General features: G+C 46.7%; 1 long non-coding RNA gene across 1 annotated transcript; it reads left to right on the top strand.

Moving 5' to 3' along the window:
* The first annotated feature begins 33,584 nt into the window (after window positions 1-33,584).
* On the top strand, window positions 33,585-60,541 carry LOC308587520. The gene is made up of 3 exons (XR_014008423.1): window positions 33,585-34,730; window positions 35,761-35,849; window positions 60,457-60,541. It is a non-coding gene; the product is annotated as an uncharacterized lncRNA (long non-coding RNA).
* The last annotated feature ends 11,548 nt before the right edge of the window (window positions 60,542-72,089 follow it).

Below are 72,089 nucleotides of genomic sequence, written 5' to 3'. Positions count from 1 at the left end.
GTCCACAACCTCCTAAGGGAGACCGTTCCACTGTTGAACAGCTCTTGCTGTCAGAAAGTTCTTCCTGATGTTGGAATTTCCTTTCTTGTAACTTGAAGCCATTGGTTCAAGTCCAGAGCAGGAGAAAACAAGCTTGTTCACCCTTCCATGTGGCAACCCTTCAGATATTTGAAGATGGCTCTCATATCTCCTCTCAGTTTCCTCTTTTCCAGGCTAAACATGCCCAATTCCTTCAACCGTTCCTCATCAGGCTTGGTTTCCAGACCCTTGATAATCTTGATTGCCCTCCCTTGCACATGTTCCAGCTTGTCATCATTCATCTTCATCATCATAATTAGCAATAGTAGTTTATGAAATGGTTCACATGAGAAACCCAAAAGCAATTTAACAATACGAAAGAGCTTTATGCAGAAGGAGGGCCATTGTGAGGGGGGTACTGTTATACAGGGCCCATGAATAACAGAGGCCCCAAACTCTGAGCTTTCATTCTTTTTCTTTTTTTTAAAAGCAAGTCTCTAGCCCTCCCAGAAAGAAAGTTATGTAGCAAAATGTGGAGGAACCCTACTAAGTGATTTCTGAGAGATTAGACAGCCATTCAGTGTTTTTAGCCAATGAACAAAGTCTGAGTGAATTCTTTGGATAACAGGCAGTAGGAATCCCTGGGTGCAATTTCCCTGCTTCTGTCTTATTTTCTAGTTGTAGGAATCTAGTTGCTGTTTCCCCTTCCCTAGCAACCAGGATGCCTCTTTCCTATGGTGGGTTCTCTGAGATTGCATACACTCTAGAAGTTATTTGAATGGCCTTCTGCATGGGGGAAAAATCCCTCTCTGAAAATAGGAAACCAGCACCGAAGGCAAAGAGGTGGGCTAGGATCTTTATCACTTATGCACTAGTATTCTACTTGCAGGGATATATTTTGGGGGGTGGGGAAGCCTTCCAAAAACGTATTTCCCCACCTGCATCACAAACTGATACAGCCCATTGACTTTTCTTGCATTTCAGAGAGTTGGACTAGGGGGCCCTTGAAATTTCTTCAGTTCTATGATTCTATGACTCTGATACCTCATTCCCATACATGTCTAAAGGTAAAGGGACCCCTGACCATTAGGTCCAGTTGTGGCCGACTCTGGGGTTGTGGCGCTCATCTCGCTTTATTGGCCGAGAGAGCCGGCGTACAGCTTCCGGGTCATGTGGCCAGCAGGACTAAGCCGCTTCTGGCGAACCAGAGCAGCGCACGGAAACACCGTTTACCTTCCCGCCAGAACAGTACCTATTTATCTACTTGCACTTTGATGTGCTTTTGAACTGCTGAGTTGGCAGGAGCAGGGACTGAGCAATGGGAGCTCACCCCGTCGCGGGGATTCGAACCGCTGACCTTCTGATCGGCAAGTCCTAGGCTCTGTGGTTTAACCCACAGCACCACCCGCGTCCCTATACATGTCTAAGTCCCACCTAAAATTTGGAAAAGGGAGGGTTGCTGGTGTAGGAAAAAAACTATCTCCTTTTGTGGAATGTGATTTCTGCATGTGTATCCAGAGGACATTTCAAGAGAGTTTGGGAAACAAAAGAGGGCCCAATTTTTCTAATTTTAATACAGCATTGAACAGTAAACCTGGCACACACACACACACACACACACACACACACACACACACGAGTACCAAACTATTTGTTTAACTTATTTGTTTAAAAATGCATAACCCACACTTTCATAGAAACATAGCAAGGCGGAACACACCAGATCAGTGTGAAAACCACAAATATACCTACAAAAACCTTTGTTTTAAAAGTTTTCGTTTTTTAAAAAATTAGAAACATTGAACTAAAGCTTTTCCAAGAGAATTTTTAAAAATATATATTTTACCTGATACGTTTCTCTCCTCAAAAGACTCAGGAGCTGGGCCAATAGCACAAGTGGCAACACTACACAGAGAGGAGGGAGAAATAGACTTGTCACCCGATTGCTGAATCTGGGCTAGACACGGCCGTTTTGGTGCCTGCAATCAGCGAGAGCAGAAGACGGATTTTGTGCCACGGGGGTGTGTATGTGTGTGTTCATCAAAAAGAACTGTTTTATTTTTTATATATAAAAACAAAACAAAAAAAACCCCAAAACACCAGCCAAAGCAGTTCAGAGAAGAGCACGGCGTCCAAATTGCATGGCAGCCCCAGAAGCAACGGCAAAATCCACCACCGCTGCCACCGTCCTCGGCTGCTTGTTGCGGCTTGCCAATAAGCCAGATGCTGCCGGTTGCTCAGGAAGAGTCTTCCACAGCTTGATGTCCAGGGCCCTGTGAGCTCCTTCCAAAAAGCAGCGGTGCAGCCTGCCGAGATGAAGGGGATGCCAGCACCCCATTACAATGACTCCCTCCTCCTGCTAACATTTCAGATTTGAAAAGGGGGCTTAGAAAGGATCTCCTGAAACTCTCGCCCTCTCTCTCTCTATCTCTCTGTGTGTGTACCGGGCAATCAAATCAATTTCTTCTTTTTTTTTTTGAAAAAACACACAACCTAAAACACACAAAACTGAATGCAAAACTCTCCCCCCCCCTTTGCAACGGATGCACTTATTCCGCAACAGTTTGGCTTTGGAAAAGTGGACAGTGGGCATATTTAATTGCAGGGCAGGATAGCTGTGCCAGTCTGCTGCAGCAAAACCCACGAAAAGTTCTTGCCCATGAGGTTCTGCTCAAAATAGATCCATTGCAATGAATGGGCCAAAGTGGGTCATGCTCTTTAATTCTACTGGCCCCAGTGGCGTAGCGTGGGTTGTCAGCACCTGGGGCAAGGCAAGTAATTTGCGCCCCCTAACCCGTGGATTTGCGCCCCCTAACCCTAACCCCCAGATGTTGCGCCCGGTGCGGCCGGCCCCCCCCCTGCACCCCCCACGCTACGCCACTGCCTGGCCCTGCTCTGAGTTTTGCAGCACCTTAACTATTAATGCATGTATTCTCATAGGTTTTCATCAGCTATAGTGTACGTTTGCAGCTGAGCTGCAAGGATATACTATAGTCAATCCTCAGTTCCCCAATGCCTCTATTTTGGAATGTCTCAGCTCCCAAATGCCCCAAACCTGGAAGTAACTGCTCTAATTTTCAAATGATTCTCAGAAGCCAAACGGCTTCCGAGCCGTGTTTTTAATTCCCCCCCATTGACTTTGCAGCCAGCCCATTGATTCTTGGTTTTCGAACTTTTCGGAAGCCAAACGATCTTCCGGAACGGATTAAGTTTGAAAACCGAGCTTCCTCTGTACACACATTGGGGGGGGGATTGTGAAGGGAAATGCAGAAAGTACAGAGATATTGCTAGTTATGTTATGTCACAGGCCACCCGAATCTCCAAGTAGTGAGCAATTCCAGAGGTTACTCAGGGATTCCAGAGGTTACTCAGAGGTTACTCAGAGGTTACTCAGAGGTTACTCAGGTTACTGACAGTAAGAGCTGTTCGACAGTGGAATTTGCTGCCAAGGAGTGTGGTGGAGTCTCCTACTTTGGAGGTCTTTAAGCAGAGGCTTGACAACCATATGTCAGGAGTGCTCTGATGGTGTTTCCTGCTTGGCAGGGGGTTGGACTCGATGGCCCTTGTGGTCTCTTCCAACTCTATGATTCTATGATTCTATGATTCTATGATTCTAGGGTTTGCTTTCCTTGGAATGAAAGTCAGCAGAGACCTTGCTGGACAGGACTATTGGCAAGGCAACTACAGCAACAGCTCTCGCCTCTACAAAAAGGTCTGGGAGAATGTGATGCTGACAACCAAGACCTACCAGGCTTGCGTTTTGAGCATGCTGCTTTATGGAAGTGAGTCGTGGGCAACGTACAACCACCACCAGCGATGTGTCAACATGTGCTGCATCAGGAAGATTTTGGGCATCACACGGCAGGACAGAGCCTCAAACAAAGATGTGCTCTCCCATGTCTACAGTCCCAGCATGTTTTCACTCCTGTCTCAGCGACATCTACGCCGGCTTGGCCATGTTGGCAGAACGGAAGGTGACAGGATCCCCAAGGATGTGATCTATGGGGTTATGTCCTGCTCAACTGGCACCCAAAGTCACAGAAACTAAGTGTAAGGATGATTTGGCAGGAGCGGGTGTTTGGGCATGTGCCACAGAGACAGGAAGACTCGAATGCCCAGCATTTTCCAAGCAAACACCCCAAACAAATGCCCTATGAAAGGAAGTTTGCAATGTTTGGGGCTTTTTAACTTGGAGAAAAGGCAAAGCTTAAAAGGACCCGGGCAGCTTCTTAAGGGGGCTGATTCTGCCTTCTGCAAAGAGAAATGGTTCAAAGTCAACAAACACACTGGGCTGTTAAGAAGATTATGGGTATGTGTACTGCCACCCGCCAACTAGCGGGGCCAGTCCAGGATTTTTTCGAACCAAGATAGATCGATAGATAGAGATTTTGAAATGGACACATCACCATAAATTGGGTGAAAGCACATTTTGCTCTGCCATCTGGATTCAAAATGGCATCAAGCACCCAGACGTTGATGAAGACTGCCACCCCCACCCTGAGAAGCCTTGTGCCAAGTTTGATGGTGATATCTCAGGAGGCACATGACCCTATGAAAAAAACAGACATGCCAAAGTGATGTTCCAGTTTGCCATCTTGATTCAAAATGGTTTATTGTTTCAAAAAATGGACTAAGACTGCCTCCCCCGGCTCAGAAAAACCTTGTGTCAAGTCTGACGACGGCAGTATCTTGAGAGGTGGCCAAATCTATGCCTTTAAAAAAAACCACAGGTGAAGTCACGCCAAAGTCATGTTTTGATCTACCCGACTTGATTCAAAATGGTGTCCACACAGTGATGAAGACTGCCATACACATCGTGTGGACCGAATTTTGTGACGATATCTCAAGAAGAGGATGAACCTATGCCAAAAAACGGGAGAAGTCACATCTAAGTCATGTTTTGGTCCGCCATCTTGAATGAAAATGGGGCCCAGCAGGAAATTGGCAATTTTTACTGCCAGCCACTACCTCAGTTTGATGATGGCACCTTAAGAGGCAGCCAAACCTATAGAGAGCAAACGAACAGACAAACAAACCACTTTCCAGAACATATAGTAATTTTTTTTAAAAAATGTATTAACTAAAGGGCCCGGAGCCACTGTTTCCTGCTCTTACTTGTCCACCCTGAATACAGAAACAGAATTCTGCTGTAAAGGAGTTGGGATGTGTGGGGAGAAAAACAAGGATGGAGTAGATGGGGGAAGGTGGGAAAAGTGTGAGTACATAAAAGAAAAGGAGAGAGAGAGAGAGAGAGAGAGAGAGCGCAAAGCTTTCTTTTTGAACAAAGCCTCGGTAAATTCCATTTAAAAGATCCCACAACATGGTCTAAGAAAGGACAGCACAAGGCAAAATTGCAGCGTGTAATAGATGTTGCTGCAATCGGACAGCTACAAACACACACACACACACACACACACACACACACACACACACACACGGTTCAGCTGCTTTCTGAGTAATCAAGTGTTTCCGCGCTGCCTTGTTTGCAACAAGGAAGAAAATGGAAAGATCCTCCTCTTTCATTAGAGTCTGTGGGTCTGTTATTGTGAAGACCTAATGGGGCCTTTCGAAGCACCAGAATTGGCAACGGCAGGACCAAGGCTGCAGAACCTCCCACACTGTGATCTCTGGGGCGTTCAGCGCAGAAGGACGGAGGCCCAGCCAAGCTCCTCTGCGCATGGAGTACTGCATACCTCACAACATTTCTCTGATGAAAATACGGACGCCCTAGTCCATACTACTACTACTACTACTACTACTACTACTACTAATAATAATAATAATACCCCACCCATCTGACTGGGCAGCTTCCGGCACATATAAAAACATAACAAAACATTAAGCATTACAAAACTTCCCTATCCAGTGCTGGCTGCAGATGTCTTCTAAAGGTTGTATAGTTACTGATCTCCTTGGCTCCGGGGTCGCATAACTTCATACCCTCCAATATTTCTCCGATGAAAATACGGACGTCCTAAGCAAAAGTAGGACATGCTGGGATCAAATCAGAAACTGGGAGGGCTTCTGTAGCTCCGGGACTGTCCCTGGAAAATAGGGACACTTGGGGGGTCTGTAATAATAATAAAACCTAAGGCCAAACCCTGAGACCTGATAACCGTATAGCCAGTCTTCCTTCTTTCCTTCTCCTTCCTTCCTTCCCTCCCTCCTCCCTCCCTCCCTTCCTTCCTTCCCTTGTTTCTTCCCTCCCTCCCTCCTTCCTTCCCTTCTCCCTCCCTCCCTTACTCCTTCCTTCCTTCCCTCCCTCCCTCCCTCCCTTTTTCCTTCCTTCCTTCCTTCCTTCCTTCCTTCCTTCCTTCCTTCCTTCCTCCCTCCCTCCCTCCCTCCCTCCCTCCCTCCCTCCCTCCTTCCTTCCTTCCCTCCCTCCATCCTTCCTTCCTTCCTTCCCTCCTTCCTTCCTTTTTCCTTCCTTCCTTCCTTCCCTCCCTCCCTTCCTTCCTCCCTCCTTTCCTTCCTTCCTTCCTTCCTTCCTTCCTTCCTTCCTTCCTTCCTTCCTTCCTTCCTTCCTTCCCCAGAAGTACAACAGGCGAAAGGGTCTCCAGCCTTTGTCTGATCCCTTTCTGGCTGCCACCTCCGCACCCCTCTATTCCCAAGTTCCTTTTATTTCTTCTGAGTGTATCACGGCTTTGCAATATACACGGAGACTGATGATAAAATCTCATCAAGGCCCGCTAAAAAGATCTCCTTTATCTGTTTCGATTGGCTTGATTACACTGATTAGGGAAACACTGGAGAATTGCATGTGATGGGGATTAAATAATGCAATTAGCTTTAATAATTTCACTAAAAAGTAGAATTACATGGGAACAAAGGGAAGAAACAGGGGGGGGGGGAAGGACTTGCTCTGTGTACAGCCTTTCAGATAAGTCACGATTCCATCCATTCTTCCTTTCTTCTTCTTCTCCCCTTTCCTATTATTCCCCCTACCCTGTGATCCTGGCATTTTAACACCTAGATGACTGCATTAAAAAAGAGGAAATTTCACAGGGTTTTCTAGCTGGGTTAGCTACAGGGTTTTCCCCATTTCACTGAGGCACCATGAGGCAGCAATAGGGGAGTGGTCAGAGACATAAAGTAGGTAAACAGTTCAGTAGAAGAGAGAGTGGGTAAATTAGAATACAGTGGTACCTCGGGTTACAGACGCTTCAGGTTACAGATGCTTCAGGTTACAGACTCCGCTAACCCAGAAATATTACCTTGGGTTAAGAACTTTGCTTCAGGATGAGAACAGAAATCGCTTGGCAGCGGCGCAGCGGTAGGCCCCATTAGCTAAAGTGGTACCTCAGGTTAAGAACAGTTTCAGGTAAAGAACGGACCTCCATAACAAAATAAGTTGTTAACCCGAGGTACCACCGTAATAGAATTGGAGAGTTGGAAGGGACTGGCATATACCCTACAGCATTTCTCTGATGTTTATAGGGATAATGAATAATAATAATAATAATAATAATAATAATAATAATAATAATAATATTTATACCCCGCCCATTTGACAGGACTGCCCCAGCCATTCAGGAAGGCTTCCAATACATATTTTAAAACATAATAAAACATGAAACTTTTTTAAAAAAAACTTCCCTATCCAGGGCTGGCTGCAGATATCTTCTAAAGGTAGTACAGTGGTACCTCGGGTTAAGAACTTAATTTGTTCCAGAGGTCTGTTCTTAACCTGAAACTGTTCTTAACCTGAAGCACCACTTTAGCTAATGGGGCCTCCTGCTGCTGCTGCCGCCGCCCCGCAATTTCTGTTCTCATCCTGAAGCCAAGTTCTTAACCCGAGGTACTATATCTGGGTTAGTGGAGTCTGTAACCTGAAGTGTCTGTAACCTGAAGCGTCTGTAACCCGAGGTACCACTGTATATTTACACATCTTCTTGGCTTCAGGGTCACATAACTCCATACCCTGATGAAAATAGCGATGTCCTAAGGAAAAGCGGGACATTCCAGCATCAAAACCAGGACGGCTTCTGTAAATCTGGGAGTGGAAAATAGGGACAATTGGAGGGTGTGGAACCCAGGCAGTCATCTAGTCCAACAGAAGGCAGGAATTGCAGCTCATCGCAGCTAAGTTACGGTGGCCCATCGCTTTGGATAGAAACTAGCGCGCTGTACAAAGGGTACATTGACATTTGTTGCTCTGTCTACTTTTGCCTCTGGCTCCGCCCACCACGGGCATGTTGCTCAGAAGGAGCTCTGGCCCTGGGTGAACAAGGGTCCCCCTCTCTTCTGCTTTTGAGTTTTGAACACCTGGGCAGGCGTCCCCCGCCCCCGGTGACTTGCGGCCCATGCATCCCAACAAACCGGGCTTACTCCGAAGGGTGTTCCCCACCCCCACCTTTTGCAATGATAGTGGTCCAGTTTCCTGCAAACGTCTTTTGGCCATCATGACCGCAGAACAATAGCTGTGACGGAATCTAAACACCATGTGCCGATATGGCAGGGAAGGACACAGAGCTGTTCAATAAATATTTCTCATCGGAGCCCAAACTGGCATACATTATTCTCCCTATCGGGCATATCTCAAGATCTTGTTTACTGTAGTGAAGTGCTAATTGGGCTGCTTCAAAGCCTTTTAGTTGAATAATCATTATCAGCAAATAGCATTAACTGTTTCATTAAGTACTCTCTGTTTCCTTCCTCCTGGCAGATCCTTTTGGGAAATGGGAGGGGAGGAGGGGAGGGCAACTTACCTGAGCAATCTCAACCTGGGTCTGATCTTTGAGAAGGTAAAGGTAAAGGGACCCCTGACTGTTAGGTCCAGTCGTGGCCAACTCTGGGGTTGCGGCGCTCATCTCGCTTTATTGGCCGAGGGAGCCGGCGTACAGCTTCCGGGTCATGTGGCCAGCATGACTAAGCCGCTTCTGGCGAACCAGAGCAGCGCACGGAAACGCCGTTTACCTTCCCGCCGGAGCGGTACCTATTTATCTACTTGAACTTTAACGTGCTTTCGAACTGCTAGGTTGGCAGGAGCAGGGACTGAGCAACGGGAGCTCACCCTGTTGTGGGGATTCGAACCGCCGACCTTCTGATAGGCAAGTCCTAGGCTCTGTGGTTTAACCCACAGCGCCACCTGCTTCCCTGGGGTCTGATCTTTAGAATCATAGAATTGCAGAGTTGGAAGGGACCCTAAGGATCCATTACTCCAACCCTCTGCAATTCAGGAATCTCAGCTAAAGAATCACTGACAGATTTGGTCGGAATCTCCTTTCTTGAAACTTGAAGCCATGGGTTCGAGTCCTACCCTGAGCAGGAGAAAACAAGCTGGCTCCATCTTCCACGTGATATAGCGAAGCCATGGATCAGCAATCCACCTGTCATAACCTCTGCCATTTGCCCCATAAGTAATTATTATTATTATTATTATTATTATTATTATTATTATTATTATTATTATTATTTATTTATTTATTTATACCCCGCCCATCTGGCGGGGTTTCCCCAGCCACTCTGGGCGGCTCCCAACAGAATATTAAAATACAAAACCTATTAAACATTAAAAGCTTCCCTAAACAAGGCTGCCTTCAGATGTCTTCTAAAAGTCTGGTAGTTGTTTGTCTCTTTGACATCTGGTGGGAGGGCATTCCACAGGGCGGGCACCACCACCGAGAAGGCCCTCTGCCTGGTTCCCTGTAACTTGGCTTCTCACAGTGAGGGAACTGCCAGAAGGCCACTGGAGCTGGACCTCAGTGTCTGGGCAGAATGATGGGGGTGGAGATGCTCCTTCAGGTGGGAGTGCACAAGATCGCCCTGCTGGACCGAGGCAAAGGCCCCTCTAGTCCAGAATCCAGTTCTCACAGATGTCTGTGGGAAGCCTGCAAGTAGGACCCGAGTTCAAGAGTTTCCAGAAGCATTGCTGCTTCCAGCTGTGGAGGCAGAACAAAGCCACTGTGGCTCGCAGCCATTGATATAAGCATAGTTCATGTTGTATGTACAGTGCAGGAATCAATGGGCTTCATAGGTGTGTTTCCAACCTGTAGGACACATTTCATTATAGCTTCGAAAGTCGGCTAGCACATCTGCTACAAATCCAGCTAGACCTGAAACACAGTTTTGCACCTATTTGCAATATTTCAGTATTTGAATTTAATAGGGAATTGTTGGCAAGGAGAGGCGGGAGTCCTCTGACAAAGCTGCTCACCCAGGTTGTGTTCCTTGGCCCGCTGAGATTCACTGATCCTTAAACATAATGCCCATTGTATATACCCATAAGGAAAGAGGGAATCTCTGTTAAATTGGCCAGGCTCCTTTGAATAACACAGTTTCCCCCCTGTCTAACCACAAGGGAATGTCATGATTGGTTCCCGGCCACACACACAGCCCTAACATGTTGTGCACTGTTAGAGTTGCAGTGTTTGGAACAAATCCTCGCAATTTTAGGCTGCAGATGCAGAATTGGTTGCAAGGGAACGTTCCCTTAAAAAAAGAACAGAGGCAAGGACACTGAACTTCTGCTTCACCTTAATATTGGGAGTAGGCAAGAAGAAGAGTTCCCTGAAAGAAAAACCACACAGCTTTCTTGGGTGGGTTTCTAGACTTCATGATCATAAAGGGGATTGAAAATTAATGATATATGTTAGACTCTTGAAGTCTCAAGTCAACTCACCCACGTTGAATTGCCCTCTCTGTGAAAGTTGAAAGCTGTTTTATGCTGGTTCAAGTAAAAAATAGCTATAAAAGGATAATTCCTGGATGCCAGGATTCAAGTTTGGGCAAGCAGTCTTTGGTGAGAAATTTTAAATCACAAAATATGCATGGAAATATAGGTTGTTAGACCTTAAAAATATGCCCCTGTGAGTTCCAAAATAGTCTCTCTTCCTTCAGGAAAGTTAAGAATTGATTTACTTACAAATTCTTCAAAGGCCACATTCATGTGCTTTTCCATGCATCAGTCAGAAAGGTTGCACAGGCAGCAAAACTAAGTTTAGTTCCAAAGTGGCGAAAGCTTCTAAATTATTGGTATAGGAAGCCAGGAAGGGCTGCTGAGAGCCATGTGGTTGAGGTGGAGGAACAAACTCAAATTTATGAATTGAGCGTCTCAGGTAGACTGAGGGAGAACAAAGACTTGATTACCTAGTTCCTCCCAAGATGAAGGGAAGTGGACATAGCTAAGCTTAGCAGGACAGCTTACTCTATGGTATTAACTCCTTCATGCATTATTAGACTTAAGCATGTTGGTTATATGAGACTGGTTACCCACATCCCTCAATGGGATCCCTCTCAGCAAATGCCACCTCTGTCCTGGGGGGCAGTGTTGCCTCCACCATGATGATGCTCCTAAGTGTAGTCATTTACCTGCGCTGCCTCAGGAAGATTTTGCTTATCACATGGTGGAATGTTTTTTTATTTAAAATATAGTGACTATTTCTCTGTCAGCGTCCGTACTTATCAGTCAGGACGTGCAGGTGTTATGCAAATCTGCACCCCCTTTTCTGGTGATTCCCATGTGGCTGCCCCTTTTTGTAATGAACAAGCAAAGAGGACAGAGAACGGCAGTTTATCTCTCTCATAGGGACAGGGAAGAAATTTGATTCAGTGTGCATTGAAAGACAAATTTGCAAAATTTGTGCTTTCTGAACCAATACGCAAACCCCCAGGACACAGTCATTCTGTGAAATTTTCACTTCTACAAATTTTGCTATGCCGTTGTCCGGCCAAACGATGTATCCAAAAATGTATTTACTGGGGTTAAGTGTGCATAAAAATGCATATAATTAGTGAAGATATATGGGGAAACCGCCTTGCAAAAAATAAATAAATGTGTATGTTGGGAGAAAATCACACTAACATTCTGGTGAATTTTCATGAGGATTTTTGTATAATAAATAAATAAATAAATAAATAAATAAGCCACTGATATGGAAATGTAGAGAACTGAACTTAATATTGGAAAAATGAAAAGATACCCAGGTGAAAGTGACAGATTTGCCCCTCCCCCCTCTCTGGTTTTCCATTGGAGAAAGCTCCCCATTTATTTCCCCTTGGACACAAAACTGCTTTCCTTTGAGCATGTCCTCTTAACACTTGAGCGCCAAAGTAGCACAGAAGGCACAAGACAGAAGGCTGTTGGTGGGCGCGATGTTTTATACATGCAAGCAGAAAACTCCTGCCGGAGTCCCATTTCAATGCTGACTATTTCGTTCCGCTTCACGAAATCCCCTTCTGCCGCCTCTGATTCTCCCACATGCGCACAGACCTACTGATCTCCATATATTTGGTCATATTATACAAGCATCAGAACCAGAGCTACAGAGGAGGGAGGCTGTGGTGTGAAAGAGAAAGGGATGCACTCAGCTACATCAACAGCATTTGGAACAGATCAGGAACAGGGATTTGGGAACGCACAGAGCGCTTGCAGATTTCCAGCAGCAAACTGAGAAGCCATTGCAAGAACAATGCGAGTTGTGGGTTTCTTTGTCTTGGATGAAAGGGAATTTCAGAACCTTCTGCAAATACCATGGGGAGTTTAGAACATTCAGGATTGTCTACCCCAGAGTTTCCCCAATATGGGTTTTCAGTGGGGGTTTTTGGACTACAACTCCCATCATCCCTAGCTAGCAGGACCAGTGGTCAGGGATGATGGGAACTGTAGTCCAGAAACAGCTGGAGACCAGAGTTTGGGAAACCTTGGCCTACACTAACTGGCAGTGGTTATCTGAGGTTTCAGATAAGGAGGCATTTCACAATGAAGACATGTTAGGGAACCAGGCAGAGGGCCTTCTCGGTAGTGGCGCCCTCCCTGTGGAATGCCCTCCCATCAGATGTCAAAGTGAACAACAACTACCAGACTTTTAGAAGACATCTGAGGGCAGCCCTGTTTAGGGAAGCTTTTAATGTTTGATGTATTTTAATATTTTTCTGGAAGCCGCCCAGAGTGGCTGGGGAAGCCCAGCCAGGTGGGTGGGGTATAAATAATAAATTATTATTATTATTATTATAGCCCAGCTCTCGCCTCAATGAATGATATGTGAATCTCAATAAACCTTGAGGGAGTGGCGGCTCAGATTCCCCACATCTGTTTCAGACTCGTTTTTCAAGACCACATCTGCTGAACTTAAAGCATCCTTCCCTGACTGGGGCTGATAAGAACTGTAGTCTAAAACATCTGGAAGACAGTTCACATCTAGTGAAGGCTGCCTTAAGGAATGGGAGCGCTCCTACAAAATGTCTGCCCCCCCCTACACTTGTTACATATGTTATCCCTACATACTTACTCAGATACAGTGATTTTTTTAAAAAAAATGTTTAGGGGGTACTCTCATTTTGACTCAGGAAAATCACTATTCCATAGTTCAAATTGGGGAAAATAAATACAGTACATACAACAAAACCGACCAATTGCCGTGTTAGATTCCAACTCCTACTTCACACATTAAACCAGGCACAGGCAAACTCCAGCCCTCCAGATGTTTGGGACTACAATTCCCATCATCCCTGACCACTGGTCCTGTTAGCTAGGGATGATGGGAATTGTAGTCCCAAAAATTTGGAGGGCCGGAGTTTGCCTATGCCTGCTAAACGCTCACTTCCGTCTCAGACTCAGGAAACACCATGGCAGGAAATGAGACCACCATCAGGGGTAGGAATGGAACTGACGATTCACCGCGCTAGAGAAGAAACTAAAAATTTAATTTTTTAAAGTTTCTTCTCCTGTTAGATTCACAAAATGTTTAGGGGTATGAGTACGCCTGCGTCCCCCCAGGAAAAAAGCACTGTTCAAAAATAAATTCCAGCAGGGCGGTGTTGGACCACAGATACCAATACCTTGTGTGATCAGCACACTGTTTACAGAAGTGGGCAATTTACAACCGCCAGGAATGATGTGTCAACACCTTCCACATCAGGAAAAATTTGAGCATCACATAGCACAGGGGTCAGCAAGGCTTACTGGGCATGGGCCGGATCAATCCCACGGAGATCCTCCGTGGGCTGGGCCGGCGCAGAGCAAAGCCGGAAATCGCATCTGTGCATGTCTGCGGCACTGGAAATCACTTCTGCACATGCCCAGACGCCGAAAATCGCGCCTGTGCAGAAACGATTTCCGGTGTCTGGGCATGCGCAGAAGTGATTTCTCTCGGTATGGCCTGTGGAGGACCTTTGTTGTTGTTGTTTAGTCGTTTAGTCGTGTCCGACTCTTCATGACCCCATGGGCCAGAGCATGCCAGGCACTCCTGTCTTCCACTGCCTCATGCAGTTTGGTCAAATTCATGCTGGTAGCTTCGAGAACACTGTCCAACCATCTCGTCCTCTGCCGTCTCCTTCTCCTTGTGCCCTCCATCTTTCCCAACACCAGGGTCTTTTCCAGGGAGTCTTCTCTTCTCATGAGGTGGCCAAAGTACTGGAGCCTCAGCTTCAGGACCTGTCCTTCCAGTGAGCACTCAGGGCTGATTTCCTTCAGAATGGATCGGTTTGATCTTCTTGCAGTCCATAGGACTCTCAAGGTCTGTAAATAGCAACACCCTAGAGGTCCTAGACAGCATCTTAAAAAGCATCTTTAAAAGCAGAACAAGGAACACATGGAGACTTCTAAGGCTTGCTCCTGTCTAGATGAAGTCGTTGCCTGGACTGACTTGCAACTTTCGCTTCATTCCCTATCCCTCTGTGTCAGGTCTGGGACGGGGAGAGGGGCTGCAGGCTGTTAGCAGAGAAGCTGGTGGAGCTGCCAAGTTCGATTCCTGTCTCTGTCCTGTGCTGGGGCACTTGCCTGCTTCTTCCTTTTCATCCTCCTCCAAGCTCGCAGCCTCCAGTACTTCCCAGCTTTCCCACTTCTCTGGGGTTTGGCCAGTTTCCCACCACCAGGTTCCAAATACTCCCCCACTTTGCTTTCCCTGGGGGTCGGGGATCTTGGCAGCTTCCACCACTCCTCCTCATCCTGCCAGCTGCCTGGAGACACCAGGGATCAAACCCGGGACTCTTGGCACACAGGAAATGTGCCCTGCCACTGAGTTACAGCTTGGATAAGGCCCTCAGCCAACCTTCAAGGGGTGCTTGATCAATTTCAGTGGTAGGAGACCTGTGGCCTTCCAGATGTTGCAGGACTCCAGCTCCCATCGTCCCTGATCTTTGGCCACGCAGGTTGGGGCTGAACGGAGCTGGAGAGCAGCAACATCTGGAGAGTCCTGGCCAGTGGCGTAGCGTGGGTTGTCAGCACCCGGGGCAAGGCAAGTAATTTGCGCCCCCTAACCCGTGGATTTGCGCCCCCTAACCCGTGGATTTGCGCCCCCTAACCCGTGGATTTGCGCCCCCTAACCCTAACCCCCAGATGTTGCGCCCGGTGCGGCCGGCTCCCCCTGCACCCCCCACGCTACGCCACTGGTCCTGGCTTCCCCATCTCTGGGGTAATTTCATGCAGGTGGCAAGGAGCGGGGTAACAGGTGGAAAGGGGTTGGCAGAGGGAGGAAAGTAGGTAGTTGCAGCCACTTTGGGGACTGGAAGCCCTGCCCACTTTCAGCTCTTGCAACTGCTCCCCCCCCCCCAGATATGTGACCCATAGCAGCAAAGCAAAAAGGTTGCCCAGTCCCATTGCCAGACCATACATTTACACAATACTATTTTTAGGTACCTGGAAATATTGTGATTTTTAAATGGATAATGTAATTTGTGAGTCTGGGCCCATCACGTCAATAATAATAATAATAATAATAATAATAATAATAATAATAATAATAATAATAATAATAATAATTTATTTGTACCCTGCCCATCTGGCTGGGTTTCCCCAGCCACTCTAGGCAGCTTTCACAAAGACCAGAAATACACCAAGATGTCACACATTAAAAACTTCCCTGAACAGGGCTGCCTTCAGATGTCTTCTAAATGTCAGGTAGTTGTTTTTCTCTTTGACATCTGATGGGAGGGCGTTCCACAGGGTGGGCGCCACCACCGAGAAGGCCCTCTGCCTGGTTCCCTGTAGCTTTGCTGCTTGCAATGAGGGAACCACCAGAAGGCCCTCAGCGCTGGACCTCAGCGTCCGGGCAGAACGGTGGGGGTGGAGACGCTCCTTCAGGTATACTGGGCCGAGGCCGTTTAGGGGTATTATTGGGACAACATGCCAAGGTCACAGTTCATTCCACCATTGAGATTCAAAATGGTGCCAGGTATTGGCTAGGGAAACCCAGCCAGATGGATGGGGTAATAATAATAATAATAATAATAATAATAATAATAATAATAATAATAATAATAATAATTTATTATTTGTACCCCGCCCATCTGGCTGAGTTTCCCCAGCGACTCTGGGCAGCTTCCATAGAAACCAAAAAACACTAAAATATCATACATTAAAAACTTCCCTGAACAGGGCTGCCTTAAGATGTCTTCTGAATGTCAGGTAGTTGTTTATCATTTTGACATCTGATGGGAGGGCGTTCCACAGGGCGGGCGCCACTACCGAAAAGGCCCTCTGCCTGGTTCCCTGTAGCTTTCCTTCTCGCAATGAGGGAACTGCCAGAAGGCCCTCGGCGCTGGACTTCAGTGTCTGGGCAGAACGATGGAGGTGGAGACGCTCCTTCAGGTATACTGGACCGAAGCAGTTTAAGGGCTTTAAAGGTCAACACCAGCACTTTGAATTGTGCTCGGAAACGTCCTGGGAGCCAATGTAGGTCTTTCAAGACCGGTGTTATGTCGTCTCGGCGGCTGCCCCCAGTCACCAGTCTAGCTGCCGCATTCTGGATTAGCTGTAGTTTCCGAGTCACCTTCAAAGGTAGCCCCACGTAGAGTGCATTGCATTCAAAATGGCACCCGGCATCCAAACGGCAACAAAGTCTGCTGCCCACCTCAACTCAGTAACCCTTGTGATGAGTTTGGCGATGATATCTTGATAGTTGGGCAAACCAATGCCAAAGAACATTTCAGCTGCCGTCTTGATTCAAAATGGCGCCTGGTGTCCCCACAGTGGCAAAAAGCACCCTTACGTTGGCGACCCTCTTGCCAAACCTGGCGACGTCATATCGAGAATTGGCAGATGAGAGACAGACAAACTACTTTCCAAAGTATATACTAGATTTAAATGGCATCTCTCCACAAGAATCCTGGGAATTATAATTTACCTCGCACAACAACATTTCCAAGTGTGATGGCCTGGGATTCGGACTTGGAGGCTGAACCTGAGGAATCCCAGCCTTCACAGGAGTCCCCACCTCCAGAACCAGGTGAGCTGGGGCAGGGGCTTGAGCCTGAAGGGTCCTCACCTGTGCTGGGTCCTCAGGTGCAGGCATCAGCTGAGTCTGCTCTGGCTCCTGAGGTGATGGAGGACCCATTGCCTGCAGGTGCTCCACTCTCAGCCCCGTCAGGGGAAGCGGAGGTTGCCTCTGGGTCCGGTAACCCTCCAGCCTCTCCTGAGCTGCAGAGGCTCAGGGCAGAGAGGCGGAGGGAACTAAGTTCCCGCAGGAGGAGTGCTCGCCTCCAGGCCAGGAGAGGCAAGTCACCTGAGGATCGGAGCCACCCTATGCCTCGGGGCAGATAAAAGCTGGCCAGCCCCAGTCCCAAGTTGCAGGAGCAACATTGTTGGTAGCCTGTACCTGCCTGCGCGCTGTCCTGCTCTTCTGCCGGAGCTCCTGACCTCACCTGCCTTGGACCCAGCTTCAGCTTTGACAGACTGCCTCCTTACTGCACCCTTGACCTCGGACCTCACCTCACGGTTACCCTCGGGACCAGCACACCAAGCACCCTTAACAAACTACAGTTTGCAGGATTCTCCTTGCCCCTGTTTTGGTGTGGAGGCGGGGGACATCCTTTAAATGTGCTTTCAGTGTACGGTGTGCAATGCAGCCACGAATGTTCAGCTTACCTAGACATAAAACACGCAGACACAGTTTCCTTTTCTTTTTGGTAAGGAGAACTTACTGGGCTCAGTGTGAAGAGGAATCTGAGATCCCACTGATGCGACGGATAATGATTTATAGCCGGAGAGCCGCACACCTCCAATAAGTGAAATCCGTTCTGTGACAAGGCATGGCTTACATGGTGCACCATGTTGAAGCCGCAGGGCTAGTTGGATTCAGCCCTGAACTGCTCTTTTCCAGTGTGTTTTATTTAAATGAGGATGTCGAAACAAAACCTATTCCACCACCCCCCGCTCTCTCCACCCCCCACCCCTTTGAACTGGGTTGAATGCACATATTATTACGGCTCCCTTCTCTGTTCTCCGTTTCCCCCTTTTAATTTACAAAGGAAATGCACCACCCTGATAGTATAGCACGCACCAAATCAATGAAATATTCTGAGTTTCCTATTCATTAGGCCCCTAAAGCACTATGTGTAAATTCTTTCGCTTTAATTACACACCTCAGGGATGTGCAAGTCAAAAAAGAGAGAGAACAGGGTAGGGGAATCAGTCAGACAAAAAGCCAGATCCCTGCCAAAACAGAAACGGGGAGTTGGGGGGGGGGACACCCATTAAACTGGTAAACATTTATTTTCAGCTGGGAAATTTGCTATTAATTCATATAGTGGCTTTCCCGGCCGAAATAATGAGCCAAGCTGAGCGAACCAAATGTTCACAGGGAATGTGGACTAGCTGTGGGGAGAACAGACTGGGGCTTTGCAGGGCATGTCTGGGTGGGGGCCGTAAAATTATTCTTTGCTTCCCCAAGAATTTTGATGTCAGATATTCCCCAGTTGTACTCCGGAAGAGTCAAACTCTTGCCAAATATTCTCTGCGTTGGGCATTCAAAGACGTTTGTTTCGGGATATCTCTGACGGTCAAATTCAGAGAGTGCCGATATTTTGGGGGCCCATTTGCAAACCACACCGACCACCAAGGGCATCAACCGCAACTCTCCCCTATCAAGCTGTACCTCCCCTCCCCCAAATTGTCCCCAAGCTGCAATTATTCTTTATAAAAAAGGGATAGTTCAACATCCTTTTCTCAGTGGCCAACCAGATATTTGTGAGAAACCCCAAAGTGGAATCTCAGGACAAGAGTTGTGGGAAGAATGTTCAGGGCGCTGCCACTGATTGCGTAAAACAGGCATAGGCAAATTCCAGCCCTCCAGATGTTTGGGACTACAATTCCCATCATCCCTAGCTAACAGGAACAGTGGTCAGGGATGATGGGAACTGTAGTCCCAAACATCTGGAGGGCCAGAGTTTGCCTATGCCTGGCTTAAAACAAAGGACTACAGTGGCATAGCGTGGATTGCCAGAACCCAGGGGGTGGAAGAGGGACAGGAACGGAGTATGCATGTGCATTCAACTGCCTAATGGTGTCCGTGTCACTCAGGAGATTGCAGTCGCAGGGATAAGAAAAGAAGGGCCCTTTGGCCGTCTGGAGAGGTCACTTCCCGGTTCGCGTGGAGAAGCCGTTTTCAACAGAGCCCAGTGATGGAAGCTCACAGCTGCACTGAGGCAGCACCGGGTGTTGGCATTTTGCACCCCTAACAATTTTGCACTGGGGCAACTGCCCCTTGTGCCTCCCCCATGCTACGCCACTGAGGGACTATAATACTCCCAGGAAGTCCAGAAGCAATTGCTCCATGCGATTTGGTATTTGGCGGTGAACTGTCCCCTGACCCTGAACACTCTATGTTATTCCTGTGGTTCAGTCATTGATAGACCTGCCCTTCAAGGACTTCCCCAGCTCATTCTTAAGAGATTTCCATGGCAATAGCCATCACTACATCTTATAGGAGTGAATTCCAGAAGTTAATAACATACCCTTCAACATTTCTCCAATGAAAACAGGGACTTCCTATTCCATAGTAATGATGATAATAATTATATTTTTTCTACCCCACCCATCTGACTGGGTGGCCCCAGCCACTCTGGGTGGCTTCCAACTTATATAAAAACATAATAAAACATTAAACATTAAAAAGCTTCCCTATACAGTGGTACTGGCTCCCGGTGGAGTACAGGGTCAGATTTAAGGTGCTGGATTTGACCTTTAAAGCCCTTCACGGCCTAGGACCCTCGTACCTACGGGACCGCCTCGCCTGGTATGCCCCACGGAGAGCCTCAAGGTCCATAAATAACAACACCCTAGTGGTACCGGGCCCTAAGGAAGTTAGATTAGCTTCAACCAGAGCCAGGGCCTTTTCCACACTGGCTCCAGCCCGGTGGAACGCTCTGCCTCATGAGACCAGGGCCCTGCAGGATCTGATTTCTTTCCGCAGGGCCTGTAAGACAGAGTTGTTCTGCCTGGCCTTTGGATTGGAGCCAATTTGATTCCCTCCCCCCCCCTTTTCTTTTTTCTTTTCCTTTTCCTGCAATGAGGCTCCATTTTAATATTTTAATGTTCCATTATTTTAATGTTGTATTTTATTTTTGTTTTTAAGTTGTAATCACTCATCTTGTTTTTATTATTGCTTGTAAGCCGCCCTGAGCCCGGCCTTGGCTGGGGAGGGCGGGGTATAAATAAAAAATTATTATTATTATTATTATTATTATTATTACTTCTGGTTGCAAAGGGGATCCGTTCGCAACCTGAAAGGAATGCAACCCACGTCTGCGGGTTGCGATTTGCCGCTTCTGCGCATGAGCCTGATGTCATTTTGCGCATCTGCACATGTGCAAGTGGCGAAACCCAGAAGTAACCCTTTCCTGAAAAACCGTATCATGAAGCAAACGTAACAAGAGGTATGATTGCACAGGGCTCCCTTCAGATGTCATTTAAAGGCTGCATAGTTACTTAGACCTTGGCTCAGGGGGTCACATAACTCCATACCCTCCAACATTTCTCCAATGAAAGCAGGGATGTCCTAAGGCAGGCATTGGCAACCTTCGGCCCTCCAGATGTTTTGGACTACAATTCCCATCATCCCTGACCACTGATCCTGTTAGCTAGGGATCATGGGAGTTGTAGGCCAAAACATCTGGAGGGCCGAAGGTTGCCTATGCCTGTCCTAAGGAAAAGAAAAACCTACATTGTCCTGAAAGACCTACATTGGCTCCCAGTATGTTTCCAAGAACAATTCAAAGTGATGGTGCTGACCTTTAAAGCCCTAAACGGCCTTGGTCCAGGATACTTGAAGGAGCGTCTCCACCCCCATTGCTCCAGCTCTGAGGACCTTCTGGTGGTATCCTCACTGCAAGGTTACAGGGAACCAGGCAGAGGGCCTTCTCTGTAGTGGCACCTGCCCTGTGGAACGCCCTCCCATCAGATGTCAAGGAAATAAACAACTATCTGACTTTTAAAAGACATCTGAAAGCAGCCCTGTTTAGGGAAGTTTTTAATGTTTGATGTTTTATTGTGTTTTAATATCCTGTTGGAAGCCGCCCAGAGTGGCTGGGGAGGCCTGGCCAGATGGGCGAGGTATAATTAAAAAATTATTATTACAGTAGTAGTAGTAATATTAGTATTAAAAGTGGGACATTCCAGGGTCAAGTCAGAAACTGGGATGGCTTCTGTAAATCTGGGACTGTCCCTGGAAAATTGGGGCTCTTGGAGGGTCTTTTAATCAGGCATGGCTTGAAACCATTCTTTCAGAGATAGTCTGGAACATTTTGCTGCCTTAGGTTGAAGGAGAAATGCTCACAGCTTTGCCACCTGATATCTCATTGCTGCTCAATCACTACTCGCAAGAACCTAGCAGATCTGCTGGTCAGGCCAGTGGTCCATCTCATTGAGTATCCTGTTTTCACAGTGGGGAACCTGATTCCTGTGAGGAACCCACAAAGATTCAGACACAAGAGCACTCTACCTTCCTGTGGTTTCCAGCAACTGGTATTCAGAAGCATTTCTGCCTCCAACTGAGATTGGACAATGGCTAGAAGCCATTGTTAAACCTTTTAAAACCATCAAAGGTGGTGGCCATCACCACCTCCAGCAGGGGCAAGTTCCATAGTGCTGTGTGAAGGAGCACACTCTGCAATGGTATCTTTGCCGGGGGCACTGTTATACAGTGGTTCCGCTCCTTTCTCCTGGGCTGTGTCCAGAAAGTGGTGGTGGGGGATGAGTGTTCAGACCCCTGGGCTCTCACTTGTGGGGTGCCTCAGGGTTCTGTCCTCTCCCCCATGCTTTTAAACATCTACATGCAGCCGCTGGGAGAGATCATCAGGGGGTTTGGGCTGGGTGTACATCGATATGCAGATGATACCCAGCTCTACCTCTCTTTTAAATCAGAACCAGTGAAGGTGGTGAAGGTCCTGTGTGAGTGCCTGGAGGTGGTTGGAGGATGGATGGCGGCTAACAGATTGAGGTTGAATCCTGACAAGACAGAAGTACTGTTATGGGGGGACAGGAGGTGGACGGGTGTGGGGTACTCCCTGGTCCTGAATGGGGTAACTGTGCCCCTGAAGGACCAGGTGCGCAGCCTGGGAGTCATTTTGGACTCACAGCTGTCCATGGAGGCGCAGGTTAATTCTATGTCCAGGGTGGCTGTCTACCAGCTCCATCTGGTATGCAGGCTGAGACCCACCCTGCCCACAGACTGTCTCACCAGAGTGGTGCATGCTCTAGTTATCTCCTGCTTGGACTACTGCAATGCGCTCTATGTGGGGCTACCTTTGAAGGTGACCCGGAAACTGCAATTAATCCAGAATGTGGCAGCTAGACTTGTGACTGGGAGCGGCCACCGAGACCACATAACACTGGTCCTGAGAGATCTGCATTGGCTCCCAGTACGTTTCTGAGCACAATTCAAAGTGTTGGTGCTGACCTTTAAAGCCCTAAACGGCCTCGGTCCTGTATACCTGAAGGAGCGTCTCCACCCCCATCGTTCTGCCCGGACACTGAGGTCCAGCACTGAGGGCTTTCTGGCAGTTCCCTCATTGCGAGAAGCGAGGTAACAGGGAACCAGACAGAGGGCCTTCTCGGTAGTGGCGCCAGCCCTGTGGAATGCTCTCCCTTCATATGTGAAGGAAATAAGCAGCTATATTCTCTTTAAAAGACATCTGAAGGCAGCCCTGGTTAGGGAAGTTTTTAATATTTAATGCTGTATTGTTTTTAACACTTGATTGGAAGCCGCCCAGAGTGGCTGGGGAAACTCAGCCAGATGGGCGGGGTATAAATAATAAATTATTATTATTATTATTATTATTATTATTATTATTATTATTATTATTATTATTATTATTTGTGGAGATCAGGTGCCAAGCATTGCAGGGCACACCAAATATCTCCTGGAAGCACCTACGGCAGCAAGAAGCTGAGCCAATCACTGAAGCTGTGTAACCTTCAAGGACGAAACTCTTAGGATTTTTATCTATCCAAGCTGCTGCAGCAGCGAGTACTGTGGTAGTATGATTTGTGTATATCATGCGAGTGTCTGAGAAAGCGTGAGAAAGGAAGTCTGTATTATTTCTTCCTGTTAGAAGTTGTTTTCACTTCTGTTAGAAGTGAAAACAACTTCAATTTCCTGTTGGAAGTTGTTTTGTTTGTGTCGTAGTTCTGTGCTGGTGTTCAAAGAGCACAGATGTACTGGTGAAGTCTCTGGATACAGACTGTAAATAAAGTAGTTTTAGAACTACGATTGAGTCTTTCTTCTGCTATGGTAAGTCAGAAGATTAGCATGCTCTTCTGAGGAGAGTAGGGTTGCTTGTCACTGGTCTCTCTGGACTGAGGGAGATGCACAGCCAGAGAGGACCACTGGAGAGACGCTCCGAAGACTTGGGAAGTTGGTAGCGTGTCCAGGGCGTGTTTCCAACAGAAACAAGTAGCCAGGTGAACAAATGTTCAGGTGAATGTCATGAAGTTTTTATTTGGGTTGGAGAAGTCCTCAATTAAGTTTGGTTCTAGCCAGCATCGTAGCACAGTCTTCCTGTATATTAGCCATGGGGATTGTTGGAACTGGTAATTGTGGAGAAAGAGGATGTGTCTTCAGGCTGGTGTGTACAAGTGGGTGAACATGAGCACATGTGGGATGCTTGAGGGAAAGGAGTGTTTGTGGGCGCGGTACCTGTCTGGGTCTTGGATGAGCAGAGGTGGAACCCTGCTTAGTAGAATGTGAAGTTTTGAGTTTCATTTTTATTTTTTCTTATATTGTCTGATTTTCCTGGTGATGTTTTCTGGTGCAGTCCATAAATGCAAGTTTACCAGTATACATTTCAAGTGTACAAAGGCTTGAGGTACATAAATGATAAATAAGTAAACAATGGTATACAAATAAGTAAAGAAGAAGTTCTTCCCGGATCAGGTCCATGCCTCATTTAGTCCTGTTCTCATAGTGCCTGATCACATACTGTACCTATGGGAAATCCACAAGCTTGATTCAAGCACAATTGCATTGTCCCCTCCTGTGGTTGCAAAGATCACCAGTGTTGAAGCAATGATTCTTCAACATCAACTCCGTTGGACTGGTCATGTTGTGCGGATGCCTGATTATCATAGAATCATAGAATAGAATCATAGAATCATAGAGTTGGAAGAGACCACAAGGGCCATCGAGTCCAACCCCCTGCCAAGCAGGAAACACCATCAGAGCACTCCTGACATATGGTTGTCAAGCCTCTGCTTAAAGACCTCCAAAGTAGGAGACTCCACCACACTCCTTGGCAGCAAATTCCACTGTCGAACAGCTCTTACTGTCAGGAAGTTCTTCCTAATGTTTAGGTGGAATCTTCTTTCTTGTAGTTTGGATCCATTGCTCTGTGCCCGCTTCTCTGGAGCAGCAGAAAACAACCTTTCTCCCTCCTCTATGTGACATCCTTTTATATATTTGAACATGGCTATCATATCACCCCTTAATCTTCCAAAGCAACTACTCTTTTCTGAACTTAAAAATGGAAAGCGTAATACTAGAGGTCAACAAAAGGTTTATAGACTGTCTCAAGGCAAATCTAAAAAAATGTAGTATAAACACTGACAACTGGGAAACACTGGCCTGCGAGCGCTCCAATTGGAGAACAGCCTTTATCAAAGATGTCACGGGCTTTGAAGACACTCGAACTCAGAACGCAAGGGAGAAACGTGCTAAGAGGAAGGCACGCTTGGCAAACACTCACTGTGAGCAACTCCTGAACGGAAACCCATGTCCCCACTGTGGAAGGACGTGTGGGTCCAGAATTGGCCTCCACAGTCACTTACGGATTCACTGTTAATACTTTGTTTATGGAAGACAATCTTACTCGGCTACAAGGGATCGCCAAAGAAGAAGAAGAAGGTGGTATTCAAAATCATTGCTGCCTCCAGCTCCAACTGGTTGCAAATGGAAATGTGCTGGATTCAGCAGGAAAGTATAAAATCATTTGTGAAACTCACTGGGAAAAAGCAGATCTGCAGAAACGGAGGCAGGAACGTTTCAGTGAGATCGTAATGGGAGATACAGCGTCTGATTTCCCCCTCAAAGAGAGCAGAGTTCCATATTAAAAAAAATAAAAATGGCTAAACCAGCAGTCATCTGTATCAGTCACGGCAGCTAAAACGCAGTCAATATTAGGAAGCAATAATTGCCATCAGGTCTATTTAATGATCGATGCAGCTGATGATCTATATCACCCCACAAAAACGCTGCAGATTAATCAACGCTTGAAAGGAAGAGTTGTAATAAAATGGCCTGGACACCCAGACCTGGGGCTCCATTGAATGCAACATTCAAAACCATCCATTTTGATCAACTAGGCTGTGGATTGGTTTAGAAATTTTCTGAGTGGGTGGGTGGGACATCCTACAGATGGGTGTGTATGTGTGATGGGATAAAATCCAGTGCTTTTGGAGGGAAAACCAGCATCATTTTGAGATTTCTCTGCATTTTTTCGTCCTCTGGAGCAAGAGGCGTCCTCCCCACCCCACCCCACCCCGCTTCTCTCTCTCTCTCTCTCTCTCTCTCTCTCTCTCTCTCTCTCTCTCTCTCTCTCTCTCTCTTAGTACTGCTGGAGTAGCTGCTCCTTTGAAATCCAAACATTAGCATCCTATCGCTCTTTCCCTAAATAAAATTTAGCAGGCACATCATATTGGTTAGCAATGAATAAATGAATAAGACGGGCGAGAAACCAGCACACCCCCCCTCCTTCTCCTCCCCACACTTCTATATGAAGAAGCAATGCCCTATTAATTTTGACAGACAAGTTGGCACTTAGTTATTTGGAAATTCAACATGGGATAAAGTTATGCAGCCTTGATTTTCCTGACTTTTTTTTTTTTTGGCCAGGGGAAGGAGGGAGGGAAAATGAGGATTTGGCTGGGGGGGGTTTTTTTGGTTGTTGTTTTTTTAAAAAAAAAACCACCCCACCAAGCAAGCGCTTTGTCAGTCAGATTGTTCGGCTCTGTGTGGTGTTCCCAGCCACCCTGCTGTGGTTTTAAGGCTGCCCATCACCGCTCCCCAAAGCCCCTCCCCTGCAATTAGACAAAGTCAACACAGCAACTGTTTTGAGAACAGCTCAGAGTCGCAGAGTCGCAGCTATCAGAGCACCACGGCCCAGGAATTCAGAGAGTCTCTGAATGCAATGGCTATTGCAACTTGGTTGTGTCTGGGCAATTTGTCGCAGGCATCCCTTGCCCATGCACCAAACAAGATACACTGGGTGCATTTTAAATTGCTGCGGGGGGGGGGGAATGGAAGGTGGGGTGAGGAGGAGGAGGCCCCTGGAGGAAGGAGGTGGTGAGGGGTGTGAAACACAGTTGTGTGGTTTTTTTCCCTTTTCTTTTTTTTAAGTCAGCTTGCAGCTAGGAAGCAGTTTCCATGCCTACTACAGCCTGGCCTAAAGAATGTGTTGGTCGCCACGCAGAACTCAATGAAAAAGATGAAGTAGGGAGTTGCAAAGGGGGAGGGGGGCTGGAGAGAGAGGGGGAGAAAGGAGGCAAAGCTTGCTTGGCAGGGATGGTTCGGAATCCGCGACAGAGGCCTTGGTCTGGAAGGGCCTCGCTCCATGCAATTTGCAAACATGCCAAAACTTCAGCGGCATGTGATGGATGCCGGGTGGAATGCAGAGGTCGGATGGGGTCTGCCAGAAACTGGAATAGCCTCAGGAGGACTTTGCGTAGTCAGGAGACTGAAAGGGGGAGAGAGGGGAGGGGTCCTGCCCCCCCCCACTTTCCCTTCTTTGAGGGATAACATATTGGGTGCTATGCCTAACAGAGAATTCATACGCTGCAAACCCCCCAACATTCCTCCGATGAAAATAGGGACGTCCTAAGGAAAAGTGGGATCAAATCGGAATCCGGGACGGCTTCTCTAAATCAGGGACGTCCCTGGAAAATAGGGATGCTTGGAGGGTCTGACGCTGCTGCCACCAGGCTCGAGAATGACACGGGGGCCCTGTGATGCCCTGCCACCAGATCTTCCTTCAGACTGGTTTTCTAGTGGCACTGGAATAAGCAAGCCTCTATACAGGGTATTCTGTAATGCCCTGCAATGCCATATAGCTCAGGCTGTGTTTCCCCCCCTGATGGCCTCTGCACAGGCAAGCATTTTTGCTACGTGGAGGTGGGGGTGGCACGCATGGTTCTCCCCTTCCTCATTTAATCCCCGCAACAACGCTGTGAGGTAGGTTAGGCCTCAAGCGCCTTGGAGGAACAGGCAGGATATAAATGCGGAGAGAATAATTGGGTGCACTCTTCCCACCTTTCATCAAATCTATGCTTCCAGGTGCCATAAGAAAGCTGCAGAGATAGCACAGGATAGTGCGCACCCCGGAAATGATCTCTTTCAGCTTCTGCCTTCTGGAAGAAGGTACAGGGTTATAAAGACTAGGACTAGCCGCCTGAGAAACAGTTTTTATCCAAATGCGATTTTGGTTTTAAACGCAGTGTAAGGTAGTCTCTGCGGGAGTATACTGCATTTAATTATGGGGTATCAGAGTTTTTAGGGGGCTAACCAGGCTGGGATAGCTGGGATAGAAGGCTTGCTGGTTTTTGAATGTCTGGTGTACATTTCTTCAATTTCATTGTTCTGTATGGGACAATGACAATAAAGATTATCGTATCATATCTCATCGTATCGTAATGAATAAACAGGTAACAGTGATGCCCCGACAACATTGTGAGAAAGGTCAGTGGCAGCCGCAGGGGCCCGGAGTTGCTTTTAACAGCAGAGGCTTGTTGTCAGACAACAACTCCCATCAGCCCCCGCCGGCAAAGCTAATGGCCAGGAGGAGGATGGGAACTGTAGTCCCAGCAAGATATGGATGGCATCAGGTTGGGGAAAGGCTTCTAAATATGGCAGCTTATTTACCAAGAGCCTGGCCTGGACCAAGTTGAGCACTTTTAATTAAACCTCTTTGGTTTCGGCAGGAGAGAGATGAAAGCGCAGGCTTCAGTTTTTCCTTGTTGAAATAAATGGCTTGAAGGGGATTACCATTCGGCACGGTCCATTCAGTGTTGACTAGCGGTCAGCTATAGGGTGCTGCGGAGAGACCGTTTGCACACTCCACCCCGTGGAGCAAGGTGACACATTGCACCCCAACAACTAGATCCCTGACAACAGGGATGAGATCACTGAGGGACCATCTAGGGACCTTGGCTGAATGTGGATCCTGGACCCCTTTGTGTCTCATTTAGTCCCCCCTCATCCATGCAATGTTTTCCTCCAATTGCTGCTGTTCCCCAATTTCTCCTCTTTATTCTGGAGGTTTTCTATGCAACCGATATAGCTCTCCTGTTGGGATTTCCAAAGTACAGTGATACCTCAGGTTACGTACGCTTCAGGTTACATACGCTTCAGGTTACAGACTCCACTAACCCAGAAATAGTGCTTCAGGTTAAGAACTTTGCTTCAGGATGAGAACAGAAATCGTGCTGCGGCAGCGCGGCAGCAGCAGGAGGCCCCATTAGCTAAAGTGGTGCTTCAGGTTAAGAACAGTTTCAGGTTAAGAACGGACATCCGGAACGAATTAAGTACTTAGCCTGAGGTACTACTGTTCTAAAATCTGGTTAAATAACATTAGGAATGTGGCTCTCTCCAAACGCCTTACTTACCACAGAAGAGTAATTAAAGGTACTTTAAGGATGGACACTTTGGGTGAGACGTGGGCTTCCGTCCTTTTGCTTTATAAATGATACAGAAGACACTTTTATTCCACCCTCAACGCAAGAATCTCCGTGGAGTGGCTAGTTACAGATAGGTAGCCGTGTTGGTCTGCCATAGTCAAAATAAAAAAATTCCTTCCAGTAGCACCTTAAAGACCAACTAAGTTAGTTCTTGGTATGAGCTTTCGTGTGCATGCACACTTCTTCAGATACACTGAAACAGAAGTTGCCAGATCCTTCTATATAGTGAGAAGGTGGGGAGGGGTATTACTCAGAAGGGTGGTGGGAATGGGAGATTGGCAGATAGCTGAGATGCAGCGGCGTAGCGTGAGTTGTCAGCACCCGGGGCAACGCAAGTAATTTGCGCCCCCTAACCCGGGGCAAGGCAAGTAATTTGCGCCCCCCCAACCCCTAACCTGCGAGTTGCCGCTGGCGCTGCCGCGCAAACAACGCTGCTTGCCCGGAGGAGGATGGAGGCAGAAGCAGCCGCCGCCTGTGGCTGGGCCGAGGGGATGGCGGCGGCGGCAGGGTGCAGAGGCTGCCCGTGCCCGGCCAGGCGTCGGTGGCGGCGTCGGCGCTGCTGCAGCGGCTGCTCCTCCTGCGAGCAGTGAGCGGAGCGCAGCCACAGCGACGGCGGGGGGCGCGCGCGCTAGGGCGCAAGGCTGGCGGTGGCGGCGGGGAGCCCGGCGGAGGAAGGAACTTGTCCCTTCCCTCTGGACTCGCGCCCCCCCAGATGTTGCGCCCGGTGCGGTCGGCACCCCTGGCACCCCCCACGCTACGCCACTGCTGAGATGAGCCTGTTGACGACTCTTAACGACAGCTGTTTTACTACAAAGGAATTTCAGAAATAGACTGGAAAGAGAAGCTGCTGAATTGCAACTCATTACCAAACTTAAAACCATGGAAAGACCTGGTCTGAACAAAGACATTGGATTCTTATCTCATTATACATGACTAAGCCATTTTTCACCTTCTCACCCCTTGCCTTTTCCTGTAAGACCTATTACAGTCGTTAAGAGTCGTCAACAGGCTCATCTCAGCTATCTGCCAATCTCCCATTCCCACCACCCTTCTGAGTAATACCCCTCCCCACCTTCTCACTATATAGAAGGATCTGGCAACTTCTGTTTCAGTGTATCTGAAGAAGTGTGCATGCACACGAAAGCTCATACCAAGAACTAACTTAGTTGGTCTTTAAGGTGCTACTGGAAGGAATTTTTTTATTTTGACTGTGGAGTGGCTAGTTAAATTGCTAATGCACAAATAAACTCAGTGCTGGATTACCAAATAGGCAGAGTAGGTGCTGGGGCCCCACAACAAAATAATATTGCTTTGATCTTGATCCTGTTGGTTGGTAAAAACAAAAATGCATTAGGAGATCATTTGTGAGGGCCCACCTGAGATTTCGACTGCCTAGGGGCCTCCACAGGTTTAATCCGGCACTGATGAAACCACTGGACAAGTTACTGTAATTATACATTGTTCCTGTATTTAAAGGCAAAACAATAAAAAATTATGGGGGGGGGGAGTATAGGGAACTTTCAGATTTAGAGAGGAGAAAATCTGGGAAGGAAATAGTTGGGAGAAGAATGCTGCACAGACGAGCCAGGAGGCCCAGGAAGTTCACAATCTGTGTTAAACTGATGTATGGATGGACCCTTAATATCAGGAACTGAGGGCAAGTGTTGCTCTCACTTCAGTAGCATCACATTGTTGTTGTTTAGTCATTTAGTCGTGTCCGACTCTTTGTGACCCCCTGGACCAGAGCACGCCAGGCACTCCTCTCTTCCACTGCCTCCCACAGTTTGGTCAAACTCATGCTGGTAGCTTCGAGAACACTGTCCAACCATCTCGTCCTCTGTCGTCCCATTCTCCTTGTGCCCTCCATCTTTCCCAACATCAGGGTCTTTTCCAGGGAGTCTTCTCTTCTCATGAGATGGTCAAAGTCTTGGAGCCTCAGCTTCAGGATTTGTCCTTCCAGTGAGCCCTCAGGGCTGATTTCCTTCAGAATGGAGAAGTTTGATCTTCTTGCAGTCCATGGGACTCTCAAGAGTCTCCTCCAGCATCACATGAAAGGTAAAGGGACCCCTGACCAGGTCCAGTCGTGGTTGACTCTGGGGTTGCGGTGCTCATCTCGCTTTATTGGCTGAGGGAGCCGGCGTACAGCTTCCGGGTCATGTGGCCAGCATGACTAAGCCACTTCTGGTGAACCAGAGCAGCGCACGGAAACGCCATTTACCTTCCTGCCAGAGCGGTACCTATTTATCTACTTGCACTTTGACATGCTTTCAAACTGCTAGGTGGGCAGGAGCTGGGACCGAGCAACGGGAGCTCAACGTGTTGCGGGGATTCGAACCGCTGACCTTCTGATCAGCAAGTCCTAGGCTCTGTGGTTTAACCCACAGCACCACCTGCGTCCCCCAGCATCACATTATGCAGAGCCAAATGGCAGCTGTTGTTTATGTGGGAGAAATAAAAGAGGCTAATGGAGATACCATGGGGATGAAGGGAAGCAGAGGTGTAAGTTTAGCGGCTCCCTCTTTGCAGTGTCCAGAAATGGATCTAACTTACGTTGTCCAATATAACCTATTGAACACAAGAACATCCTGGCTGCTGGATCAGGTCGAAGGTGGCCCATGTAATCCAGCACCCTGTGGCCAAGCAGATTTCTCAATGGGAAACCCCATTTAAGGCGCCTCCACCCCTATTGTTCAACCCAGACCCCAAGGTCCAGCTCTGAGGGCCTTCTGGCGGTTCCCTCATTGCAAGAAGTGAAGTTACAGAGAACCAGGTAGAGGGCCTTCTTGGTGGTGGCACCCTCCCCATGTCATGAAGACAAATAAATACACAACCTTTAAAAGACATCTGGAGGCAGCCCTGGATCAGAAAGCTTTTGATGTTTGATGTTTTGTCGTGCTATTTTATATTCTGTTGGAGTGGTTGGGGCAACCATAGAATCATAGAATCCTAGAGTTGGAAGAGACCACAAGGGCCATCGAGTCCAACCCCCTGCCAAGCAGGAAACACCATCAGAGCACTCCTGACATATGGCTGTCAAGCCTCTGCTTAAAGACCCCCAAAGCAGGAGACTCCACCACACTCCTTGGCAGCAAATTCCACTGTCAAACAGCTCTTACTGTCAGGAAGTTCTTCCTAATGTTTAGGTGGAATCTTCTTTCTTGTAGTTTGGATCCATTGCTCCGTGTCCGCTTCTCTGGAGCAGCAGAAAACAACCTTTCTCCCTCCTCTATGTGACATCCTTTTATATATTTGAACATGGCTATCATATCACCTCTTAACCTCCTCTTCTCCAGGCTAAACATGCCCAGCTCCCTTAGCCGTTCCTCATAAGGCATCGTTTCCAGGCCTTTGACCATTTTGGTTGCTCTCCTCTGGACACGTTCCAGTTTGTCAGTGTCCTTCTTGAATTGTGGTGCCCAGAACTGGACACAGTACTCCAGGTGAGGTCTGACCAGAGCAGAATACAGTGGCACTATTACTTCCCTTGATCTAGATGCTATACTCCTATTGATGCAGCCCAGAATTGCATTGGCTTTTTTAGCTGCCGCGTCACACCCAGTCAGATGGGCAGGATACAAAAAACACCCCAAATTATTATCATTATCATTGTTATTAGTACTACCCTTGCCATTGCAAACGGGCACACAGACACAGCTATAGCATTGATTCTGGGTTGCCAACTCACTCCACTATTTTAACTGTAAGGCTTGTGACCGTACGCAGCTCCTTTCTGGAGAGTGTCACTCTTTCCGAAGGAAATCCCTTACACGCAACAGAACACACCACAAAAAATACGGGTGTTTTGTTTTTGCCGGGGTTGCATTCCATTTATTGGTATGTAGACGAAGGCGGGGGAGCAAGGGAGGCTTATTTGAATTCCTTAATGCAACTTGGGAGGTCAATTAAAATCATAGAAACATTGCATTTTAGGGTTAAAGAGGCCGGGGCAGGCAGGCTTCAGCCTTGTGTGGTCTTGCTCGTTTTCCTTTCCTCTCCTTTTTGCTGAAATCCTGCGGCTCAGTGATGTGTTATTAACGTAAATTGATAAAATAAGAGTGCATACTCAGGGTGTCTCAGCAGATAAGGCATAATAAATCTGGGTTAAGTGATCCTAAGTATCAGCTCTTCCCTAAGAGTATAATTGCTTTGTTGCGTCGAACGGAAGTCCAGCTAAAGTACAACAACAACAACTAATAATAATAATAATAATAATAATAATAATAATAATAATAATAATTTTATTATTTATATTCCTCCCATCTGGCTGGGTATCCCCAGCCACTCTGGGTGGCTTACAGTATATCTAAAGACATATCAAAACCACCAAACATTAAAAACCTCCTGATACAGGGCAGCCTTCAAAGGTCTTCTAAAAGTTGTGTAATTCTCTGTCTCCTTGACACCTGATGGGAGGGCGTTCCACTGGGAGGGTGCCACTACCGAGAAGGCCCTCTGCCTGGTTCCCTGTAACTTCGCTTCTCGCAGTGAGGGAACCATTGTTCTGCACTTAGAAGATGCTCTGAAGGCTGCCTGCTTCCTATGTTTCCGGCTCCTTAGAGCAGCTCTTTGGCCAGCCAGGAGATAGATAGATAGATAGATAGATAGATAGATAGATGATAGATAGATAGATGATAGATAGATAGATAGATAGATAGATAGATAGATAGATAGATAGATAGATATTCTCCCAGGAAGTGACTGTACTGTGACTGTAACATGCATTTCCTTCCTTTGAAATTGTTTTGGTGGGGGGAGAAAATGTCTGCCCCATAGGGGCACGGACTCCCCAATTTGCCATAAGAACATGAAAAGAACCTGCTGCCGGATCAGGCCCACGGCTCATCTAGTTCAGCATCCTGTTTTCACAGTGGCCAATCAGATGCCTGTGGGAAGCCTGCCAACCAACACTTTGAAAGCCAACCAGGTTGGTGAACATTGCTGCCTCCAGTGGAAGTGAGTTCCATAGTTTAAATACATGCTGCACAAAGGAGTGCTTTTTTTGATCTGGCCTGAATTGTCCAACATTCAGCTTCACTGGATGCCCATGACTTCTAGTGTTAGGAGAAAGAGAGAGAAACTCCCCCCTATCCTCTTTCTCTGGGCCTTGCATTATTTTATAAACTGCTTGTCACGTCACCTTGTCTTGTCTTTTCTTGTTCCTGTCCATCACATAATTTAGGGAATTTTTCTAATTCTAAATGAGTACAGTGGTACCTCGGGTTACATACGCTTCAGGTTACATACACTTCAGGTTACAGACTCCGCTAACCCAGAAATAGTACCTCGGGTTAAGAACTTTGCTTCAGGATGAGAACAGGAATTGTGCTCTGGCGGTGCGGCGGCAGCGGGAGGCCCCATTAGCTAAAGTGGTGCTTCAGGTTAAGAACAGTTTCAGGTTAAGAACAGACCTCCGGAACGAATTAAGTACTTAACCCGAGGTACCACTGTAATGGCAGAGCGAGTATCAGAGAAAGGGGTCGGGCGAAACGGAGGCAACTGCAACATTGCTTCGGCTTAGACATGACAAATCCAGCAGCGAAGGCAACGGCCCTCTGTGCATGCTCAGAGGTGCTCTCCACGTCATTGGTTTCAGACTCGCCCTTGCTGTTTTTAGACAGGTTCCAGGACTGCGCTTAGACGTACCCTTTTCCATCTGAAAACCTCCGCGTGAATTTGAGAATTCTGAGTCAGGAGCATGAGGAGGGATTTCTCCATCTCGGTTGAGCTGTTACAATGGCGTTTCCTTTAGAAAGAAAATAATCTTATTCTTGACATGAACTCCCACACGGTGACTGACATCAAACCTGTTCTGCTCTCGGCTGATTTCCACAAGGTCTGTTTTACAGTGTCCCCTGTCATAATGTTTTGTCATTTTCTCTCCCTGTTCTCCATTGACTGTCTTTAAGCTTTCTCTAGGCTGGAAAGCTCTGGGAGATTTATTTCAGGGGGCAAAAAAACACACACACACACCAATCCCTTCTGAAAAAGAGAATTTACTCCCTGGGTGGGTCTCCCCCCTTGCCCAGCCTTTTCAAGGGCTTATTCTACCGTCATATGTTGGTGGTAAATACCAGATTGATAGCAGCAGGAGGATATCAGCGCTGGAAAGGGCAGAAAGCCAGAAGGGACCCAACGGGTGCATCTTCTAGACCGCTAGTAAAAGTTCCACATTTTATGGTGGAAGCACCTCAACCTTCCAAACACAGTTCGGATTTCGTAACCTCACTGCAAAATGCAAGCAGAATCAAATTCTCCCCATCCTTAGTCTGGAGGGGCACTAATTCTCATCAGGCGGGTTCATGTTGCTTCATCTCCCCGGCCCTGGCTTAAGCCCACGGCTTCATTGTTTTCTGGTCATCTCCCTCTCCAGTTCAGTAGACCATCTCTACTCCATGGTCCATAGGTCCTGTGGATGATGTCACCACCATGACATCACCAGCTGCAGGACCAATCCCCCCCTTTCCCCCTGCCACCTGATTTACATGCTCAGATTCGATTCGCTGCTACTTTCCCGCAGGAGGCTTCAGATGTAGGGAGAGGAGACAATGACTCCAGTGCTGGAGATGATTTACACAGCACAAAAAGACAAGAAATGCCTTTTATTTTTTTGGTGTGTGTGTGTGTTGGGGAGGGGGCTAAATGTTTCCCTTTGATGTTGTAGCATCCCATACATAGGATGAATGGAGTTTTCGCTGGGCTCCAGCAGTGTTGGAACAATTCGGGATGCGCTTACTTTGCCCTCTTCCAGCAGCATAATTTGAAAAGGCAATTTTAATTAAGTCCTGGGTTGTTGTTGTGTTTTTTGCATGCATTTCATGGTTTCAGTGTGCCAAAGAGAGTTTTCCCCTTCATGTTTGTTTCAGACAGCTGCGCGGAGAAACACAGAGACAACTTGATCTTAACCGACAACGGGGAGGGTTATTTGCAGTAGCCAAGAGCACTGTGTTGGAAGGTGAGTTGCCCACAGTGACATTATCTCTTGATACTGTTATTTGTACAAACGGGGCAATAAAATAAGTAACAGAGATCCATGAAGGGCCAAAAGAAGTCTAGCTGAGAACCGTTCATAGGCCTGTAGCGAAATTTGTGGGTGTGTGAGAGAAGACTTCATTTATTTATGATTTATTATATCTATATAGGGGCAGGTGGGGCTCTTCCACCTGGGAAGGGAGGAGAAGAAGAAGAAGAGTTTGGATTTGATATCCTCCTTTATCACTACCCTAAGGAGTCTCAAAGCGGCTAACATTCTCCTTTCCCTTCCTCCTCCCAACAAACACTCTATGAGGTGAGTGGGGCTGAGAGACTTCAGAGAAGTGTGACTGGCCCAAGGTCACCCAGCAGCTGCATGTGGAGGAGCGGGGAAGTGAACCCTGTTCACCAGATTACAAACCCACCGCTCTTAATCACTACGCCACACTGGCTCTCCATCTAGGAGCCCATCTAGGAGAAGGAAAACTCTGATCCTGGACCTCCACTGTCTTGTGGGACACCTTCGAGAGAAGAAAAAGCTCAGGAGTAGACCTTACACAAATCCAGAGTGGAATCCCTAAGATGGTTGGATGGTGCCTCTTGGAAGTCCATTTCGTTGTCTCTTGAGACAGAGAGATGCCAACCACAACATCAATATGCCCCCTTTTCCTCAAGATGGTGCATATGGTTCTCTTCCTCTACATTTTATCTTCACAACTACCCTGTGAGGTAGGCTAGGCCTGGCCCAAGGTCATCTTTGTGAGATTCAAGGCTGAGTGCAGATTCAAACCCTGGTCTCCCAGGTCATAGTCCAACCCTCTAACCACTACACCACACTGGCTTTCCCCAACCTGATGTCCTTTGGATGCTTTTGTTGTTATAGTTGCATCTACACCATACATTTAAAGCACACTGCATCCCCAAAAGAAGCCTGGGAAATGTAGTTTATCTCTCACAGAGCTACAGTTCCCAGAACCCAGAACAAACTACAGTTTCCAGAATTCTTTGGTGAAAGACATGCAATTTAAATCTAACATGTACCGTAGTTTGGGCCCAATGACAGCCCAGACAGAATCAAGATTTGCTGTAGAACTGGGATAGTGAAGATGCAGGTGACCCCTGTTAGAAGTGGTATAATAATAGTAATAATACAGTGGTACCTCGGGTTAAGAACTTAATTCGTCATGGAGGTCCGTCATGGAGGTCCGTTCTTAACCTGAAACTGTTCTTAACCTGAGGCACCACTTTAGCTAATGGGGCCTCCTGCTGCCGCCGCCGCGCGATTTCTGTTCTCATCCTGAAGCAAAGTTCTTAACCTGAGGTACTATTTCTGGGTTAGCAGAGTCTGTAACCTGAAGCGTCTGTAACCTGAAGCGTCTGTAACCCGAGGTACCATAATAATAATAATAATAATAATAATAATAATAATAATAATGATAATAATAATATACCCTGCCCATCTGGCAGGGTTGCCCCAGCCACTTTATGACATTTCAGATTTTGCAAGCTATATTTTTGTTGTTGAAAGCTAGCCTCAAAATCCAGCATTCGCATTTTGGAGTCGGAAGCAGTTCTCAAAATTTGAATTTCTGCTCTCTCGATTGGCTAAATGAATGGATGAATGAAGGTCATCTAAATTCCAGGCAACCGTACATCTAGTCATTGATCTGATACTGTCATATGTCCACTGCAGCAGCAGCCTAGGAGCTACCACGAAATCTGCGGCTGTCAAATGCAAGTGCTAAAGATCTAATATTATCCACACATCCAGAGAATATTTGCAGAATATTTTACCTTCAAAGAGATAGCCAAGTATTGGGTGGTCTTTCATTGACCGCGTGACTCAACAGGGTATGGAATATTGTCGGATGCTAGACTAGATGAACCCAACAGGCTCATGTTATATTCTTAAGCCCTGGTGGAGAAATTGATGAGTCCAGTGCATATCACTCAGTTTACAAAGTTTGGTACAGTTCTGTTGTGTTAGTTAATTTTGCAGAATCAGGGGTCAGCAAACTTTTTGAGCAAGGGACCGGTCCACTGTCGCTCAGACCTTGTGGGGGGGCTGAACTATATTTTGAAAAGAAAGAAAAAAGAACGAATTCCTATGCCCCACAAATAACCCAAAGATGCATTTTAAATAAACACACACATTCTACTCATGTAAAAACACCAGGCAGGCCCCACAAATAACCCAGAGGTCCATTTTAAATAAAAGGACACATTCTACTCATGTAAAAACACGCTGATTCCTCGACTGTCCGCGGGCCAGATTGAGAAGGTGATTGGGCCGGATCCGGCCCCCAGGCCTTAGTTTGCCTACCCATAAAGGTAAAGGTAAAGGTAAAGTGACCCCTGACCATTAGGTCCAGTCGTGACCGCCTCTGGGGTTACGGCGCTCATCTCACTTTATTGGCTGAGGGAGCTGGCGTACAGCTTCCGGGTCATGTGGCCAGCATGACTAAGCCGTTTCTGGTGAACCAGAGCAGTGCACAGAAATGTCGTTTACCAGTGGCGTAGCGTGGGGGGTGCAGGGGGGGCCGGCCGCACCGGGAGCAACATCTGGGGGTTAGGGGGGCGCAAATCCACGGGTTAGGGGGCGCAAATTACTTGCCTTGCCCCGGGTGCTGACAACCCACGCTACGCCACTGCCGTTTACCTTCCTGCAGGAGCGGTACCTATTTATCTACTTGCACTTTGACGTGCTTTCAAACTGCTAGGTTGGCAGGAGCAGGGACCGAGCGACGGGAGCTCACCCCCTCGCGGGGATTCGAACCGCCAACCTTCTCATTGGCAAGTCCTAGGCTCTGTGGTTTAACCCACAGCGCCACCCGCTACCCATGCCTTAGATCAAAGACCACCAAGATAACCAGAAGGATATCAAATGACTTGCTTGGCTGATCTCTGGGATCTTCAGCCAACGTATGTGTGCATCTAAAGTCAGGTCCTCACGCCTACGAAGTCCCGGGTTGTTATCCCTTTTCCTGGAATCTTTGCCCCAATTTTGGTTTGTTTGTTTTCTGTTGGTTTGCTCTGGGCTGTATCATCGTGTTACGGTTATTTGAAAAAATGAATAAAAACATTCTTTTCGGAAATATAGATGAAATTTGGATTATTATTATTTTTGGGGAGTGGAGGGAACGGTAAGGGGAGCAAATTCCTTCCAGCTTCATTTTACATCCTTGAAGTTAAGGCCGTCCAGAAATCCCCTTGTTCTACTTCAGTTGTGTCCCCCCCCCAAAACATTTGGTGCATGACAAACTTTAATGGGACTGAGCAGTCTATGTTCTTGCTTATCTGCACCTCCCCAGGCCTTTGCTTGCGATAACGCTTTCTCTCGCTCTCCTGTAGCACAGAGCTCTGGTTACTATGCCATCCCTTCTGATCATCACCATGGAGAGTTTCCACGCCAGCAATAAACACCCAGAATTGCTTTTAATACCTTGTTCGTATGCCAGGTGAACAGCTTGATCTTTGCAACCGTTCCAAAGAAGAGGCGGCCAAAGCTTTCCGGTTCTAACCCAGAATCACCCCAGGGGTGGCTACGCTGTGGGCCCTTCAGATCACAGAATCGTAGAAGGGAACCCAAGGGTCGTCTAGTCCAGCCCTCTGCAAGGCAGGAATATGCAGGTGGTCCGTACGAGGATCAAACCCACGACCTTGGCATTCTCAGCATCGCGCTCTAACCTACTGAGATAACTGTTGAGCTCCCAGACAGATGAGGAGCGGTTGAAGGAGCTGGGTATGTTTAGCCTGGAGAAGAGGAGACAGAGGAGATATGAGAGCCATCTTCAAATATCTCTCTCTCTCTTTCTTTTAAAAAAATAATTTTTATTAAATTTTCCATTTTAACAATCCAATCCAATCACATTAAATATTCCAAATTATACAAATACATATCATATGGTCCAAATATTCTGCCAAGTTATAAATTTTTATTGGGACTTCCCATGCTTCAAATTTGGTGGGGCTCTGATCATCTTATATCTCTACTGCCTTGAGTTTCCAATAGTTCCTTTAAATCTTCCTGTTGTTACCCTTCCTTCTTTCATGGCCTTTGAGTTGTTCCCACCGGCGAGTTGAAGTAAGCAATGATGTGCTTCTGTGTGAAACTGGTAGCCATCTTCAAATATCTCAAGGGCTGTCCCATGGAAGATGGAGCAAGCTTGTTGATGACTCCAAGAGTCACACAGTCCAACCGCCTGCAATGCAGGAATCTCAACTAGAGCAGCATCATCATCATTTATTATTTATACCCCGCCCATCTGGCTGGGCTTCCCCAGCCCCTCTGGGCGGCTTCCAAGAAAATATTAAAATACAGTAATGCATCAAACATTAAAAGCTTCCCTAAACAGGGCTGCCTTCAGATGTCTACTAAAACTCTGGTAGTTCTTCTTCTCTTTGACATCTGGTGGGAGGGCGTTCCACAGGGCGGGTGCCACTACAGAGAAGGCCCTCTGCCTGGTTCTCTGTAACTTCACTTCTTGCAATGAGGGAACCGCCAGAAGGCCCTCAAGACTGGACCTTTAATGGTCAGCACCAACACTTTGAACTGTGCTCGGAAACGTACATCCACAAGAGATGACCACCCAACATCTTCTTAAAAACCTCTAAGGAAGGAGAGTCCACCACCTCCTGAGGGAGACTGTTCCACAGACGAACAGCTCTTCCTGTCAGAAAGTTTCCCCTGATGTTTAGTCAGAATCTCCTTTCTTGTAACTTGAAGCCATGGGTTTGAGTCCTACCCTCCAGAGCAGGGTCATGAAAACCCTTAAGCCATCCTGACTTCTCACGATGTCTTCCCAAATTCTGCAAGTGGGGAAGAGGAGGTGGCGTCGGCGTCCCAGCCCCTCACAGTGGGATCCGTGGGGAGGGGACAGGTCCCTTCTGCAGTCATAGCCACCAACCATAGAGACCACATGGCTGGCGCAGAAGTGCTGCCTTGCAAACATCTGACGTGGGTGCCTCTTCTGACGCTCAAGGTGGGCTGATGGAAGCCTCACAGTTTTGGTATTCTAAGGCTCCCGCATATAACCAAGACATTTGCCGGCATGGTATTGTTACATACGCCTCTTGATAACAGCCATGGGGGCAACTCAGCCAGCCCCACCCTTTCCCCACATCCATTGGCAGTGCATGTAAATAGTTGACCCAGGGGAGGGGTCATTGATGTAGAATGGATTGTCCCTACTGTCATCTGAGGAATGTTGGAGGGTGGGCAGGCATAGTTGGATAGTCTCTCTCTGTGTGAGAATAATTTGTTCCAGAAACAGAGAACAGAGGAGAAGTTTCCAGAAGCAGAAGAAGGCTGAGTTTGTTTTGTCTGTGCAATGAAGCTCTCTGTGGGAACTGTTCTTTGCATGTGCACAGTATAATAATAATAATAATAATAATAATAATAATAATAATAATAATAATAATAATAATAATTTATTATTTATACCCCAACCATCTGGCTGGGCTTCCCCAGCCACTCTGGGTGGCTTCCAAAAAAATATTAAAATACTATAATACATCAAACATTAAAAGCTTCCCTAAACAGGGCTGCCTTAAGATGTCTTCTAAAAGTCTGGTAGTTGTTGTTCTCTTTGACATCTGGTGGGAGGGTGTTCCACAGGGAGGGCACCACTACCGAGAAGGCCCTCTGCCTGGTTCCCTGTAACTTCGCTTCTCACAGTGAGGGAACCACCAGAAGACCCTCAGAGCTGGACCCCAGTGTCCAGGCTGAACGATGGAGGTGGAGACGCTCCTTCAGGTTTACTGGACCGAGGCCGTTTAGGGCTTTAAAGGTCAGCACCAACACTTTGAATTGTGCTCAGAAACATACTGGGAGCCAATGTAGGTCTTTCAAGACCAGTGTTATATGGTCTCTGCGGCCGCTCCCAGTCACCAGTCTAGCTGCTGCATTCTGGATTAGTTGTAGTTTCCGGGTCACCTTCAAAGGTAGCCTCACATAGAGCGCATTGCAGTAGTCCAAGCGGGAGATAACCAGAGCATGCACCACTCTGGCGAGACAGTCCGCGGGCAGGTAGGGTCTCAGCCTGCGTACCAGATGGAAGTACTGATAACAATGCTTCTGTGCAACTTGTTCTAACTTGTGAGTCTCTTGCGGCGAGAGAAGCAGAGAGAGAGAAACTCTTGGACTTCTGCTGGATTCTAAGCATTGCCTTAACCACGACAGAGGTGAACGTCTGTACAGTCATACCTTGAAAGCTGAACGGAATCTGTTCCGGAAGTCTGTTCGACTTCCAAAACGTTCGGAAACCAAAGCGCACCTTCTGATTGGCTGCAGGAAGCTGTGTATACGGCTGTGTATATTGGCTACCAATATGCTTTTATGCCTGTCAAGTAAACCTCTGAACTTGACTGAATCTTTATGGCATCAGTGAGTGTTTATTGACAACTGTGTGTACCTTCAACCTTGAAGACACTTCCAAGGAAGGAGCTGAGTTGAGATGTATCTCTGCTGTGAATGGATACTGGCACACCCGGGCAGCGAAAGTGATGCCGGACCCAATCCTTCTAAATCACCCATCAGAAGTTGATGGATTGATCCAACAGGCATGTGGTGTTCTCTCTGGCTTGTTGTTGTTGTTGTTGTTTAGTCGTTTCCGACTCTCTCCTGTCTTCCACAGCCTCCCGCAGTTTGGTCAAACTCATGCTGGTAGCTTCAAGAACACTATCCAACCATCTCGTCCTCTGTCATGCCCTTCTCCTTGTGCCCTCCATATTTCCCAACATCAGGGTCTTTTCCAGGGAGTCCTCTCTTCTCATGAGGTGGCCAAAGTCTTGGAGCCTCAGCTTCATGATCTGTCCTTCCAGTGAGCACTCAGGGCTGATTACCTTCAGAATGGATAGGTTGGATCTTCTTGCAGTCCATGGGACTCTCAAGAGTCTCCTCCAGCACCATAATTCAAAAGCATCAGTTCTTCGGCGATCAGCCTTCTTTATGGTCCAGCTCTCACTTCCATACATCACTACTGGGAAAACCATAGCTTTTACTATATGGACCTTTTTTGGCAAGGTGATGTCTCTACTTTTAAAGATGCTGTCTAGGTTTGTCATTGCTTTTCTACCAAGAAGCAGGCGTCTTTTAATTTTGTGGCTGCTGTCACCATCTACAGTGATCATGGAGCCCAAGAAAGTAAAATCTCTCACTGCCTCCATTTCTTCCCCTTCTTAGTTGGTCTTTAAGGTGCTACTGGAAGGATTTTTTTTAATTTGCCAGGAAGTGATGGGACCATCTCTCTGGCTTAGTCCTATCCCGATTCAGGTTGGCTGCTGTGAGACCAGGATACAGGGCTCGATGGTCCTTTGGCCTGATCCTGCAGCAGAGCTCTCCTTACTTACTTACGACATGCCAGGAGTTCTCTTATGTGGGAGCCAGGAGCCTCGTTCATCCTTGGAATAAAAGGCCACATGTGCAAACTAGTCAAGTGAGTTGTTTCAAAAGAAAGTGTGTGGTTTGAGTCCCCGTTCCCCCCCCCCCCACACACACACTGGAAGCCAATGTGAAAAAAATGATCTTGACTTTAACTGAAGCAGGGTCGGTCCAAGGCAACTGTGTGTTCAAAGGGGTGACTCTGTTTAAAGTGGAAATGAAGACATTGTGTATGTATGGCAGTGCTACTGGTGATAATGTTTCTGATCTCCCCCTCCCATTTTTTATTAACACAACTGGCAAGGACTGGGCTTTTTTTGTTGTTGTTGTTGTCTGGGTCAGACAAGTATTTCATCTAACCTCCAGTCAGGCCAGCCAAGGCGGAGTGGGAGCCAAGACTTTGCCAGTCACCATCTTGGACTCAAGTTCAGAGGGAGCTGAGTCTCGTTCTTCAGATCAAAGCCAAGCACTCTAGCAAGGGCTTGGCGGAGAGGATAAAGCCCTGACTGTTGAACTCGTGACCTTGGTCGTTGCCCAAATTGGAGACTCGAAAGGAACGGGGAGACTTGCGCCCTTCCCAACTCAATCGCTGGGAGACGGTTGCCCGTATCACTAAAGCACCATCCTTGATTCCCCTACACCACCCCCCGTTCTCCTAAGTAATTTGGCAATCCTGGCATCCCTTTGCCAAGGAGAAATCCGGGGTTAGGCTAAGGCACAGAGCCGACGTTCCATCTCTGCTTGCCATCCTGAGAGATGGCGGCGTTCGAAATCAGACCAAGGTGCCTTCGCATCAGAGCCAGTGGAAAGACTCCAACCTGGCGAACAGACAAAGGAATCTGTTTGAGGGCTGGTGTGTTTTCAAGATGATATTCTGAAGGCCAAAAAAAGAGAAGGGGGGACAGGGGGAGAATGAAAACATTACACACAAGCCTTTCAAGGATTTTCATTTGCCGGACAAGTGTTACGGCGATCATATTATCTCTCAATAACGCCGATAAGCAGCAGGGATTTATTTGGGGGATGGCAAACTTCTGTGTATCCTCAAAGGCCACTTTGCTACCCCATCACTCACCTTTGTGTATGTGTGGAAGTACGGTAATCACGCAAACACAAACGTGGATGGTCAAAGTTCCAAAACTATAAGAAGTGCACAAAAAACAATAAAAATAGGAGATGCATATTAGCGTAATGTTTGTAAGATTCATTAAAGCAGAATATAAGGCTATGCACTCCTTGCGGTTGGTCCGTAGACTGCTGTTGGTGCATAAGGTGAATAAGGTGCTTGGAGGGGTGAACTACTAGCAGAATGTAATACTTTGCCCATGCCATAGGTGAGTGCTGTCTGAGGAAGAGCTTCTTCTGCAAATTTGAAAGATACCAGAAAGTAACTTGGAGCAGGGATCTCTTTGGGGTGGCCCCTACTCTGTGGAATATCATTGCTCAAGAAATACGACAGATGCCCACTATCTGCACCCCAGGGAAGCAACTGAAAACATTCCCCCCCCCCACAACAGGCTTTCTCAGCTGGGTGACTGGGTCATTGTGACGAGTGTACATTTGTTAGGGTTTTAGCTTTGATTTAAATGTTTCCCTGCACAACTTCTAGCTCCCCAAATCATTTGGGGGAAGACATGACTGTTTAAGAGGGAGACGGGTGGCGCTGTGGGTTAAACCACAGAGCCTAGGACTTGCTGATCAGAAGGTCGGTGGTTCGAATCCCTGTGACGGGGTGAGCTCCCATTGCTCGGTCCCTGCTCCTGCCAACCTAGCAGTTCGAAAGCACGTCAAAGTGCAAGTAGATAAATAGGTACCGCTCCGGCGGAAAGGTAAACGGCGTTTCCGTGTGCTGCTCTGGTTTGCCAGAAGCGGCTTAGTCATGCTGGCCACATGACCCGGAAGCTGTACGCCGGCTCCCTCGGCCAATAAAGCAAGATGAGCACTGCAACCCCAGAGTCGTCCACAACTGGACCTAATGGTCAGGGGTCCCTTTACCTTTATGACTGTTCAAAGTGCTTTAAATGTGTGGTGTGAATGTGGACTAGGTCTGGCATCTAAAATTACCTAACTGCCCCACTGACTATCTGACACTCTCCCATAAATGTTGCCACTTTCTAAAGTATCCTGTGTGGCAACAGGGCAGAGGGCCTTTTCGGGGGTGGCACCTCACTGTTTGCAAAGTTGTCTCCTGTCTGCTTTTCTCGGTGATTCATTATTATCCTTTCGACACCAGGCAAATAGCTTTTTATTTCCCCAGGCAATGAAAGGCAGCCTGTTTATTCATCACTCATCCTGATTTCTTTGCAGGGAGCTTAGAGGATGTTGGGTATTTAAAGCAGAATCTGATTTGATTGTGGGGAGAAGAGATGATGTTGCATCAGAGCAAGCACCAACTGTTTCCCTGCGTGTTTCCTCGTCTCTTTCCTGATCTTTCAGAGAAGACCTTTCTGGGACAGAACACCCAACCAGCTCTAACTGGACATCTTGAATTTGCTGGCGCGCAGTTGACTCCTACCTGAAATTAGCAGCAGCCAAGAAGTGCCCTAATTTCGGATGCTCTCTCTTTATGTATTTATTTATTGCATTTATAATATGTCCCTATTTCCATCTGAGGAATGTTGGAGGGTACATGTCCGTTGAGGCCAATTTGTCAAGAAGAGGCGGTTGTGACCTGCCTACTCCCTGAATAAGGTGTTTGTTTTGGCCTCACAATTCCAGCCAGCGTGGTGTAGTGGTTAAGAGTGGTAGACTCATAATCTGGTGAACCGGGTTCGATTCCCTGCTCCTCCACATGCAGCTGCTGGGTGACCTTGGGCTAGTCACACTTCTCTGAAGTCTTTCAGCCCCACTCACCTCACAGAGTGTTTGTGGTGGGAGAGGAAGGGAAAGGAGAATGTTAGCTGCTTTGAGACTCCTTCGGGTAGTGATAAAGCGGGATATTAAATCCAAACTCCTCCTCCTCCTCTTCTTCTTCTTCTCTTGGCCAGGGGTCAGCAAACGTTTTCACAGGTGGCCAGTCTACTGTCCCTCAGACCTTGTGGGGGCCGGACTATATTTTGGAAAAATATATATGAAAAAATTCCTATGCCCCACAAATAACCCCGAGGTGCATTTTAAATAAAAGCACACATTCTACTCATGTAAAAACACGCTGTTTCCTGGACCGTCCGCGGGCCGGATTTAGAAGGCAATTGAGCCGGATCCAGCCCTCAGGCCTTGGTTTGCCTACCCATGCTCTTGGCAATAAGCCCAAGCCACCTTTTCTGAAGAAGGACCTGGAGGTGAACACTTCTCCATGAGTGGCTGACAACATTATCGAAATTGCACTTTGAGGGGCCAAGGTGGGAGGGTTGTGACACAGCGCTCCGAGCTTCCAGAGCAGTGAGGCTCTGGTTGCACACGCGAGTGCAAAAGGAATGGCCTCTTTATTCCCACACGTCTCACGTTACGTCACAAAGCTGGTCGGGTCGGTTTTTCCTTTCATCCCCTTCTTTTTCCTCGGGTTCCTTTCCTCCCATCCTGTTCTTCCACTGCTAATATGCTGGAGTTTGCATGCATTACCTTCAGAACTACGACACAGCTAAGCAGGGCTGGCTCTGTTGGCTGCTTGGATGGGAAGATGTTGCTTGGACCACTTTGCAAGGTTTGGGAGGAAGAGAAGGATATAAGTGTCATTTATAAATAAATACATAAAACACAGGAGTCTGGCGGGGGGGGGGGGACAGGGGACGGAAACAGCTTTGCAGGCATCCACAGAAGGTTGATTTCCTCACTCTTTGCAGACACAACCCATCTTTAAACTAAAAAAAGCGGGGAAATGGATTACAAGCTTGGAGCTTGTAAGTGGTGATAAAAAAGCAATAGCATCCATTAATAGCAAGTAGGGCTCATGGACATCCGCAATGGGGGCAGTTCTCTCCCCCCTCCACCCGGATGAACCATAATCCCCAGAGTCCTAGCTTTTCAGTTTTTAAAAAGAGAAAGTTATTAGAACCTGAGACACGAGGCAAAAATGTACAGACTCCATTCTTCTCATTTTTTGTTTGTGTGTGAGAGAAACTAATCCTTCTCCTCTTTCTGGGTTTTCTTCTCCCTCAAAAGAAAATAAATTTCTATGGACATCCATGGCAATATTCACTTTATTAATTGATTAAATGTCTAGATTAATAGGTTATGATATTTTTACTTAACTACTACTATTTTTTGCAAGTATTTATAAAAGCTGCTGACAGCCAGAACCATTTCAAAAGCGGCATTTGCCCCTTTTCTAGGTCGATGTCTGCTGCGACAAATGTGTACATCACCTAAAAGCGAAGAAGATAAGCGCCTTTGTTTTAGTTTAGTTTTTTTATATATGAATTCAATAATCAACTACAGTGGTACCTCTGGTTGCGAACGGGATCCATTCTGGAGGCCCGTTTGCAACATGAAAAGAGCGCAATCTGCAGCAGCGCGTCTGCACATGCACGTGATGTCATTTTGTGCTTCTGCGCGAGCGGCGAAACCCGAAAGTAACCCTTTCCGGTACTTCCGGGTCGCCGCGGGACGTAACCTGAAAAAACGTATCATGATGCAAACATAACATGAGGTCTGACTGTATAGTCAAGTGCAATCAATTAATCAACTGTGACAGAGAATTCATCCGATCCACTAAATTCGAATGCAGTCATAAACCGTAATGCACATAATTCAATTAACCAACTTAATTCAAACGCAATCAGTTAATCAACTGTAACTCAGAGAATTAATCAATGTTAAAAGAGGCTGTTAAACAAACCCTCTTGTGCTCATCTTCTCCTTGAGGGATTCCCATTGAAGAAACTGCTTGGCTACTGTGAGTGCAGGATGCTGCTCCTTTCATTCTCCAAAATAGTTCATTAAAGCTTTCCCATAATTCATTGCGTGACTAGGCGGCGACCCCCCCACCCCCCTGGGACCACCAGAAAGGAATAATGACTCGTGACAACGTGTTATGGAATTAAAATTTGGCCACAACTTTATTAAACTTTCAAATGTAGGAAGACCTTGGCTTAGGCATTGGGTGTGTATCCCCCTCAGCCGGGGCAATGGGGGCTCCTCAGGGTAAATGGGATATGGGGGTGCCCTGCAAGATGCATGTGTACGCAGGCAGCCCACCCCCATATCCCCAGGGTAGGGTCACCACTTCATGCCCCCCCCCATTTTAGGGAAGAAAAGACGAAAGAATTCCGCCCAAGGCCTTAAACCGCCCAAGTTGTGATGAATTGCTACGGGGAAGACAAAACCTGCCAATGCAGGAAAATTTCTTCCTGGTTCTTCAACAGCAACCAGTCCAAAGACCGTAGCAGTGCCCGCTAAACAGGAAGAAGAAAGGTTAATTCAAACCTGCTGTTATTTTTGCGCCTGGACAACATTAGGTTGGTAAGTCTACGTTTGACAAATAAGCACAGAAACTGCTTTCAGAAAAACCAAAGGATTTTAATTCTGTCTTCTGAAAGTGTCAGGTAATGTGAAATAAATAAATAAATAGTAATAGTAATAATAATAATAATAATAATAATAAATAATGTTATTAATGTATAATAACTGCATGTACTTGGCAATCATTTGTAATGATTTCTATGCAATTTTACACGGATTTTACTTACCAAGCAAAACTAACCTATTAATTTAATCAAAATATTTTGGAAACCCCAAGTTACGTTACAACTTTTTAGCCCCCCTTATTTTTGGAATTTGAAAGCTGGAAAATTCAGTGCCCTAGGCCGCTGTGCCAACTCTGGGGTTCCTTGCCCTCTCCCCACAAAAGAACTGCACCACAGGACTTAACCATAGTACCTGGGACAAGGGGGCATTGGGAAGAGACTATCATCTTGCAAGACCTGCTCCTTGCTAAGCCTAAACTATTGGAACCTCACCTGGGAAGATAAGGACTGGTCTGACTCCAGACTTCTACTCCTCAGGATCTTTAGAGGACAGCAGAGTGTGGTACTCTTTAGGGGCTGTTGGTGGGGGTCAAGATTTGCGGATGCAATATTTTGGATGTAAATTGTCAGGAATGAGCCAGCTCAAAGCAAAGGTTTGCTGCCAACTGCAGAAAGCAGCCAAGAACAGGGGGGCTTTGATGTTAGGCAGGAGAGAGTTGGCAGCTGCAGACTTCGGCTCTTCCTGACTTTGACGGGCCGGCAGATAAGGTAGTAGCTGAGAGCAGGCTAGAATGCAGCCAAAGCTTACAGGAAGCACAAACAGGAGCAAACGAACTCAGAGACAGCCTCTCAGAAAAGGAGGAGGTGAGAGCTGATCCACTCAGTCCTAAGAGCCGGCGAATGGGAGGGCTGATAGATAGGAAGCAAAGCAAGAGACGTAAGGTTTGTAAGTTCAATATCTGCTGGCGAGGCCGGAAGGAGTCTTCAGAAGGGTCATCTTGTGTAATGGTGCTTCGTTAGAGCTGTCTGGAGCTATCTGTTTGTTTTTGCAATAAATCCTCCTTTTTCATTATCTACGCTTACTGTGTTATCAAGCTGGGAACCTGGGAACCTGACATAAATCCAAACTACATTCTTGAATTTCTATTGTTAGACCTCATTCTGAATTATCCATAGATGGATTTGTTTTATTGTCTCTTCAATGACTGGAGATGTTCTCATTAGCTTATATTTAAATTTTGCCATGAGTGAATAATGTAAGCTTTCTTATGTTGGGAGCTGCCTTGAACATTGTTTACCAGGGAAAAAAACGACGTACAAATAAACAGTTTTTATGGGTCAGTTGCTCACATTCCATCGACCATCTCTGTTTGTCTTCTTCAGCCCTGTTTCCTGGTCCAAAAAGGACAAATAAATCCATCCATAAAGTCATACTGGTCTGCCTTGAATTCAGCCGGGCATCTTATCAGCCTGATGTCGGGGTCAGTCACATGAACGAGCAGGAGGACTGAGGCCAGATCTTCATTTCTTCAAGCACAAGATCTCCTGGTTCTCTCTCCGCCCCACCCCACACCCCGCCGCAGGCAAAAAAAGTGCTCACAGCTAACCAGAGGATCCCGAAACAACAGTTCAGCCAAACCTCGTAGCCCATATTCCATATGGCACAGACACAATTTGGGCAAAGATGTTAATGAGAGCTGGCGCTTGTTCACACAGCAGAAGTGCAGAGAATGCATTATTTAAGAGGGAGGTAAATCGAATCGAATTAAATTCGTAGCGAGCCCATTTTGATGGGTCCCCGTCTCCCTTTGAGGTGCGTCCCGCTAAATGCAGCGTCTGGAGGTGCAAATGCCCCCTCCCACCTAAACCCACTAGAGGTTTTAAGAACAAAAAAACCCCTACACTGTAAACAGATCATTTCCATACAATTAGTCTTCTGTCCTCACGAAGGAACAGCTGGAAGAGTTTCCAAACTTTTCTTCCCCGCTTTCCCTCTTCCTCCCCTTCTCTCTCTCTTTCTCTTTCTCCCCCCACCCTTGTTTAAATTTGAGCAGAAAAAAAAGGATGAAGGAAGCCTGATGGTGACTTCTTACATTGTCTTGTGACTAACAGTGTTTTGTGTGCGTGTGTTTAAAAAAAGAGAGAGAGAGAGAGAGAAGGAGCTCAACCTTGTGAAGTATCATTGCGGTGTTTTAGTTCTAATGCTACTTCTATCTTTTATCCTTTTTAATTAGAAGGCAAATTCTCAGACCGCCCGGCCTAATCCCTACACAGTTGAACAAAGCCCACTAAAGCCTTTGAACACTGTTGAGGGGGGCCGCAGCCCCCTCCCCGGTAACTGTTGGCAGGAGGAGTCAGGCCCTGACCTTATTCTCAAGCATTTTCTCTGGCTCCTGATGTCTCCCTGCCCTTTTGGAACCTGCTCCCTTGTTCTTCTGTTCGGGCTGAATGGAGAAAGGGTGGGTGCGGGGAAAGAAAAGCGGGGAATAATATAGGGATCCCAGGAGATTTTCTAGGTGGGACGTAAGTTGCTGGGGAGGATTGCCAGAGAGGGACTGGTGCTCCTCAGGAATCAACCCAGCCAAGGGAACTGGAGCAACAGATTATGGCCTTCGGTTCAAGAGATTTCTTCATCCCTCACTAAATCTTTTCAGGGGCAATGCCATTTTTTAAACAATTGCGTTTCCAATTAAGACAAGGGTGCGCTCGGACAAACGTGGGGTGGGGTGGTGGTGGCAGAGTTGCTGGTGGGGGTCCAAGGAAGGGGAGGGGGGCAAGAGATAGAACGCCTCCCTCTTCAAGTTTGCTCCTATATTAGATATTTGCCTCCCTATAGATCCTCAGGTGAGGGGGCGGCATTGAAATTTAATTAATAAATAAAATAAATAGATGTAACTGAAGATGCTTACACAAAAGACCCGTTTCACACTTAACTGCTGGCAAGTATTAATAAGCAATTACTCTATTAGTAGGCTGCTAGGCTGTGTCGATACCTTGCAGGTAGAGCTCCCTTTATTAAGGACCAGGTGAAATATCCCCAAGTTGCTAGCAAGTGTGCAGGTTCTCTAGAGGTCTTCTTCAGACTGGATGCTGAGCGAAAGTAACACACACCTATCTTAAGGTGACAAATGTCTGACAAAGGAATAACATGCCGTCAGCTGAATTTAGTATCTGAGTGTGCAGGGAATAAGTGCAGGCGAACTTCCCCATTTCGGTTCTTCCCAGTTTCTTATTTTTCCAATCTTAAATTCAGTTCTCCACACATACAAAAATAATAAAATTTTCTGCAAAAGTTCAGTTTTCCACATTTTCAGAAGCTCACAATTTTTAAAAGAAAGTCCTTGTGCAAATTTATTGGCATTTTGCGGATAGTTTCTTCTAATATGTGTGCAATTTTGTCTGTGTTTTTTTCCCCCATCCTTACAAAGTCATCTCCCTTGTTGAAATGCATTCCTGCATGTTGTCCTCACCAATACCTTCATTCTAAAGCACACTTACAATGTTGTATGTATTAATTGGCTGGAGAGGTGTATTGAAATATTCAAAGAAGTGAAAATTTTGAAGGATGACTTGAGTTTTGGTTTGCGTATTGTCTCAGAAAGCAGGAATTAGGTATGTTTGCCTTAATGAACCATTACCCCCCCATACCTTGCAGAGAGCAACAATTATGACACACACACACACTCTGACACCAACACTTTTCCTTAACTGGCTATGGTGCAATGTGCATCCCAGTAGTTTGGCAAACTGCAGATCCCAGAACAAACTAAGGTGCTACTGGAAAAAAATATATTTGTATTTTTAAAATTTATTTCGACTGTGTCAGACCAACAAGGCTAACAACCTGAATGCAGAACATCAAACAGAGGAAGAACACTTGCTGCTATTAAATGGCCTTGGCTTCCAGAACTAAGAGAATTTCTATTCAGTTCACATTGAACTGCATCCATTAAATTTGCACCTTCCGAAACAATATGAGAACTGAAACACAGCCATCCCTCAAAATTCATGCTTACCTGAATTTTGCAATGCAATTCTCCAACCAGCAACGGTTTGCAAGTACAGGGGTACAGGATGAGGTTTAAGGTGCTGGTTTTAACCTTTAAAGCCCTATATGGCCTAGGACCCTCGTATCTACGGGACCGCCTCTCCTGGTATGTCCCACGGAGGACCTTACGGTCTTCAGACAAAAACATCTTGGAGATCCTGGGCCACAGGGAGGTTAGGCTGGCCTCAACCAGAGCCAGGGCTTTTTCGGCTGTGGACCTGATCTGGTGGAATACTCTGTCACAAGAGACTAGGGCCCGCGGGACTTGACATCTTTCCGCAGGGCCTGCAAGACAGAGCTGTTCCAATGGTTGCCATTAATTTGATTCTGAAATGATTTTAGAATGTATTTCAATTAATTGACTGTGATTTTATATAAATTGTGCTATTTTTATTGTTGTTAGCCGCTCTGAGCCCGGCTTTGGCTGGGGAGGGCAGGATATAAATAAAATGTTGTTGTTGTTGTTGTTACACTAGATCAAGGGTGGGGAATCTTTCTTTTAGCCAGGGGTCTCATTCTCATCTGGGTTACTTTCTGGTGGCCATGTCCCAATGGTGCATGGGGCAAGAGGCAATCGTAAGTGGAGTAAGCGGTTGAAAACACACTTTTGCACAGTGGGCATTTCTGCACACCCCACTCTCCATTCATCCACCTGAGTGAGAAAGGGGCTTTGTTCAAGGGCATATTCCAGTCCGGCAAAAACACCCAAGGAAGAGTACGAAGTAGGGCTGGGGAGGGGTGTGGCCTGGGAAAAAGTCTCAAGGGCCAGATGGAGAAGTCTGGAAGTCCATGCTTGGCTCTTGGGTCTAAAGTTCCCTGCATGAAATCAGGAAGAAAAGGAGGAAGAAGAAGAGTTTGGATTTGATATCCTGCTTTATCACTACCTGAAGGAGTCTCAAAGTGGCTAACATTCTCCTTTCCCTTCCTCCCCCACAACAAACACTCTGTGAGGTGAATGGACTGAGAGACTTCAGAGAAGTGTGATTAGCCCAAGGTCACCCAGTAGCTGCACGTGGAGGAGCGGAGAGGCGAATCCTGTTCACCAGATTACAAGTCCACCGCTCTTAACCACTACACCACACTGGACCCATGCTGGAAAGAGAAAGCGGGCACAGTGATAGGCAGATAGAGAGGAGATAACTCAGATGTTTTTGCTGCCCCAGTATTTTGGGTTAGGCTAGAAATTCTTCTTCAGTGTGTTCAGTTCAGCCACTTATTAATGTTGGTCTTTGAAGTCCTCATGAGACTCAGGCCCAGGCTGTAACACTGGGCTGGGACCGTACCACTTCCGACTGCTAGTGGCATTCACATGACTGAATGATTATCTACGCCAGGCGTAGGGAACCTTTGGCTCTCCACATGTTGCTGAACTACAACTCCCAACCTCATCCCTGGAACCATTGACCATGTAAGTCCCCACACCTCCAACACCTCATTTTGGACTCACAGCTGTCCATGGAGGCGCAGGTTAATTCTGTGTCCAGGGCAGCTGTCTACCAGCTCCATCTGGTATGCAGGCTGAGACTCCATCTGCCCGCGGACTGTCTCGCCAGAGTGGTGCATGCTCTAGTTATCTCCTGCTTAGACTACTGCAACGCGCTCCACGTGGGGCTACCTTTGAAGGTGACCCGGAAACTGCAATTAATCCAGAATGCGGCAGCTAGACTGGTGACTGGGAGTGGCCGCCAGGACCACATAACACCAGCCCTGAGAGATCTGCATTGGCTCCCAGTACGTTTCCGAGCACAGTTCAAAGTGTTGGTGCTGACCTTAAACGGCCTCGGTCCTGTATACCTGAAGGAGCGTCTCCACCCCCATCGTTCAGCCTGGACACTGAGATCCAGCGGCGAGGGCCTTCTGGCGGTTCCCTCATTGTGAGAAGTGAGGTTACAGGGAATTTGGCAGAGGGCCTTCTCGGTAGTGGCACCCACCTTGTGGAACACCCTCCCTTCAGATGTGAAGGAAATAAGTAGCTATCCTATCTTTAAAAGACATCTGAAGGCAGCCCTGTTCAGGGAAGCTTTTAATATTTAACGCTGTATTGTTTTTAATACTTGATTGGGAGCTGCCCAGAGTGGCTGGGGAAACTCAGCCAGATGGGCGGGGTATAAATAAATTATTATTATTATTATTACCTGCGTCTGAAGTGGTACAGTCCAAGCACAGGTTGACTACCTCAGTGAGAAAATGCATGAGGGGGGAACTGTTGTAAGCTTTGGGGAGGGGAGAGTTGCAGGTCTGGCCTGGCATATTCTTTGTTAGGTAAACTAGTGATGATATGGGAATTAAATAGTTGGCCAATTGCTTCTTGGTACAGGATCATTTGGCAGAATGGTCCGACCTTCCCCTCTCACAGCTAAAGATGAAAGCATCCAGGTGTCTTGCCTGTGGAAAGAACAATAGACTACAGGTTGAGAGAGAGAGAGGCTGAGAAAAATACAAAGATCTCAGTTTGTAGGCTCTGGAAGCTAACAGCATTTTTGCGAAGAGGGGGCTGACTATCTCCCTGGAGATCTGACGTGAGAGCATTAGATTATGGCTGTCTGCTGACTCACTTGAGCTGTGCTCCCTTCCATGCTCGACCTGTGTATTTGTAAATAAAAGCAAATATTACAAAACTGCAAATAAGCCTCCAGTGGCCTCCTTCCAACGGAAACCAAATCTGGGTAAGTCCTGGGCCCCTGCAAGTTCTCACTGTTCAGAGAAGTGGGATGCACATAACAGAACTTTTCTAATGGACTAGACGCTAAACAAATTCAGCAAAAAGGTCTGGCCTGCACATGCATGAGAGAGAGAGCTGATGTAATCCCGGGGATGTAAAAAACCCCATCTGATAACAGATGGGTGATGCAGTTATTGGGACAGAGGGGAAACCGAGCTGCCTCCAAGCAAAAACCGAGAGAAAGGAATTTGAGGAATTTGCTTTCTGCGACTTCTAATGTTAATTGATTTATGCTCTCTGGACTAATGTGCAGATAGGAACATAATTATCCATTGGATCTCACTCTTCTCCAAATTTTATTAAGCATAGATTGGCTCAGGTATGTCCCAGAATACATATGTTAGGATGAAATGTAGGAATGTTTACACCAAGATAAAATGTACACTTAACAGAGATTGTGTGATAAAATGCATACTTAAATACAACTTTTTGAACAGATGTTTGAAAAGTCCATTGATTAAGGTGAAAGCAGAATGGAACAGACGTGTGAATGGACGTGGGCAGAAGAGAGACTGATCCATGCCTACTTTATGCCAAGTAAAACTATTTATCCTCCTAGCCCAGTGTTGTTGTGTGCTTCCAGTTGCTAATCTTTTAATTGCAAAGAGAACTTGTGTGTGTGTGTGTGTGTGTATAGTGTGTGTGTGTGTGTGTGTGTGTGTGTGTGTGTGTGTGTGTGTGTGTGTATATATATATATATATATATATATATATATATATATGCGCAAGGGGAACATTTTTTTAAATTAAAAAAAACCTGCATTCCCTGCTTGCATTCTGAACTAGTACAGTCTGTTCTGTAAAGACACACACACCAACACATACTACTTCATTCTATTATCTATGCAGGTATGCGCAAACACAAATTAGATTTAAGTCCGGACGAAGGTCTGATTCACAGCCTCTGCAAACACCCAAGGGCAGGGATTGGGTGGATCTGGGGTGAATTCAATGGCAGCTAAACCTAAGCGTTGAGCAGTCTTGATAGATCAAATCAAAATCCCACCTCAACGTTTTCCTCTCATCAAGAGGGTCCAATTTTATGTGCCAAAGGAAGCTAATAGAACCGGAGAAGACAGCCAGTCCCTGATACTTATATGTTAAAAAATCATGGCAGTTGGATGGAGAGTCACTGAGCTCAAAGATTTGCTCTCCTCCATTCCTTCCAGCCACCCTCCTTAAAACGCTTGTCAACACATCTTCAGAAAGTAGGAGGCCATCTTTTTCTGCTTTTTGATCTAGCTAAGTCTGGATTGTTTAATATATCCCCACACGTTGTTGTTGTTGTTGTTGTTGTTGTTGTTGTTGTTGTTCTTCTTCTTCTTCTTCTTCTTCTTCTTCTTCTTCTTCTTCTTCTTCTTCTTCTTCTTCTTCTTCTTCTTCTTCTTCTTCTTCTTCTTCTTCTTCATTAAATATTATAACCAGGGCAGACACCTCCATAAATCGGGATTCCCACTTGCAGCCCCGTACCCAGCCTGTGTAGAAGAAGCCCTTTCTTCCTTTGCATCTGCCTCCCATCGCCTCCTCCACGTCAACATTACTCCGAGCGCTTCTGTGCGGTTGTTTTTTTTTTTGACGAGCAAAGCCCCACCATCGCCCCCTTTCCCCCATGAGTGTTAGGGATCAAAGATAACATTCTTTTCTGTCTGGTACACTTAGCGGACCTGCCTCCTCGCCGGTGGGATGAAAGGGACTCGCTAAACTGTTGCCATTTTGCAACATCTGCTATAATTCCCCTAAATCCAGATTTGTCTGACACAAGGCCCTCCCGCGCTGACATCACAGCCATGTGACGGTGTGAGGCCAGTTGCATCAAACTCGGAAAGACGGGAGCCTCCGGGCTATGGTTGCACGAAGCAAAACGGATTCCCTCCCTCTCCCTTTCTCTCTTCCCAACCCTCCCCCTTCCTTTCTTTTCGCTTTCTTGCCCGGGGGCCAAACACTTGTGGCAAAGACTTATTCAAATGGCAAGTTTAAATCTTCCCCCTAGAAAGATACCCAGGAACGCAGGAAACATGTGCTTTTGTGAAACAAACAGACAAAAAAAAAAAATCCCCCCAGAAAACAACACAATAAGAAAATCTAGCTGGGCAGCTCGTAGTCAAATGACCTGATTGCAAAGTACAAAACCCTGTGTCCCAATTAATTACGGCTAAGAAGCTCTGATACACAGAGAAGAGAAGGAGGATGTTAATCCTCCCCTCTGTCCTACATTCTTAAAATAGCCCGCATATATCACTGATAGTCACCCGCGGAAATAAAAACAAAAATGGCTGCAGGAAGGGTCCCAAGAACGAAAAACTTGATGTGGGGGAAAGGATGTGGGTAATGTCGTCTTTGTGATTGCATGGAGCCCACAGGTTTCTGGGTGTGGACACAAGGGGGGAAAAGAGGGAGAGAAGGAGCAGCTCTCTGCTTCAGAGAAGGGGAGAGAGGGGGGAATAAGGATGGCAGCAAATTCTCCCCGGGTTGCCTGTGACTCCAGAACGGGAAAGGTCACTCCCACCATGGGGTGGTTGCGCCTTGGTCACAACAAAACCAGGAGCTGCTGGATGCCCACCCTAGTTGTCATGGTGTGAAGTCCTGTCTTCACCCCGGTGGCAAAAATCTTCCAAACGGTTGGCTGCAAAACAAGAGTTTGGCTGCTGGGTGTATGAAGAGCAGAGCATCTTTGCAAAGATTTCTCCTCCGAAGAGGTCCAAGGTGGCCCAGGGTGAAGGAATGCAAATGAATCACTTAAAAAAACTCTGAAACGCTCCTGCCAGTTCTCGACACATCGTGGCTGGGGAAACTCAGCCAGATGGGCGGGGTATAAATAATAAATTATTATTATTATTATTATCGTCACCCAACGTTTCCCTTACTGTGGCTCCTGCTGCTGTTTTCACTTGCCTTTGTCTGGACGGATGCTTCCAGGGATTCTGAGTCCTTCCAGGCCGAGTTCATCTGAATTCCTCATGGTTTATATCGGGAATCAAAAAAATGGGAAAGGAAGCAAACCTACAAGCCAACACCCATTCCTATCACAAATGGCTGCTGGGCAATCACAGCAGACAAGTGAAATGCACCTCCGTCCCCAAACTCCCCAAATGGGCAGAGGAGACAGCAGATACTTAGAAGGGACAAATCATTCTGTTTCCAGTTTGCCTCAGTGACACATGTGTCCATTCACATCTCTGTTTTGTTCTGCATTAATCTCCTATTTTGTTTTTTAAAAAAGAGAAGCATGAAAATGCAGATACTTGAGTAATATTTAATAGTATTTTGGAATACCTAGCTATGTATCTGAATAATACATATTTAAAGAACATTCATTCCAATGTAGGCATCTCCAGATGCATTTTATTCCAAAATACATGATTTGTAATGCACTTTGGCGCACTATCTGATCTGAGGAGTGTGAAATCCGAAGGAGCATTATCGTTTGAAACAGACTTTTACTGCAGAAGGTGCAAATCAGGTCAGTTTACAGTGGTACCTCGGGTTACAGATGCTTCAGGTTACAGACGCTTCAGGTTACAGGTGCTTCAGGTTACAGGCGCTTCAGGTTACAGACGCTTCAGGTTACAGACTCTGCTAACCCAGAAATAGTACTTCGGATTAAGAACTTTGCTTCAGGATGAGAACAGAAATTGCGCGGCGGCAGCAGGAGGCCCCATTAGCTAAAGTGGTACCTCAGGTTAAGAACAGTTTCAGGTTAAGAACGGACCTCCAGAACAAATTAAGTTCTTAACCCGAGGTACCACTGTACTTTAAAATTCAGATAAACCGCATGACTCAGGCCCCCATTGTGCACATGGTGCCTGGTTCTTTATAAGTGCGTTTCTCTTGGCTGGTTGGGGCACTAGGTAGAGTCAGGACAATTAATGGAGACTGCCTCAGGTAAGCAAGTATTTATCGGGAGTATTTTAAGTCTGAGACATAGCCAAAGAGGTACAGGCAGGTATCTGGTCACTTCTTGCATTTCTTCCTCTTTGAGGTCCCAATTTTTGAGAACGAAATCCACTTTTGGGAGTTCACCTGGGACTGATGGGAGTTTCTGTTTGTGTTTTCTCCCAGTAAATGTATCTCCAGCACACTGAAGCCTCCCTGGCTGCCCTGTTCTTCCTGATCTGAGACAGCTGCACGTGTGGAATTACATCACTATATCTTCTCTCGGGATTTAAAGTGCAGGCACCCAGGGAGGCTGCACATTGTGGACCACTGGCAAGAGGATGTGCCGAATGACGGAGCAAAATTGTGGCTGTGATCCAAGTCTGAACATGCCCCAGTGTGCTCTCATAAGCAATGTCCTGCTGATATAACTCTGTTTCCCATGCTTAGCCCCCCCCCCTCCAAGTTTGTTGGTGCTCCATGATTAGGACACATGCCTCAACTGGCCCGTAACGGAAACAAGGATTTAACCATTCCTAGAGAGCTGCTTTATGTGGGTGGCTGTTTAATTAAACTCAAATCATGTCCTTATTTTAATGCTTTTGCAAGTCATACCTTCATGGCGATTGCCACTCCTCGGTTTTAACTTTGCCCTCCCTTCCCTCCCTTTTAAAAAGAAACACTCCACCAGTCTCCCTAAAAATGGCTCCCTCACGACGTCGTTTTCCCTAATACCCCCCTGAAACTCCTCAAACTCTTTCCTGAAATACTTTCCTTGGTAAGTGTATGTGTCAGAAAGGAGGAGTTGGGGAGGGGGGGAAACAAAGGCTACTGTCAAATTGATTAAGTGAAGGCTCATTAGAGAAAGTAACAAGAGGCAAAATCTGCATATGCATTGCAGAATTGTGTCTGATCTTGGCTAAGTCCTGAAAAGACAAAATGAGTCGAAACCTTCCAAGTTGTTCAAGGAAGAAGGGAGGAAGGGAGGAGAGAGAGAGAGAGAGAGAGAGAGAGAGAGAGAGAGAGAGGGAGGAAAGGGCCTCATTTCAACAAACCCTCAACTGACTGTCACTCCTTATAAATACGCATTAGGACAACCGTTGCTAGTGCCACTTCAGTGAAGTACCTGCCAGTATTTTAATGATAAATCTTGCATTTCAGGGACCGCGGAGCCAGCCAAATAAAACAACAGCAACAACAAAATCATTATGGGCCAGTCCTTGATAGACAAGGCCGCAGATTCAGTTGGTGAGTGATTTGAGAAGGAAAAATTATAATTGTAAAACTTATTATTATTATTATTAGCTAATTGCCAAGCCGTTATAATAATAATAAAAACTAGACTAAAAAAAATAATCTTTCTTTTTAACCTCAAAAGGTAAGATAAAGCAACTTCTGGCTGGTTTCAACATATCCATCAATAATTGCTAAAACAGGAGTCATGTGGGAGAGAACACCATAGGCTTAAGCCTTTGCTCAAGAGACGCATATTATGGACGCTCAAATATTAACATTGCAATCTTAAAAAAAGAGAAACAAAAACCACAAGTGTTGTTTAATAGGAGGAGGAAAGAAGAGGCTACACCCTGGGAATGAATAGCAGGCAGCATTGCTGAAATCAGAGGCTGTTCAGATGCTATTGGGACTCCAGCTCCCATCACCCTGACCATTGACCTTGCTGGCCAGAACCTGATGGGAGTAGAGGTCAAACCACATCTGGAGGGCCACAGATTCCCCATCCTTGGTTTAAACCATACCTGTTCGCAGGAAGAACCGGAAGAAAGCAAAACAGGGCAATCCACTTCTCCAAATTTAGTGTCCTATTTCCAGGGATGAAAGATGGACCATAAAGAAGGCTGATCGCCGAAGAATTGATGCTTTTGAATTATGGTGCTGAAGGAGACTCTTGAGAGTCCCATGGACTGCAAGAAGATCCAACCTCTCCATTCTGAAGAAAATCAGTCCTGAGTGCTCACTGGGAGGACAGATCCTGAAGCAGAGGCTCCAATACTTTGGCCACCTCATGAGAAGAGAAGACTCCCTGGAAAAGACCCGGATGTTGGGAAAGATGGAGGGCACAAGGAGAAGGGGACAACAGAGGACGAGATGGTTGGATACTGTTCTCGAAGCTACCAGCATGAGTTTGATCAAACTGCGGGAGGAAGTGGAAGACAGAAGTGCCTGGCGTGCTCTGGTCCATGGGGTCACGAAGAGTCGGACACGACTAAACGACTAAACAACAACAAACTCAAAATGAAAGCACCCGTTTCTCCTGTTGCACCGCCCCCCAGACTAACCATGCCCAAAACTTACTTTCTTCCGCACGAACGTACCTGAGAGCTGAGAATGGCAGCAGAGGCACTTTTCCGCAAGGGCCTTCAGAGGCAAGGCCAATGGAAGCTGGAAAGGGACTTCCTAGAGCAGCCTTTCTCAACCTTGGGTCCCCAGCTGTTTTTGGCCTACAATTCCCAGGATCCCTAGCTCACAGGACCAGTGGTCAGGGATGATGGGAGTTGTAGGCCAAAAACATCTGGGGACCCAAGGTTGAGAAAGGCTGTCCTAGAGGAAAGGCCCTGGTTGTGGCATAGCCTTCTCAGGTAGAGTCACCCAGCAGGGCACCCTCACTTTTACATTTCATTCTCCAGATCAACGCTTTCCTTGTCTTCCCAAGTCGTTTTGACGAACACAGAGCACAGATAATTATATTTGCCCAGAGTCACTTTGGGCTAGTCACCATCTCTCAGTTTCAAGACATTGGGATAGTTGCTGTGAGGATGAAATGGGGGAAATAAAACAGATACAGAAAGCCCTGAGCTCCCTTGAAGGTCCAGAAAGAAAGAAATATGACCAATACACACTAGAAACTACATTTTTTAAAAATGGAGACAGACTCTGAGGAGAACAGGAGTCTCCCAGAAGAGCCTCCAAGTGTCCCTATTTTCCAGGGACAGCCCTGGATTTACAGACGCCGTCCCAATTTCTGATTTAATCCTGGAATGTCGCACTTTTCCTTAGGACGTCCCGATTTCTATCGGAGAAATGTTGGAGGGTATGAAGTTATGCGACCCTCAAGCCAAGGAGAAAAGTAACTAAGCAACCTATAGAAGACATCTGAAGGAATGTTTAATTTGGAATTGGAGAATTGGCTTTCTTAATTGTATTGTGATTTGGTATTGTATTAATGTGGCATACGTTGGGTTGTTAATAATGAAAATTTAGTATTTAACAAAACAAAAACAGAAGACACCTGACGGCAGCCCTGTATAGGGAATTTTTTTAAAAAATGTTTAATGTTTTATTATGTTTTTATATATGTTGAAAGCTGCCCAGAGTGGCTGGGGCAGCCCAGTCAGATGAGCAGGGTAGAAATAATACAATTATTATTATGCAATAGGATGTCCCTATTTTCATCAGAGAAATGTTGGCAACAGAGTTCTCTTACCTTTTAAAAATCAAATATTTGTGTGTGCATGGGGCTCTGGAACAGATATACCGTATTTTTCCGTGTATCAGACGCTCCCATGTATAAGACGACCCCTATTTTTTTAACCCCAAATTAAGAAATTAAGTTGTTTAGCTTTTTGGGGTGGGGGTGGGGGAGGTCACTTCCGCCAATCGCTCACCCGCCTGCCCGCCACTGCCGATCGCTTGCCACAGCCATTGCTGATCACACACCTTGCCACAGCTGCCTATTGTCTGCCCGCTCGCCGCCACCAACAGTCCACCCGCCCCCTTGCCGCAGCCGCCAATCGCCTGCCCAATTGCCGCAGCTGAAGCCAATCGCCAGCAGGCCTTGCCGCAGCCACCAATCACCCGCCCAATCGCCGCTGCCAATGTCCTGCTTGCTGCTGCCATTAATCGCACATTCCCCCCGTGCATTCACTATCCGTGTATAAGACGACACCCATTTTTTAGCAAAAAACATCGTCTTATGCACAGAAAAATACAGTACACCCAATTCCCAAGCCAAAAATCCGCCTGTTTCCATAATCAATAAAGTTGTGACCATTTCTAATCCAGACCATTGTCTGCTTGAGTTTATTAATCACATCTTGTGGGGTGGCTGGTTGTGGCACTGCAACCGGGTCCCCAATAAACAAGGTGTTATGTACTGAGTGAATAGGATCCAAACTGAAGCAGTCTGATTGGTCCTAGAACAATAGGATCCAAATTGCAGCAGTCTGATTAGTCCTAGAACAATAGGATTCAGAATGCAGCAGTCTGATTGGTCCTAGAACAATGCAGCAGTATGATTGGTTGGCAGGAACCACCCAATCCTGCTCCAGATAGAAGTGAATCCACAACCTGATTGGCTTACAGTAGAATTCCAGAATTAACCAATCATGTGCAGCCCATTGTGTAAATAATGTATATATAGCAGATACTGTGAGGGGACTTTCATTCATTCCTCCTCACCACTATGAGCTGAATAAAGAGCATGAAATCACTTTGCGACTCCGAGTATATTTCACAAACTTTGTGATGAGTTTCCCCGTCTTTTCCCCCCAGAAAAAGTACTGCTTTGGGGGAAGCCATGACTGTTTAATAGTGCTTCAGAATCATAAAACTGTAGAGTTGGAAGAGACCCTGAGAGAAATCTGGTCCAGGCTTCAGTACAGGAAGCCTTAGATGTATGAGGTGACTGTGGCCCTGGCAAGTTTTTAAGTAAGATGGCAGGCAATGGACCAGCCACCCCTATCCCAGAGTGTCTTTTTTCCTTCCAGAGCCAGGCTGGCTGACACTTTAGGAGTCTGCCTCAACACTGGCAGTCGCCGTTCTCTCCGAATACTCAGACAGCCCCAGCTGGCTATCTAAGTAACCTCTCCATCAAACTCCAGATTTGGTTTATCTCCATTCTCGCCTGTCTCTCTCTTTTTTAAACACTACAGTGGTACAAGCGAAGGAAGCCTCTCCGTGCGACAGGCCGCAAATGACGTGATAGCTTTGACTAATCCATGAAAGACAGACACTTGGCTATTAAGACTAAAAAAGAAAAAAAGATGTCGAAAACATTGCAGAAAGACACCCATGATGCAAAAGCAGCTTGGCTTGTGGTGTCAGGTTTTAAAACACACACACACACATACTGAAAATATGAATATGTAAACGCGTCACTTTTCAGAAATTTAAACAGACAAATGCCCTTGGTTGGGAGCCTGTTTCCTTGTCTGGGAGTTATGAAACACACACACACAAATCCTAACCCTGCAACAAAACAGATTTATTGACAGGCGCGCTCTTTGGAAATGCGCAAATTATTGTATTGCCACAAAACTGTTTTTATCGCAGTGTCAGAAAGGCTTTTTTTTTTAGTGCTGTTGTTGTTGCGGTGGTTGGCGGCTCCTTTCCCCCAAATCAGCCTAAAGTCATAATATTATATATTTTGGCAGATCGTAGTAATCACAAATGTGAGACTTAAATCTTAAGCATTTCCCTTGCCCCCCCTTTCCTTAAATGCTCTTAAATGGCCCCATAGGAATTCTCACTTTGGGCTTTCTGGCAGCCCCCAAATACCAGGTGGATTCCAGCACTTTTTAAATATAATGATATTTATTAAAGTCGCTCTGAAAAGAAATGTTGAAACGAACGAGCATCGGTGTTCCATTGAGACCCAAAACCGCACACCCAAAACCTCTCCCCAAATGGGCTGGAACTGTTTAATTAACAGAGGAAGGGGTGGGGGGTTAGGGGAGGGAGAGGCACGGCGTTAATCAGAAAGGATATTATTGCGCGACATGGATATAAAATCTGGATTTTTTTGTTTGGGAAAGGTCGAGGGAAATATGTAATAATATAGAGAGATTTCCACCCCCTCCGAAAGAGAAGGGGGGACAAAGGAAAAATGATTGACACGGCCGGGTAATAGTTGCACCATGGTGAAGAAATAAGTATGTGGTTTAAGAAAAGCCCAGCAAGGAAGATAATGTTAGTCAAATGTGCTTTAGCGCAGCCCAAGCTGGGGGAAAAAATGCTCTTTTGCATTTGGTCGGCGGCGGCACTTCTCGCGAGCTGTAAGCAATTTAGACACAAGTGCACCTTTTAAACTAATTCCTTATGCCAAAGAGAGAGAGAGAGAGAGAGAGAGAGAGAGAGAGAGGAGCCTGCCTCATTAATATGCCAGAATGGTCAAATGAGAGATTAATGACAAAGTCACCTGCTAAAGCGCCAAGGAACCTGTTGATTACGAATAAGCCTTCGAAAATAAGATACCGGTCTGTGGAGCAAAAGGAGACCAAAGGCAACAAGTGTTCCCGTAATTTATTCCTGCTTTGTACAAGGGCATAAAGCTCCTTTTATGAGCGTGTTTGTGGGCCCCGCTGTGAACCCTAGGTGTGTGCTTTTCCGCTGATTTATTAATTTTAGTTTCAATCAAAGTGTGTCACCTGCAGACACAAAAATGCAGACTTCGCCTCCAAACATAACAGCAAAAGGGGGTGGGGGGTTTGGAGAGAGAAAGCATTTAATTCTGAGAAAATAAAGAAAAAATAAGCGTCAGCATTTTTTTTAAAAAAAGAAAATAATAATAACGAATATGATATTAATACAAACACTAGACGAACCGACTCTCTGGCAGAGACGCCGGAACGGTTCTTGGCAATGCAGCTGAGAGTGTGCGTCTGTGTTACTGGGGAGGAGGGAGAAATGCCCTCGAAATTAAATTAGACATTTTTGTCATACTTTGAAAGTCTGGGGGAATAAAGCTAACAGGGATCCTGTCCCCCTGTCACGGGCGAGGGTCTGCATTCTCTCACAACGAACTGTGTGAACGAGTTTCCCCAACCCCCCCAGCCAAATGTGCAAAAAATTCTCAATTAGTTGTCTTTATTTGGTGAACACTATGGGGTACTCAGCTCCTCTATAGAATGATGGCGGGGAAGCCAGGCTCTTCACCGGCTTATTAGCATTCTCGCAGGGTTGGAGTACAGCTGATAGCAGACTGTTGCCTTCGGAAACTGTTGGTGGGATCCTCGCCACCCTCGCTCGGCTTTTGTCCTTCCCGGCCCCCCTATCCCAGCCAGCAGGAAGTTCTGCCCCAGAATGTCCAAAGCCTTCTGGGATACCTTCATCGCATCAACACTTTGCCTAATCGACAGGCTCCCATCCTCTTTGTCTACCAGCGGCAAAAAGTCGCCCTCGTGTCCCACCCGTTGCCAGCATGCAGCCCCCAAGGGATTAACTGCAAGGGGAAATGGCCCTCACTAGGATCCTTGCCGACAAACATAGACAGCATCTTAAAAAGCAGAGACATCACCTTGCCGACAAAGGTCCGTATAGTTAAAGCTATCGTTTTCCCAGTAGTGATGTATGGAAGTGAGAGCTGGACCATAAAGAAGGCTGATCACCGAAAAATGAATTCTTTTGAATTCTGGTGCTGGAGGAGACTCTGGAGAGTCCCATGGACTGCAAGAAGATAAAACCGATCCATTCTGAAGGAAATCAGCCCTGAGGGCTCACTGGAAGGACAGATCCTGAAGCTGAGGCTCCAAGACTTTGGCCACCTCATGAGAAGAGAAGACTCCCTGGAAAAGACCCTGATGTTGGGAAAGATGGAGGGCACAAGGAGAAGGGGACAGCAGAGGATGAGATGGTTGGACAGTGTTCTCGAAGCTGCGAACATGAGTTTGACCAAATTGCAGGAGGCAGTGGAAGACAGGAGTGCCTGGCGTGCTCTGGTCCACGGGGTCATGAAGAGTCGGACACGACTAAACGACTAAACAACAACAAGAATCTTTGCCGTCCAGGGGCTTGGGTGGGGGCCTTTCCTAGCAGGGCCACTTGGCTTGAAATTGGTTCCAATGCCTTCTGCATCTGCTTCTGTTTTTGTCTTTGAGGAACCCTGGTTAAAATATTGTGAGCAGGAGCTGCGAGGTGGGTCTGCTCCGTTCTAGGATTTACAGAAGTTAAATCTCCAATGGCAGTGGTGATGTTAGAGTTAGGCGTGTTGTGCAGGGAGCCTGGGGCCCCTCCGTGGCACATCATGGCAGGAGCGTTGGCTTGTCTCAGCTGCACCGCACAGGGCCTCACTCTTGCCACCAGTGACCTGCCTTGGGAAGCCAGGAGTACAATGGTGTCGCACCTCAGTGGCCGCTACTGATTAGGAGAAATCTGCGCTTAAAAGCTGATGAATTACATAAGGACTTTTTTCTTACACAATCACACACTGATGCGAAGAACTGAACTATGGAAAAATAAGAGACTGGGGAAAACTGAAATTGACAGAACTGCCCATCCATCTCTGTAGATCAGCTACAGAGGCAACCCGGCAACTGTCTAGAAAAGGGTGGTCCAACATCTGATGCCAAAGCCCTCACACCATCTTCCAGGTAAGTGAGGCACTGGGATTTGGGAAGGAGGTGAGAGGTCTCTGAGAGGGCCCTAAAGTCCTTATGCCTCCTTCCCAAAGCTTAGTTAGCAGTTTCCTGACTTTGGGAAGGAGGTGAGAGGGCTCTAGGATCCCGCCAGAGCCTCTGTGTGAGTGACTGGAGATGGTTGGGGGAGGGTGGATGGTGACTAACGGATTGAGATTGAATCCTGAAAAGACAGAAGTACTGTTTCTGGGGAACAGGGGGCAGGCAGGTGTGGAGGACTCCCTGGTCCTGAATGAACCTGTGTCCCTGAAGAACCAGGTGTGCAGTCTGGGAGTCATATTGGATTCACAGCCATCCATGGAGGAACAGATAAATTCTCTGTCCATGGTGGTTGTCTATCAGCTCCATCTGGTACTCCAGCTGAGACCCTACCTGCCTGTAGACTGTCCGGCCAGAGTGGTGCATGTCCTGGTTATCTCCTGCTTGGACTAATGCAATGCACTCTACGTGGGGCTACCCTTAAAGGTGACTCAGAAACTACAACTAATTCAGAATGCGGCATATAACTTTGGCTCTGAAAGATCTACATTGGCTCCCAGTGTGTTTCCGAGCACAATTCAAAGTGTTGGTGCTGACCTTTAAAGCCCTAAGTGGCCTCAGCCCTGGATACCTGAAGGAGCATCTCTACCCCCACCGTTTAGCCCAGACACTGAGGTCCTCCTCCAAGGGTCTTCTGACGATTCCTTCATTGCGAGAAGTGAGGTTACAGGGAACCAGGCAGAGGGCCTTCTCAGTGGTGGCTCCCTCCCTGTGGAATACCCTCCCAGCAGATGTCAATGAGATAAAGAACTACAGGACTTTTAGAATACAACTGTAGGCAGCCCTGTATCAGAAAATATTTAACGTTTAATGTTTTGTTATTTTTTTATATCTGCTGGTGCAACCCAGTCAGACAATTATCATTATCACCACAAAAGCCTGGCACCTCACTTGCCCAGGTTTGTAAAAGCAGCACAAGGGCTGGGGGGGGCATCAAATTTTGACCCTGCTCCTCCTCCCATATGGCAACAGTGTGTGGCCTGCGGGGTCCAAGTCAAAGTACTGTTTCAACCCACTTGGTATGAAAAGCTGGGCTGCCCTGGTCTGGAATGTCCAACTTTAAGGGGAGCCTTCCTCAGTGATATATGGTCTCAGAGGCCCATGAAGATACCACCACTTTGCTGAAGCCAAGTAGGACTGAGTATAATCAGTGCCTGGATCAATGGCCACACACACTTAAGGAAAAACCCACCTTCTCTTTACAGAGCTACCTTCAGATGTCTTCTAGCAAGTAGTATAGTTACGTATCTCCCTGGCTCAAGGATCATATAACTTCACACCCTCCAACATTTCTCCGATTAAAACAGGGACGTTCTACCATACCCTGCAACATTTCTACAACAAAAATAGGGACATCCTAAGGAAAAGCGGGGCAAAATCAGAAACCAGGGATCAAATCAGAAACCAGGACAGCTTCTGTAAATCCGGGACTGTCCCTGGAAAATAGGGAAACTTGAAGGGTTCTGCAGCACCCTTGGCCTCCATGGCAGGAGAAAGGCAGGACAGATATCTTAGCAGAATAACTCATAGTTGTCTTGGAGGGGGAGCTGCAGCTTATGCATTTGGGGAGAGTGAGCAGGGGCCTCCTAGCAGCTATTCATCATTGGTCTACATTTTACTGCTCAGCATAGGGTAAGGCATAAGGGTCAGGTGGCACAATTTTAATTCAAGTGGAACGGCAAAAAACCTTGGAAGTAGATAATTTTAGCCCAATACACCTGGTGTGTGTGTGTGCCATCTTGGCTACTTCTGCCTTCATTTATACCCAAACTAGGTTCTGGGAGTACTGCCTCCCTCTCCTTTACACACAGACACACGGACATATCTTGCGTTCCAAATGTCTTTTCCAAGGAAGAGGGTATTTGCTGCTGTAGGGAAAACTCCCGCATTGACTAAATAAACAAGTTGTCTTATCAAGTACTATAAGCCTTGAAGTCTAATTAATTTAGTCCTGATCAATACCCTTGAATGAGGCATTGATTTCTGGAGGTTTAATTCCCCCCTCCCCTCTTCCTCTCAAGGAAGTGGGAAAGAATTATGTACTCTCTGCTTTGCCCTTATTTTATTTTTTCTAAAAGGGTTCTTGCTGCTAAGGTGTTTCATACTGCTCACCTTTCAATGTATTCCTCAAACTTGGGTGGGTGTGGAAGTTGGACGTAGAACAGAGGAGTAAATTTCAAATTAGTAGTGTTCTTTGTTCCTGGCCCAGAACTGCCTTCTAGGGGTGGGAATATCATCTTTTTTCTTTTTAAAGATATCCACAGCTAGAGCATTCTTTTTAAAATAGGCATTTCCTCCAAACTACTATGATTGCTATCCCTTGGATCCAGCAACCTCTTTGCTCTTTTCTTGCTTGTAAATACCTGGCGATTTTGGCCTCACAGTCAGAGACGAAGAAGGAATTGCGACAGCTGGGGGAAAACGGTTTTTGGAAAAATATAATGATTTTAAAGTAAGCAAAATTCCTATCTTTACATTGCAAGGGCAATGCTAAGGTTCAGCTTGAGGGTAGTTAGAAAAAGAAATAACGAGAAGGTAGAGTACAAGGTTTGGCCAACTTGGGGCTCTCCAGCTGTTTTGGACTACAACTCCCATCAGCCCCAACTGAACCCCCCAAGCTGGATCTCATCCCCACAAACTGAAACTACAAAGAGGAAGAAGTTCAACCAGTCACTAGATATGTACCTGCCTATACTTCTTGGACTGGGCTACAGGCTTAAACGCTCCCAATAAATACATGCTTACCTGATGCAGTCTCCATCAATTGCCCTGACTCTACTCAGTACCCCAGTCAGCCAAGAGAAGCTCACCTGAAGAACCAGGCACCACGTGACCTGTGGGAGCCTGAGTCATTCACGTTCCTCTGAATTCTGACTTACACCTTCTGGAGGAAAAGTCTGCTTCAAGCGGTAATTCTCCTTTGGACTTCACACGCCTCTAAATTTTGCAATACAGTCCTCAGATCAAACAGTGTGCAAAAGTGCATCGCAAATTGCGTATTTTTGAATAAAATGATTCTGGAAATGCATTTGATGTTGGCATCCATCTGTCCTGAGAGACAATGGAGTGCATCTCCAGGGGTGAAGCCAAACTGCTACAATATCAACACCGAAGCGACCTCCCTGAGGCACAGGCCTGGGAAGTGTATACGGGGGGCCTGGGCTGCCCGGATAACAAGAACCCCTCTCAGCCTCGCTGATGTGATCCAAAGGAAAGCAGAGCAATATGTTTGGTGTCATCTTGACTGCAGGGTTTGCCAGAAGGAGGTGTATCAGGATCCATCCAACTGTCTTAGGGAGTACAGTGGAACCTCGGTTTTCGAACATAATCTGTTCTGGAAGACTATTTGACTTCTGAACACCGAGGATCAATGAGCAGTTGGCAAAATCCATTTAAAAAAAGGAAAAACACACAGCGGAAGCCGGTCGACTTCAGAGGCATGTTCAAAACAGAAGCAATTACTTCCGGGTTTTCAGCGTTCGGTTTCTGAATCGTTCGTCAATGGAGACATTCGAGAACCGAAGTTCCACTGACTCCTTAGCCTTTTCTTCTCCTGAAGATATCTTGCAAGCCTGTGGAGATTTAGGATCAGAGTTTTCCCTCTCCTAAATGGTCTACCTTCCCAGGTTGATGAGCCCATCTGCCCATACATTGAGACAAATATTTTTTTAAAAGATGTATTACTTAAATGCACATTGAAGTATTAAACGTTAATATGCAGGAACCAGAGTAAACAATTATGTGTCCATGGTCTATGCTTCAAGTCTGAAGACTGAGCAACCTTTGTACCCGTGTTCAAAGACTTGTTTCTTTTCAAAGGAGGAGTGGTCAGAATGGAGAGGTGCAGTCCAGTGGACCTGTTTAACCCAAGGATGGGTCTACAAGACTGAAACTTACAGCCTACAATAGTTTGTTTTTTTCTTACTTATATACTACTGTTGAGCACAGGTGTGATGGCCTGGGATTCGGACTCAGAGGCTGAACCTGAGGAATCCCAGCCTGCACAGGAGTCCCCGCCTCCAGAACCAGCTGACCTGGGGCTGGGGCCTGAGCCTGAAGGGTCCTCACCTGTGCTGGATCCTCAGGTGCAGGCACCAGCTGAGTCTGCTCTGGCTCCTGAGGTGATGGAGGACCCATTGCCTGCAGGTGCTCCACTCTCAGCCCCGTCAGGGGAAGAGGAGGTTGCCTCTGGGTCCGGTAACCCTCCAGCCTCTCCTGAGCTGCAAAGGCTCAGGGCAGAGAGGCGGAGGGAACTAAGTTCCCGCAGGAGGAGTACACGCCTCCAGGCCAGGAGAGGCGAGTCACCTGAGGATCGGTGCCGTCCTATGCCTCGGGGCAGATAAAAGCCGGCCAGCTCCAGTCCCAGGTTGCGGGAGCAATGTTGTT

This window comes from Podarcis bocagei, assembly GCF_964188305.1.
Source record: "Podarcis bocagei genome assembly, chromosome: 1".
Classification (NCBI taxonomy): domain Eukaryota; kingdom Metazoa; phylum Chordata; class Lepidosauria; order Squamata; family Lacertidae; genus Podarcis; species Podarcis bocagei.
Note: the sequence above shows the minus strand (reverse complement) of the source record. Positions and strands in the feature narration are given on the sequence as shown.